At 31.8% G+C, this 72,089-nt stretch overlaps 7 protein-coding genes, 1 long non-coding RNA gene and 1 pseudogene across 8 annotated transcripts in view; 5 read left to right on the top strand and 4 right to left on the bottom strand.

Moving 5' to 3' along the window:
* LOC105800595 (serine/threonine-protein kinase BLUS1) overlaps positions 1-728 on the bottom strand; it is a 1,804-nt gene extending 1,076 nt beyond the window's left edge. The window contains exon 1 of the mRNA XM_012631803.2: positions 1-728. This exon is cut by the window's left edge and continues 1,076 nt beyond it. Coding sequence (XP_012487257.1) covers positions 1-655 — 655 coding nt within the window. The 5' untranslated portion in view covers positions 656-728.
* A 7,085-nt stretch (positions 729-7,813) lies between these two features.
* Positions 7,814-11,977, bottom strand: LOC105800592 (cellulose synthase-like protein G2). Its single transcript, XM_012631800.2, has 8 exons — positions 11,314-11,977; positions 10,922-11,026; positions 10,658-10,768; positions 10,350-10,562; positions 9,542-9,644; positions 8,951-9,123; positions 8,501-8,851; positions 7,814-8,424 (listed from the first exon to the last, which is right to left on the bottom strand). The coding sequence occupies exons 1-8, from the start codon at positions 11,914-11,916 to the stop codon at positions 7,864-7,866; spliced, it is 2,220 nt and encodes a 739-aa protein (XP_012487254.1). The 5' UTR covers positions 11,917-11,977; the 3' UTR covers positions 7,814-7,863.
* A 4,497-nt stretch (positions 11,978-16,474) lies between these two features.
* On the bottom strand, positions 16,475-23,148 carry LOC105800591 (cellulose synthase-like protein G3). The gene is made up of 8 exons (XM_012631797.2): positions 22,488-23,148; positions 20,617-20,721; positions 18,829-18,948; positions 18,509-18,721; positions 18,171-18,273; positions 17,669-17,841; positions 17,237-17,587; positions 16,475-17,161 (listed from the first exon to the last, which is right to left on the bottom strand). The coding sequence occupies exons 1-8, from the start codon at positions 23,088-23,090 to the stop codon at positions 16,604-16,606; spliced, it is 2,226 nt and encodes a 741-aa protein (XP_012487251.1). The 5' UTR covers positions 23,091-23,148; the 3' UTR covers positions 16,475-16,603.
* Positions 23,149-28,986: 5,838 nt separating this feature from the next.
* On the bottom strand, positions 28,987-33,172 carry LOC105800594 (cellulose synthase-like protein E1). Its single transcript, XM_012631802.2, has 8 exons — positions 32,500-33,172; positions 32,194-32,295; positions 31,913-32,032; positions 31,174-31,386; positions 30,965-31,067; positions 30,323-30,495; positions 29,674-30,024; positions 28,987-29,595 (listed from the first exon to the last, which is right to left on the bottom strand). Exons 1-8 carry the CDS (start codon positions 33,094-33,096, stop codon positions 29,035-29,037), a joined length of 2,220 nt encoding a protein of 739 aa, XP_012487256.1. The 5' UTR covers positions 33,097-33,172; the 3' UTR covers positions 28,987-29,034.
* A 14,457-nt stretch (positions 33,173-47,629) lies between these two features.
* On the top strand, positions 47,630-55,736 carry LOC105800590 (TNF receptor-associated factor homolog 1a). The gene is made up of 13 exons (XM_012631796.2): positions 47,630-47,797; positions 48,396-48,619; positions 49,615-49,726; positions 49,968-50,056; positions 50,160-50,228; positions 50,304-50,433; positions 50,936-51,094; positions 51,189-51,537; positions 51,905-52,017; positions 52,945-53,092; positions 53,354-53,826; positions 53,909-54,113; positions 54,203-55,736. Exons 2-13 carry the CDS (start codon positions 48,442-48,444, stop codon positions 55,538-55,540), a joined length of 3,363 nt encoding a protein of 1,120 aa, XP_012487250.1. The 5' UTR covers positions 47,630-47,797; positions 48,396-48,441; the 3' UTR covers positions 55,541-55,736.
* An 885-nt stretch (positions 55,737-56,621) lies between these two features.
* Positions 56,622-60,041, top strand: LOC128032490 (uncharacterized). The gene is made up of 2 exons (XR_008188716.1): positions 56,622-57,118; positions 59,238-60,041. It is a non-coding gene; the product is annotated as an uncharacterized LOC128032490 (long non-coding RNA).
* Positions 60,042-64,497: 4,456 nt separating this feature from the next.
* On the top strand, positions 64,498-66,704 carry LOC105800589 (pentatricopeptide repeat-containing protein At3g22470, mitochondrial). Its single transcript, XM_012631795.2, has one exon. It carries the CDS (start codon positions 64,567-64,569, stop codon positions 66,481-66,483), a length of 1,917 nt encoding a protein of 638 aa, XP_012487249.1. The 5' UTR covers positions 64,498-64,566; the 3' UTR covers positions 66,484-66,704.
* A 681-nt stretch (positions 66,705-67,385) lies between these two features.
* Positions 67,386-68,203, top strand: LOC128032722 (transcription termination factor MTERF9, chloroplastic-like; annotated as a pseudogene).
* Positions 68,204-68,215: 12 nt separating this feature from the next.
* On the top strand, positions 68,216-70,547 carry LOC128032723 (uncharacterized). Its single transcript, XM_052621438.1, has 2 exons — positions 68,216-68,445; positions 69,968-70,547. The coding sequence occupies exons 1-2, from the start codon at positions 68,230-68,232 to the stop codon at positions 70,058-70,060; spliced, it is 309 nt and encodes a 102-aa protein (XP_052477398.1). The 5' UTR covers positions 68,216-68,229; the 3' UTR covers positions 70,061-70,547.
* Positions 70,548-72,089: the final 1,542 nt, after the last annotated feature.

Genomic DNA, 72,089 nt, shown 5'->3' with positions numbered 1-72,089 from the left:
AACTGTACCCTGTATGTGAGTGTATCACCTCCGGGGCCATCCAATATGGGGTTCCGGTCATGTCCGTGAGCATCATCGGCGACGAAGAAGTCGATGAACCGGACCCGTAACCCGAACTCGACTCGTAAACCGAAGCCGAAACCCCGAAATCCGCGAGCTTAACAGACCCGTTTGAGTCCATCAAGATGTTCCCAGCCTTTATATCTCTATGCAAATGGCCTTGATTGTGGAGATACGATAATGCATTAAGGGTTTCTTTGAGGACAATTGCGATGCATTGCTCTGATAAACCGTCGGGAAAAGAAGACGAGATGATGGACTGTAAAGAACCACCGGACATAAAAGGCATAACCACCCAGAGACGACGGCCAACGGTGAAAGAACAATGAGCGTTAAGGATGTTGGGGTGAGAAAAGAGGGTCATGATCTTGGTTTCACGTCGGATGTTGTCGAAGTCAACCTTGAACTGATCAAGGTCGATGGATTTGATGGCGACGGTAGTTGAATTCAAGGGAATGCATTCGGCTTTGTAAACTATTGCACTAACACCAATACCGATTTCATCAACGATCTTGTAAGAATCCGAGTCCAATGGGAACTGAACCTTGGGGTGATGATGATGACCTTCTTGTTCATACGCCATTAATGGTTTCATAATCTTGTTTTTGGTTGTTTGAGATCGGGTTTTTTCCCGGAGGGTTCTTGAAGAACAAGGATGATGGGAAAGAGAGAGAAAAAGACTGGGGTTTTAAGCGGTAATCTTGTGAGGTTTTAAAAAGGAAGCCATTGTTGAATATTGATGTGAGAGGATGGATACATGTGAATTTGCAACCACTTTCATCTGTTTAAAGATAAAAAGCTACTCAGGAGCCAAAGGCCGAAAGCAATACTAATGATTCTCAGCTTGTACAGTTTTTACGGTTATTGAATTGCTGGGTTAATTTTGGTTCAGACCCATTTTGGGTCCAATTATTTTCGGTTTGGGTTATTTGGGGTTCTGGGTTATTCGGGTTTAATTCAAGTCATTGTGGGTTTCAACTTTCAAGCATTTTGAGTTAATATTATTTTAAGGTCAAATTAATTTTAGGGTCGGTTTGATTGCTAGTAAAATATTTTTCGTAAAATGATTTTGAGAAAATTTTTTAATTTTCTGTAAAATGATTTACTGGAAAATATTTTCTGGTGTTTGATTGAATCTGTGTAAAATATTTTCGGTTGTTTGGCAGATTTCCTGGAAATATTTTTCGAAAAAATTATTTTTACATATATTGATATATATTAATAAGTTTTATATTTTAAATTATTTTTACATATATTGCAATGATTTATTTATAATAATACTCAATTATTAAGCTACAATATTAATCGTTATAAATTGAAAAAATTAATATCAAATAAATTATTTGTAATTGTGTTAAAAAACAAGTATTGAATAATTAAAAAACAAGTTCTTGGAAAATCGATAAATAGAAGCAATTTTCTACCGGAAATGAAGGAAGGAATGAAGGAGGCGATAGAGAGGAGAGCACGGAAAATGTCTTACGGAAATTGAAAGGGTAAGACATTTTCCCTAAAATGTAACCCATTTTCCCTTGTTTTGGAGTTCATTTTCCAAATGGAAAATGTTTTCCGCCAATCAAACGCTGGAAAAGTTGGAAATGATTTTCCGGAAAATCGATTCTTTCAATCAAACAGACCCTTAGATTTAATAAATTTGGATTTGGGTTGTTTGGTTCAAAATTGATAGATCTAGACAAATGGCAACCGTTATTAGCTCTTTTTTTTTTCTAAAATAAAACACATCTTACATTAAACTATTTACACGAATGAAACTCGAATTTTGACGCCTAAGATCCTAAAAGAACTAACGAAAATGGTTTTCTAATTTGTTTTATAAATTTAAGAGTTAATTAGTAATTTAATAGATTACGAAAACTCAATGTGTACCGAAAAATTTAAATAACAAATTTATAAATATTGATATAAAAATCAAACGTGTTTTTAGTTGAAATGGTAAAGTTAGATTAGTAAAAGTATAATGTCTTTAAACTTCATCTTTTTATTATCAATATGCATTTTGGTAAAAAATCATAAATATCCTCAATAATATTTGTTATTTTACAAAAGAAATGAGTTTTGGTAATTTCACAACCGAGTTGAGATTCGGTTAATAGTTGACGCAAACTTAATCAAACCTTTACATAATAATATAGATATGTTATAAATTGGGAGGATTCATTACACCGGTGTAACAATAAAGTAGTTTTACACCCTTTCATATCTCTTTGTGCCATTAATATTTTAATCTCCAACCGTTGAATATATTGATATAATTGTACTTGTTATGCATGTAAGTTTTCTAACCAGTCCAATATATTGATCATATTTATCTAAAATACTATATATATTAATATTTACTGAACTGTTAAAAATTTATTTTACATAAAACAAATAGTTAAACTTTTTTAAATTTACATCAAATTTGACATACATGATCTATATGAATGAAATATAATATGTGATAGTAAGATAGTTAAAAATATTAATGGTACAAATACGTACGAAAGGGGAGAAAACTACTTTAGTTTATACTTGTGTAAGTGTCACAGGGCTAAATCTTTCGTCTCGCGATCCGTGCGGGCTTAGGTGGTTCGTTTGCTCCAAACTCGCCTAAGTCAGCCTTTACTCCCAAAACTGAGGATTCCTTTAGAAATCCTTTAAGGCACCAATTTGTATAGCGGAAGCAATTGTGCCAAAAGAAGCTTCAAAAGAACAACAGAAAGCCACAGAAAGAACGCAAACAAAGTGTTTGAGTAAATGTTCAAAGAGTTCTATTGCTCTTAAGAATTCAACTTACAATGGATGATTTACAAGTAAGGAGAAGGCTCTCTATTTATAGTTGAGCTCCCCCAAAACCGACGGTAAAGATTAAATTACATCAACAGACGAGATTAGCCTATCCCTTACTTTTAGGGATTTACAAGATTACGTCATATCATATCAAATCTACAAGATATGATTCCCTTACTTACTAAAAATAGCCTAAGTTGCCATATCTGCATTATCGGGTTAACCAAGCTTCAATCTGACAGGCTTCTCTAACAGTTCTTGGAATTGGGCCAGTTCTTGCGGGTTAAATGATCCCCATCTAATCGATAGACCTCCATGGGGCGCATCCTGTGCTATGGTCACGGGTTTTTCACTTTGGCCCGTGACATTCTCCCCCACCCATTCTCGCAACGCCCTCGTTGCAACTTCTGAATGACACCGACTTGATTCACCTTGGAACTCTCTCGTTACCTTGGTTTCTTCCCAACTTGTCTTGCGATCAGATTGTCCCTTCCTTTGAAACCTTTGCCTCAGCTTTCGTCGCCTCTTAACTTGAACCGTTGCACTCGTTGGTACATCTTTTTGGCAGGAAGTCTCAACTCTAACTTTCCCCAATTTTGACTTGTTCCCATTGGAATCCCCTTAATTCTCGCATCTTGGCTTTGTACGACCTTGCCAAGACAACAAGTCAGAATTTAAAACACTATTAGAGTGTTCGCAATGTACCTTACTCGCAACATTTGCTCGTTTCGACTGCTTTTGCATCGCTTCTTTCCCCTCAAAGTCTGTACACAACCCACCTTTCCCAAAGGTGGCGGCTTCACAGTCGACTACACATGCCTTATATTGGTCTCATGCTCTAGTAACTTTTCCGAAGGGGCTTTCATAGCATTTTGTTCTCTCAAGTTAATGTTTCTCCCATACGAAACATCTTCGACTAGTTGGATTGACGACAATATTTTGGGCCCAACCTTCATATCCCAATGCACCGACACAATAATATTTGATAACGGCCTAGTGACAATACGAATTTGATCGGCCCATGGATACAAAACTGTCTGGATCCTGTCAAGGAAGTTGAAGCCAAGTACAGAATCGTAATCATCTAATTGGATTACCTCAAAGTCTTCTTTGCCCTTCCATTCACCGATTTGTAACTCCACATTACAAACTACTCTAACAGTTTGGGCCTCATCAGAAATTATCGTCTTGATCTTTCTATTCGATTTCGTAATCGACAAACTAAGCTTCTTTACAGGCTTTTTTGATATAAACAAGTCCGGTGCTCTTGTATCAATAAGAGCACTCCGCTTCTAACCTGCAATGTTGATATCTACAAACATCAACCCTTCTCTACCATTCTTTTTCTTAGGAATAAGCACCATCGAATTGACCCTCGATGTATTTTTCTTAATAGGCTTCGCCTCTTCCTTTGGCTTATCTTTCTTTTTGATAATTGAAATCATCGATTTCCTTGGATATTTTTGCGCCATGTGTGGTCATTGACAAAGGAAGCATTTCATCTTTTTCCCCTTGTCCATTGGGTTGTTGGATCCCTGCTTCGCATCTCGTGGTTTCTTATTGCCACTTGTGCTATCAGTACTATTGTCATTTTCACTATGTACCTCTTTATCGTCCTCATGGTTTCTCCTACCATTGCCCTTTCCGTTGGGCTTAGACGACTCGAACTCGTCTTTCATTGGACCAAGCTCAACAAATGACTCTGCTTTAGCCATGGCTACAGTAAGTTTAATGATTCCTTACCTACGCAACTCATGCTTTGCCTACGACTTTAACCCACCCTCGAACCAATAAAATGTTTCTTTCTCACTCAAGTTGGAGATTTGAAGCATCAACTTGCTAAATGCCCGAACATACTCCCGAATAGTGCCTTATTACGTGAGACGATAGAACTTAGCCCGAGCCTCCTTCTCGGCATATTGTGGGTAAAACTTCTTCAACTCTCTTTAAAACTCCTCCCAAGTCCCAATTGCATTCCCACCACGTTTCTCATCCGTGGACCTACGACGCTATCACAAGAGAGCCACATCAGTAAAATAGATTGAAGCAGTGTTTACCTTAATGGCATCATCCTCGATGCCCATCGCTAGAAAGTATTGCTCCATTTTTTACAAGAACTTGTCCACATCCCTTGCAGACCTGGCACCCTTGAACTTCGCCGATTTGGGAACATCCATTGCTTGTTGCTTCGACCTTGAAGACAACATCCCATTACTCAAAGTAGCTTTGTAAATCGTGAGCTCCCCCTTAAGCTCTTCGATTTCCTTCTTCATGGCTAACACCATATCCTCGAGAGTCTCATCCCTCTCTGCCAGCTTTTTCATAGTGGAATTGACTAATTCATTCATCTTTTCTGCATTGGCGCCGAGAGAATCCAACATAAATTCTCTGAGATGCTCTTCCATTGAGTCAAACTAATAAAGGTTGAGAAGGATGAATGTGAAAGCGGATCGTAAAGTTTGTCAAAGTTGCTGATTTAACTTAGGGCTCTAAATGTTCTTAAAGAAACATGAATTTTGACACAACCTGAAACGAAATTGAATCCAAGTAAGATAAAACAATTAAAATAAATAACTAAAATAAAATAATAAATCAAAGATTAAATAAGAGAATAAAGAAGATAAATGGAAAGATAGAACGTGGCTGTAGCAGTCCTAAAAAGCCTTGGAAACACGAAGAATCCACAACCCCTTTCAAGCAGCTCTAATTTCCCCTCCAAGATAGAAACCTTGGTAAGAAAAAGTTTGAAGATGATCCTCACAATCTAAAAAGATTGTTAAAACTTTTTTAAAAGAAACTAAAGAGAAATTCTTGAAAAGAAAAACCCAGAGAGAATTTATTAACTCAAAAGAGAAATAGAATAATAATTTATTGAATGAATTATGTACAATGCAAAGGCCTATATATAGGCTAGCTAAATAAATCTAAATAAAACTCTTAAGTATATTAGAACTCTAATTTAATCTAAACAAGAAGTAGTTTTAAACTAAATTTTCTTGTTAACATAAAACTCCTAAATAACTTAAAATACTTAATAATTATCAAAAATTCAGAATAAAGTAATAAAAAAAAGATCTGAAAAATATAATATTGCGCTCATATATAATAAAAATTAAGTCTAAAACATGAACCCAATATGATTTAAACTCGAATTAAAATATTAAAATTCGTAATTCTCGTCATAATCCCGTTCAGAGATTCTGCTCGCGCAGTCTTCACTAAAACGGTCATAATTTGAGCTCCTGAACTCAAAATCGAGTGATTCAAAATGCGTTTCAAAGCTAAGAGATAGATCTTCAAACACCATGAGACATCTTAACCGAGAAATACTAGGATCCCATCCAAAAAGTCATCGCAAGTCTGCTGATTTCATAAGCCTAAAAATTGGCAGTTTTGATGATGGGAATATAATAAATTTCGCCCCATTCGTGCATGTATCACAAACCCATTTGTGCGTCCCTTGACCAACTCAAGCATCTCCTTCATGTTCCCTACGGACTCCTCGAGATTACCCACTCGATTTTCCAAAGCTGTCAGCATGTCCCCGAGCGACTTGCTTTTCTGGCTCTCCCACGGGTCTGCATTGGCTCATTTTGATCAACAACTTCTTTTGACACCCCAATGGTGTCTTCGAACCAATAGCTTGGATACCACTTGTCACGGGGCTCGTCTTGCGATCTGTGCGGCCTTAGGCAGTCTGTTCGCTCCAAACTCGCCTAAGTCAGCCTTTACTCCCAAAAGTGAGGATTCATTTAGAATTCCTGTAAGGCACCAATTTGTATAGCGGAAGCAATTGTGCCAAAAGAAGCTTCAAAAGAACAACAGAAAGCCACATAAATAACGCACACAAAATGTTTGAGTAAATGCTTAAAGAATTCTATTGCTCTATTCAACTTAAAATGGATGATTTACAAGTGAGGGGGAGGCTCTCTATTTATAGTTGAGCTCCCCCAAAACTGACGGTAAAAATTAAATTACATCGATAGACGAGATTAGCCTATCCCTTAATTTTCTGGATTTACAAGATTACATCATATCATATCATATCAAATCTACAAGATATGATTCCCCTACTTACTAAAAAAAGCCTAAGTTGCCATATCTTCATTATCGAGCCAACCAAACTTTAATCTGATAAGCTTCTCTAACAGTTCTTAGAATCAAACCAATTCTCGTGGGCTAAATGGGTTTTAAATGCCAACTTGGATGTTTAGTTGCTAGGATGAAGATAGGTTTTTAATTAAATAAATTTAATTTGGATTGCCACAGAAGGTCGCCGTTAGGAAGGTAACGGAGCTTAACGGTAGAGTGATCACTTCGTAACAAAACGAAAACGTAAGTGACTAAAACATAATATTTCAAACATAAGTGACTAAAATATATTTTGAGGTAATAAAAAATGACTATTTTTATATTTTACCCTTTAATTAATTTGTAATAAATAAATGTTACTTTATCGATTTATCTCTTAAGATTGTTTGGGTTTTTAGGGAAAAACCATTTTCTTTTTCTAATTTCCTTTATTTTTTTTGAAAATTATTTTTAGTTTTTTTTCTTAAAAAAAGGAAAAACTTAAGTTTTAAGGAAAATCTGAATAAATTTAAGTTTTACAGAGAAATGATTTAAAAGAAAAAATTTGAATTTTATCTCTACAATTGAAAATTTTAATTTCCTGTAAAATTTGGTTTTTTGAAAAAATAAAATTAGGTTGTTAAGTTGTTGGTTGATATCTATGGTTTGTTCATTTGATACCTATTTAGATTAATGATGCAACTAGGATTTAGTTGGTTGTAGTCTCAATATCGATGCATGTTTAGTTTCTAGTTTAAGCTGGTGCATTTCCTGAGTTATGTTGCAAAAGGTTTATGGACTGTTATATACCTTTAACACGAAGAAGAATAGTTTGAACCTATAATGTAATAGATGAACTTAAGCAAACAACACCCTTCAATAATTGGTCATATAATAAGAAGCATGAGATTAAGGTCTTCTTTATTCTTCCAATGCCATAATTTAACACAAAATGACAGAGCCGATCAACAAGATAAGCATTGAAAACACAACAGACCACAAAGTAGAAGACAATGGAATCTTAGCCTTGTCTCTCCTGATGATCATCCCTTCAATAACTGCAAAATTTGAAATCAATATGAAAAACGAAAGAAACATTTGCCCAAACATCTTTTCCCAATATTGATCTCCATCATCATCTACAACCAAAGCTTTGACAACAGCTCCAACAAATGCTGCAATGTTGATGAGAATTACTGTAACCAAAGGAGCAAGAAACATGGTGGCTGTTCGAAAATCAAAAACGCCCATCTCATATAGCTTAACTTGTTCATCATCGGTTACTTTATTGGTCGGCAAAAAGGTAGCTTCCTTCATGCCAAGCTTATTTAAAATAACATCCAAGCATCCATAGGTGTAGGATGTTACCGATCTCATCATCCATATTCTCCATTCATTTCTCCATACTTTGATTTGTTCACCAGTTGTAACAACTTCGTATAAGCTTTTCGAAATAGACGATACTAGAATTATCGAAAATATGTTGAAATTCGGATCTGAAACCTGTGAGACACAAAAGGTAAACGTTCTGTACTAATCAAGATTAATTAATACGGTATCAAATATGAATACTTGTTACCTTCGGGTACAAAGGGATGCCATTGAAGAGACAAAGTTGAGGTATAACAGCGAAGCCCCAAAGAGAAAGGCAATTAAGAAGAGGCATGAATGCAAGTTCTGAATAGCACAAAAGCTGAACCAAAGACATCTTTAGAGGACCATAAATGAGAGGGCAAAACCTAGAAAGAGCAACGGTAACAGGCCCAGATGTCCATCTTGTCCATTGAATTAATGAGTCATTGAAATTTGTGGTGCTTGTCCCCAAGAATTGTAACCTTTCAGGATTAAGATACACTGATTTCCAGCCTTTACGATGTAAATTAAGTCCAGTAAAGTAATCTTCTGAAACAGAAAAATATAGAAAACCCACCTAGATATATTTGAAAGGATGGTTAATCAATATTCATATATATATAATATGATAATTTATATCCAAATTAAGCTTTTATTTGGACATATATATACTTGCCTTTGAACCCCATACTGTCTGATTTTCGTAGGAGCAAGAGGCTAATATGTTGGCATTTTCGAGCGACATCCTTGAAGATTCCCCATCCTTTATGAAACAAGGCTTATAATCTTCAACTAGGGTTTTAATGAAGTCATTGGATGGACCAAATAAGCTCTTGAGTGCCATATAATCTATATTAACAAGTCATTGGTTATGACATATTCAACTTGTCTAGTTATGTACTATAAACAAACAAAAAAAAACATACACATCCAAATGAAAAAGAGTACTATGATACAAGTAATTTGTAATAAATATAGTACAAAATAAATTCGGACGAGTCCAGATAAGATTGAGTAAATATTTTTAAGATTGAAGAGTGGGCAAAAATTCACATAGTCTTATTGACACCCTACAAAATTCAATATAAATTAATGCAATCCTATACAATATTTAATAATAAAAATTATCTTTTATTAAAATAAAATAATTATTAAGACTTTCAATTTTTTAAATGATAAAATGCTCACGCAACAAAAATATATATTCAAATCACAACTAAAATTATTAACACCTTTAATTAATCTAGCAGCGAACAATTTAACTAACCTTGTTCCTTGTTAAAACTACCCAATAAAGCCTCTCTCTTTATACAAAAGTTTGAACCTGTTATTATTGGTCCTCCGACGCCATCAAAACCATACCAATGTACCTGAATTCGATAGAAAAATATGAATAAAACAGTCAATCACAACTCATTCTCATCAATTATATATATATCAAGTAGTAGGTAGACTTATTCATATATAGATTAGATTATTTGTCTCAGCATGAAAATTTATTTGAAATACGAAAGGATTTTGGACTAAAATACAAAGCTTGAAAAATGAGTTTGAACAAAAACAAACTTGTTTAAAATATGAGTTAAGCTTAGTCTTCAACATTCAAAATTTGAGTCCAGACCTTGAACCAAGCTTTTATATATATATATATATATATATATATATTTAAAATCATCTAAAATATTAATTTTAAAAAAATAATATATATTTAAAACATAATACAAATAGGTTTAAAATGAGCTTGGGTGAGTTATTAACAAATATAGATTGGCCTAGCAAAATTTTTAGGTATATATTATGGTTCGGCTGGGCTTGAGCAAATATAAGTCTATCAATATTATACACACGCCAAACACAAACCTTGCCCAATCCATAAAATGTCTATCAGTGGGTCTAGTGGTAAAGAGTTTGAAATTCCTTAAGCAATGTCTTAGGTTTGATGTCCCTAAATAGACTCCCATTTAGAGGTAAGTTGGAACAACCCGATGCAATTGCCTAACACCAGAAGATCTCAAATTAAAACACACCCACCCACATTTTGCATATAGAACCTTTTAAAAGATTCAGTTATCAACCTTAAATGCAAATCGGACTTGGTTGTCGTAGATGTCATCTTGACTTATATTTCGAAATGTTTGAGGAAACTGCACGAATGCTAAAGAAGAAGGTGTTTGAGAATCACAGTAAAAACACATTGCTTTCCTAGCTGAAGTTGGGTCATTGCAGTACATGTCGCAGTCAAGGGCTAGGATATACGGAGAATTGCTTATCATCGCTGAGACCCGAAGCTAGCAGCAGCACGACGTAAACACAACACGAACTGTCAATATATTAGTTTGTAGAGAAAAAAACATGTGACAAAGAGTGTAGAGAGAGGACATACAAGGACGTTGAGGGCTCCAGCTTTGAAATTATGATTATGAGAAGGTCTTTTCTCACGAGAAACATAAATAAGTTGGGGTATTTTAACTTCATCTTCCTCTTTATTTATGACCTGTAAAATAATTTATTTTTATTTTACCCTCGTTTTGATCGATTCCAAAATATTGGTATTGTTTGAATTCTTTTATGAATTAAAAAAAAAAAGAAACAATTTAATAATAGATAAATAAATTACAATAAATATAAACTACAAGTTGTGTGGTACCTCAATTACTGAAGGATGGTCCCGAGTATTGTTGATGGCAACATTTGTGGGAAACTGTCCTTCAACAATTTTCCTTAGCCGTTGCTTCAGAACCTCATATTTTTCCTTGACACAAAATAAATTTAATTTTTTAAAGTGTGTACAAATACAATACTAATTATGATATATCCTAATAAAGTTATCATGTAATATTTATGTATAATAAATCTCAGACATTTAAATTTTCAAAACCTCAAGTTTAATATAATGTCTACAAATAGTAATATATTTGATATTTAAGAAAGCTTATAACTAATTATGATTAAATTAATATTGGAGGATTTAATTATAACTTTTGAAGCTTAGGAATAATTTAGTTTATGTTTGGTGAATTAACCCTCTCATCAAATTACCTCCATCTTTTTCCTCTCTGCCTTAAATTCGGAACCCTTATAGTCTCCATTATCATTTTCGGAGCTTGAAAAATAAACGTCCGGACAAGCAGTCCCGAGACCATATTTCCTACGAAAAGGAACCCAATACTTGGCAAAGTTCCAAGCCTCCTTCGTACAACGCAACGTCGCATCGGAGCCGGCATCGTCGGATATATAAACATGAAGCTTTTCCGGTGGATAATCCAACGCCATGGCTGATATCACAGTGTTCATAACTTCCACACTCGGCTCCTTGTTTGGATCCGCAGTGCAAATGAACACGTCAATGGCCGGAAGCTTATCATCAGCCGGCAACCTCTCGGGGAATACGGTCCGATAAACCTGGCGCCAACGGCAGGCTTGTTGAAGGAACCATGCGAAAGAGAGAATCAACTCGGAGACGAAGATTAGAAGCCATGGAAGAGTGGGGATGGTGATGTTTTGGGGGTGTTGGAAAAAGAAAGAAAGCCTGTAATGAATCAACAAGAGTATGGCTATGGAATGGAGGATTGCATGGGTTCTGTTGATGATGATGGTGACTTTGTTTACATGGCATTCATGCAGAGGAAAAGACTTCTCCATGGATGATTGCTTGTAGATGATTGAAGCTCAAGACTTAAATAAATAGAGAATACTTGTCAACTCTTTTTCTAACCACTAAACCCTCATTTTACGCTTCATATTAAAAAACCAATAATATTGTGTGACATGTATTAAAAATATTTAATTTTCTTTTAATTTTTATTAATAAAAAAATCCAACTAATCAATTAACTTTTTCGATTTTCTCTTTCCTATTTAAATTTTCATCCCAGCAGCAACACCATCACGTGCACCTACCATTCAATACCTAAACCACTTCCATCGTTGTTATCACTTTCATCGTGAGCATTGAAAATATCCGAAGCACTCATAATCGAATCCTTGCAAACAGAGCTTCTTGTCTTTATCACTGGATAGGTCAAAAAGAGATGAAAAATATGGAGTCAAATTCTCAAAGCAGACAGCCTCAGATCATCAAATTTTGAGATAAATATTTGAAGTCTTTTTAATGGGCTTTTTTACAAGATCAAAATCAATCAAATAAACATATATATTATAGTGGATGCAAATAATATATATATATTTAGTAGAAGGAAATGTGATAATAGAAGACCATATGTATAGATAGGTTATATGCATTATATTTCTAATACCCTTAATAATAAAAATATTGATAATGGTTTGGTAAAAATACTTGAGTTATTACATTTATAATTGTAATTAAAGTATAAAAACTAAAAGTATTAGATAAAAACCGCAATTTTTTTATAATCTAATTGCACCAAACAACCTCTAATTATCACTCTCATTTTAAATTGGTCTCAAACTTCAAAATATTCTATTGCATCTCTAAACTATCGATGTATAACAATCAAGTCATTTTATTATTAAAATTATTAATTGAATTAGTAAATGACACAATAAATCTTATGTAATACAAATAATTCAAAATGAAAATTAAAAAAAAGTAAAATGATGTCTCATAATTTTATTAAGTAAAATTTAAAATGAAAAGTCAAAAAAAAGAGAGAGAGAGTGAGTGAATGATAAAGCATTAAAAACTTCAAAACTAATATTCTATTTAACAATTAAAGTAACAATTTTAATAATAAAAGAGCTTTATCAATTCAACATCTATAATTAAAATATTTTAAAATTTTAAATAAATTTAGAATGAAAATTATTTGATGCAATTATCTCTTTATTTATTAATAGGCCGGTCGCATGTGTATGATGATGGTGACATAGAGCTAGCTCATTTGGCTTATAGGCTTTGCATTTTTTGGTAGTCCCTATAGCCTTTTGGAAATATGCAAAAGTCTTAAAAAAAAGAAAAGCTTTATCACGCAGACCTATTTTTAATGAGATTTATAGGAAAAAAGCTAATTTTTTTATTTTTACAAATAATTGGTTTAAAGGAAAAAAATTCTCTCATTTTCGCAGCTGAATAATTTAAATTTCTGTAAAATTTAAACTTTCTAAAAAAGTAAATTAATTTTAGAAGGTAAAATAAAAATTTATTGAAATGAGGTGATTAAAATAATTGTATAATATTATTGAATTAAAATGAAAATTGAATGGAAATGATTGTTCTGAATTTATAATTTTAAAATGAAAGCTTATGGTAGTTTATAAGAAAAACAAATATATTAAAGAGACAAAAGCTTGTCAGAAAAATAAAAGAGGAAAAGTGTGGAGAGCCACTTCATTTTGCAGGCGGAAAGCGACATGAGAAACCGCAAAAGAAATAGAAAATTATCATATAAAGAATCACGTGAAAGAGGAAATTAAATCATTTTTATTTTTTAATACAGGTGGCACAAAATGATTGGTTGAGATAAAAAGTGATTGGTCATTAATTAGTTTGTGGGTATTTGACAAAAATATCTTCATCTTCGGTGTTGATTTGGTAACTTTCTCTTTACAGAAATAAAATTTATCAAGTTTGGGGAATGGTAGGACTCAAGGATTTTTTATAAAAATATTAATTACGAATTTGAGTTGTCTCTTGTCGTGTTTGGTGGTGCTGTCTGACATATTGACGTACCATTTTACTTTTTGATCAATCATCATGGTTTTATAAAAATAATTTTTTTTGCTGTTACTATTATGTCAGATGGTATTGATATGTATTTTTTAAAATATTTATAAAAATACAAATATAAATTGCGAGAAAGAAAGCAAAATAAAAAAATAATTTTTATTGGTACCATTGGTACGTCAAGTGACACCGATTTAATTTAAAAAAAAAACTGGAAGAACCCGATTAGAATTCAAAGTATGTTATCACAGTTATATTTATTTTTTGGTTTGAAGTTGAATGCATCAAAGAGTGAACTATTTTCCATTTGTATTTAGCCCATGGAGTTGAAACATATTTAGGGAATCTCTAAGTTTAAGTTAAGGAAGTTGCCTATTAGATATTTGGGGTCTCTTTAGTAACTAGGAAGTTAACTGAAAAGGATTCTCTACCACTTATTGCAAAGATTAGAGCAAGGATTGGCCATTGGGAGACTGCAGTTAATTCAAGCTATGCTATTCAATATTTCTAATTATTGGTGCAGACAATTTATTCTTCCAAAAGCTACAATATATAAGATGAATGGGATGTGTATCAGATTCTTGTAGAAGGAGAAAGTGTCTTCTACAACAGAAGCTAAAATATAAGTTGGAATCGGATATGTTCTTTGAAATAAGAGGAAAGATCTCTATAGTTTGAACAAGGTTTGCATTCTTGCATTGATCAGAAATATTCTTGCTGGTGAAGGCTCTTTATGGGTTGTTTGGATAAGAGCTTACCTCATTAAAGGTGCATATTTTTGGCAACTTGAATGCGGACGTAATATGAGTTGGTGTTTGAGGAAGCTTTTCAACATAAGAGATGAGGCAACTCAATTTCAGAGCATGTTTTCTGATCCAAATAAGGCTTCAGTAAGTAAATTGGGAATGAGGTTAGAGAGAAAAGGTGCAAAGCACAGTGGCATAAACTGATTTGGTTCCCATTACATATCCCAAAACATGCAATCGTTACCTGGATGGTCATTTTGGGAAGAATTCAGAAAAAAGACAAGCTTATTCAGTTGGGTATTATGAATGATGGGTAGTGCAAGTTAGAGGCCAAGAATCATCGTTTCTTTTAATGCTGATATTCAAAAGGCATATAAAAATATATTCTTGGACTGTGCAGGACTGACAGAGAGATCGTGAATTGGCAAAGGGATTTAAAATGGAGGCAAGGCTCTCATTGCAATTATATTGAGGACTGCTTAGAGTGTGTATATTTACTTGATTTGGGAAGAAGGCAATTATATGGATAGAGTTGATATAGTAGAGTAATTTGCATAGGAGTGTATTGTTGTTTTTAGGAGTTTTTGTCAATACTACCAATTTAAAATTTTACATTTAGGAGATGACATACTTTATCTAAGGGATTTAAGAGGTGTTTGAAAATAAAACTGGGAGTCAAAGCTCAATTTTATTTCTAAATTAGATCTGTCCCTGTTTTTTTCATTTTCAGTGTCTTAATCATCCATCCGATTATATTATACGTGAAAAATATTATATATTTATAAACAATTTATTTTAAATCAATTGAGGTTTTGGTTGAAATGATTAAGTTAAAATGATGTACAAGATTTCCTTAAGTAAATGTATTATATCTTTTATTATCAAGATTTACTTGATTAAGAAAATGCATTGTATGTTTTATTACCTTGCATATGTATTATTTATTTTAGTTTTGATTCTAAATTTTATTTTTACTTAAGAGTTCTAACTTTTGGATTTTAATTGTGTTATTAATTTATTATTTTAAATTCACTAATTTTTATATTTAGTTTTAAAGTTAAAATTTTCGTAAAAAATTAATTTAAATAATATTTTAATTTATCCTTAAAACATAATATAATATTTATCATAGAAATAAATATTATTTAAAAAAATTATTTTTTTAAAGATATGTTTTTAGCGGCGTTTGTGGGAAAAGCGCCGCTAAAGGTCTTGTTCTATAGCGGCGTTTGTGTAAAAAGCGCCGTTAAAAGTCATGATCTTTAGCGGCGTTGGTGGAAAAGCGCGCTAAAGGTCTTGTTCTATAGCGGCGTTTGTGTGAAATAAGCCGCTAAAGATCTTGTTCTATAGCGGCGTTTATTGCTAAAAATGCCGCAAAAGTTAGCGGCGGTAAAGCGCCGCTAAAGGCCAAAAAAACGCCGCTAAAAACCTATTTTGATGTAGCGACCTTTAGTGTAGTTGATTATGTTTTTGTTGTCTAAACTATAAAGCTATTTGCTCTTTGTATAATTAATAAAATTAAGTGTGATTTATCAAGAAAGGCTAAAGTAAGCAAAACAATAAAGGCAGTTCACAACAATCTCTTCCAAAATTGTTCTAGTTTTTTCTCCTCCTTCCAACAATTTAGACGAAGGCGATGCTTATGGCTTTTTGCTTGATTAGTGTTGTATGATTGTTGAGGCTTTTTATTTAATAAAATTTTACTTGGCTGAGAAAAGAAATTAGACAAAGGGATAATAATAATAATAATAATACCAAATTAAGATATACAAATAACCGTCAAATTACACATTGATAAACTAAAACCATAATTCAAACGACGACAGAAGCAATGGACATATATAATATCAACCCTTCAAAGTTGAACATACAATAAAAGACATGAAATTACTTATAAATCCTAATCGAGGTTCTTTTTTTTGTTTTCCAAATGCCAGTCTTTAAGACAAAATGGCAGAGCCAATCAACAAGATACACAATGAAAACACACCCGACAACAAAGTAACATATAATGGAATACTGGCCTTATCTCTCCTGATTATCATCCCTTCAATAACTGTATAATTCGAAACCAATATGTAAAACGAAAGAAACATTTGCCCAAACATTTTTTCCCAATATCCGTCTCTATCATTATCAACAACATTCACGACCAAAGCTCTGACAAATGCTGCAATGTTTACAAGAATCACCGTAACCAATGGAGCAAGAAACGTGGTGGCTGTTCGAAAATCAAAAATACCCATCTCATATAGCTTAACTTGTTCATCATCGATTACTTTATTAGTTGGCAAAAAGCTAGCTTCCTTCATGCCAAGCTTATTTAAAACAACATCCAGGCTTCCATAGAAGTAAGATGTTATCGATCTCATCATCCATATTCTCCAATCATTTCTCCATGTCCGTACTTGTCCTCCGGTTGTAACAACTTCATATAAGCTTTTCAAAATAGCCGATACAAAAATGATAAAAAATATGTTGAAACTCGAATCCGAAACCTGTGACATTCAAAAGGTAAAGGCTTGTACTAATCAAGATTAATTAACACGATATCAAATGTGAATACTTTTTACCTTCGGATACAAAGGGATGTCATTGAAAAGACAAAGTTGAGGTATAAAAGCGAAACCCCAAAGAGAGAGACAATTAAGAAGTGGCATGAATGCAAGTTCTGAATAGCACATAAATTGTACCCAAGACATCTTTAAAGGACCATAAATGAGAGGGCAAAACTTAGAAATTGCAACACTAGTAAGCCCGGATGCCCATCTTGTCCATTGAATTGATACTTCATTAAAATTTGTGGTGGCTGTCCCTAAGAACTGTGGCTTTTTGGGATAAAGATACACTGATTTCCAACCTTTACGATGTAAAGAAAATCCAGTGAAGTAATCTTCCACCACACAAAAGTACAAGAAACCCACCTACATAAAAGGATGGTTAATTAATATTCATGTATGACAATTATAATCCAAAACCAACTTTTATTGTTAGTGTATACTTGCCGTCGAACCCCATGATGTCTGATGTTCATAACTGCAGGAAGCTAAAACGTTGGCCTTTTCCAGCAACATTCTCGAAGATTCCCCATCGTTTATGAAACCAGGCTTATACTCTTCGACTAGGGTTTTAATGAAATCATTGGATGGACCAAATGATCTCTTAAGTGCCATGAGTTCTATATTAACAAGTTGATGGTTATTAGATATTCAACTTGTCTACTTTTTATGTACTAAAGGAAAAAGAAAGTCATAACTTACATTTAAGTTTATGAATATTTTCATATATTTTAATTGAATTATTTTTTAATTTGAACATTAATTTGGCTTAATTTTTCAACTTCACAATTTAACAAAATCATAGTAACAATCTAAAATGAGTCAAGGAAAGATCGAGCAAATATTTTCGAAGTTAGGGACAAAGGATAAAATAATTTTCAAGCTCAGATGGTATAAGGGTGAGCAAAAAATTTTATCCCTAAAGCTCTGTAGTAACAATTTAACTAACCTTGTTGCTTGCTGAAACTACCCAATAAAGCCTCCCTCTTTATATATAAGTTCGAACCTGATATCGTTGGTCCTCCGACGCCATCAAAACCGTGCCAAAGTATCTGAATTCGAGGTGAAAAAATTTAATAAAATAGTCAACCACCACCCATTCTCATCAAATTTAAATATAAATTTATTAGCAACTGACGGGTCTAAGAGTAAAAAATTCGATATCTCTCAAGCAAATAGAGTTCCATTTAAAAGTCCCACCTAACTAGTCTCTGGATTTAGTCGGACTCATCTTAGACCAATATATATATATGCATATATAATTTGTAGAAGATGTCAATTATTGACCTTGAATAAATGTCGAATTTGGCTGTCGTAGATGTCGTCTTGACATATATTTCGAAATGTTTGAGGGAATTGCACAAATGCTATAGAAGAAGGTGTTTGGGGATCGCAATAATAACACATTGCTTGCCTAACTGAAGTTGGGTCATTGCAGTACATGTCGCAGTCAAGCATTAGAATATATGGAGAATTGCTTATTATCGCTGAGACTCGAAGCTGGTAGCAACACGACATAAACACGACGTGAAATATTAATGTATTAGCTAGCAAAGAAGAAAAAAAAAAATTTTAAATGTGACACGGAGTGTGAAGAGATGGTATACAAGGACGTTGAGGGCTCCAGCCTTGAAATTATGATGATGAGAAGGCCTTTTCTCACGAGAAACATAAACAAGTAGAGGTATTTTAACTTCATCTTCCTCTTTGGAATGTTCATTTATAACCTGAAAAATAATATAAGACAAATTTTCAATTAAACTATAGTTTTTATCATCAATTGCTTTGCATTTGTATATCATGTTTTGATGGAATCCAACATTTATTTTTTAAGAGTTTATAAGTACAAATAACATAAGTATAGTACAACCAAATGTTTGACCAATTACGAAATAGAATTAAACTATTATAATGCAGAAATGGATGAAGAATTAAAATAATCCGAACAAAATTTACTCATTGAATTACTCAATAGACTTATTCAATGGTTGAGTTATTTATCCAAACCCGAAGACCCACCCAAATTTTTGAGTTATTTATCCAAACCCGAAGGCTCACCCAAATTTTGAGAGGGTTTAGGCAAAAATATTAAATTCAAAAAGTGGGATTGGACAAAAAAAATAGGCACATTTAAAATATAGTCCAGACACAATAAAGGCCCAAGCCTAACTCGACTCATTTTCTAAGTTTTTTTGTAATATATTATGTAATTTATAACACATAAAAATTAAATTTATAATATACAATACAATAATATAAACATTAAAAGATATATTAAATATTTAAATTTAAAATGGTATGAATATTTTTTTAAAAATTTGGATTAGTTATTTACTAAAATGGTAAACTTTGGTACTATTTGAAATTCATCAAATCAAATCAAACTTAGACAAGTAGAAAGTGTATTAATATTATAAATAAATCTGACTCGATCCTAACTCATTGAAACTGTTATTTTGATGGTTTTTTAGAGTTGAAATATATTGATTGAGATGGTATTGTGGTTTTGAATTGTGTTTGGTTACCATTAAACTCATTTTGTTTTTGCTAAAGCTAGGTTGGTTCCGGATTGTTCTCTTCTCCCTTACCTGGATGGTGGTGAGATATATGAGAAAAATTCTTTAGGATTTGGTGGATTGAGCGTGGTGTTTCATGTGGTTTGAGTGGCGAGGTGTAATGGCATTGTGATATTGTCGTTCCTAAATTTTGATTGTTCTCATCTTTGATATCGAATGGGCAATGTATTGGTGATGTGTTGGTACAATTCGCTCCCATGAATAAGGGGTGATTATCAACAATCAATATGACATTTTGCTTTGTAGTTACTTTTGCTTTGAAGACCTTTCAGTTAAGTGGTAGTCCAGCTGAAATTTTGTTAACAATAGAGGGTGCTAATCGGGTGGCTATTTAGGTCGTCTTTGAAGGATTTCGGTGATGATATCTTTCATGCGTGATGGCACTTAAGCTGGTTCTATTGTGGTTGTTTCTGACTTGACGATGCTGATTACTGTCTGATGTTGTATGATGCTATTTGTTTAGCTTGCACTTTATTGCTAATTTTTATCAGCATTGCATTGCATTGCATTGCAGTGTTGTATTTGTTTTTGAGCTATCCAATTATCATTTGGTGTCGTCTTGTTTCGGGATTTGGATTATGAGTTTTGTAGGCATTAGCTGGAACACATATTTTGAGGTGATATTGCTTTGTACGTAGTTGAGGAATTCTGTTGTTTCATACCATACCTTTTATTGTCTAATAAAATAAAATTTACTGAAATTATAATATAAATTAACGGCGGCATAGGAATCTTGACCCAAAAGTTATAATTTTATTTTTAGTGACATAACTAATTTAATAATAATTAATTACTTAATCAATTGAAATTAAGGGGTACCTCAAGTATTGAAGGATGGTTACGAGCATTGTGTAGGGCGTCACCCGTCGTGGAATGTTGTTGAACAATTCTCCTTATTTCTTGCTTCAAAACCTCGTACTTTTCCTTTCAACACAAAATAAATTTATGTTGAACAATGTGAGTAAAAAAATAAGGTAAGAAATATATTTATAAAAATTAATATTAAAAATAAATAAAATTTTAATTGAAATAATAATTTTTCTTTAAATTTATCAATTTCATTTTTTTAGATTTTACATCATTTATATTCACAAAAATACTTCATATGTTTATTATTTTATAAATAAAAGGGTTTTCAGAATTGATCAACCGAGTTGGATTCGATTTATGGGTAATACCGACTCATTCAACCCTTTAAATATAACATAAATTTAATTTAATAATTATAATCAGAATTAAATTTGTATAATTGAATTTTTATGTTTATAATATTATAAGGATTATTATTTGGTACACTAGTCTTGGAAAGTTTCAACTTACAATCGAGTTGAGATTTTACCGTGTGTTCTTAAGTTTAATTTTAAAATTAAAAATAAATAAGACATGTGGCAAAATCTTGATCTCACTTATGAAATAAAAACTTTCTACCGTTTATATATCAAACAATTACCCATATTATAATATTATACGTATGTCCAAAATGGTAATATCTTCTGGTTTCGCTATTAAAGTGATGACATGGATTTTATTTTTATTTTTATTTTATTAGATTTTATCACACCCACAATGTAGATGAACTAAAATATTTTATATTAAAAATATATATTTATAAAATTATTTCAACAAATTATGTTTGGTGAAATGGTGAGAGAAATCTATTCAATTTGCTAGTATTGTGTTCAATTTTAAATAATGTTTTCTAATTTTATTTAAAATATTATTTAAAAGTATTAAAAGACAAAAAAACCCTTATAATAATATAAATTACACTTTAAAGTATGAGTATTTTAGTAATTTCATAACTAAAATTATATTGAGTTGACCCGTGGTACCAACTCAACTAATCATCTTATATATAGTATAGATACTATTACAAAATCAATGCAACATAAAAATCAAATAAATTATATCAAAGTAATAGTAAATTTACATGTCATAATTTTATTTTTAAAAACCATGTCACCACTTTAATGGCACAAACTAATAGTGTTATAATTTTAAACCTATTAATAATATTATAAAAGTTAAAACAAAAACAAAAATCATGTCAAACTAAATTAAAAGATTAAATTTCAAGTTTTAGCATAATTGAGCGACTAGAACCACAATTAAATCTTTATAATTATATATTTTCATCAAAGAGCTAATTTTACTCAAGCGTCCTCAAATTGTTGATTTAAAGGTCATATTTTTAAAATAGTATTGTCCTATCAACTAGGTCCTTCCATCAATTTATCTATGAACTTAACCGTTAAATGTTAATTCGTATAAATGGATGAAATTTTAAATATATATATCTATATCATATAGATAACTTAGATTCGGCTTGTTAAAAAGAATGGATAGTTTTATTCAAGTGTAAGAGAATTATTTATTTTATTTAATATGTTTTATCCAAAGAAACTTATAATATAAATATATACATATTTACTATTTTATCAGTGTGTTTTAATTTTTTAAACCAAGGGTGAGTTTGGATGGACGGTGCGTTTATCTGCGGTTAGTGTAAAAACAGCGGTGGCGGTAAGTTTAGATGCTGTAGCGTGAGACAAAAAGTAAGTTAAACGTACCGCACCGCACCGCACCGCACCCAATCGCCCATCCAAACCCACTCTGACATAAATGCATAGTTGATAATAATTATAATATTTTTGAAGTTTAGTAACAATTTATACGTATCATCAAATTACCTCCATCTTCGTCCTCGCTGCCTTAAACTCGGAACCCTCAAAGTTTCCACTGTCAACTTCGGAGCTTGAAAAATAAACGTCCGGACAGGCAGTCACAAGATCATATTTCCTACAAAACGGAACCCAATACCTCGCAAAGTTCCAAGCCTCCTTCGTACAACGCAACGTCGCATCGGAGCCAGCATCGTCGGAAACATAAACATGAAGCTTTTCCGGTGGATAATCCAACGCCATGGCTGATACCACAGTGTTCATAACTTCCACACTCGGCTCCTTGTTAGGATCGGCGGTGCAAATGAACACATCAATGGCAGGAAGCTTATCATCGGCCGGTAGTCTCTCGGGGAATACGGTCCGTGTAACCGGACGCCAACGATAGGATTGTGTAAAGAGCCATGCTAAAGAGAGAAGCAACTCGGAGACGAAGATTAGAAGCCATGGAAGAGTGGGTATGGTGGTGTTTTTGGGGTGTTGAAAAAAGAAAGAAAGCCTGTAATGAATCAAGAACAGTAAGGCTATGGAATGGAGGAATGCATGGGCTCTGTTGATGATGATGGAAGTTTTGTTTACATGGTATACATGCAAAGGGACAGATTTCTCCATGGATGATTGCTTGAATTTTATTGATTGATTTAGCTCAAGCAATGAATAAATAGATAATACATGGCAATGATTTTGCTCACAATTATTTGTCAAGGAAATATTTTTCACGTGCGATACTTAATAAATTCATAGACTAATAGGTCTCAATAATCTCCTAATTAATAACTTTTATATTTAAAGTTATTCGATTGATATGTATATTATTATTAGTATAAAAATATAAATTTAAGTGCATGAAACATATTATTTTCTTAGATAAACGTGAAACAAACAGATTACTATGCTCGAAGGATCTGCTTAATAATGCTTCAAATGATTATTTTTCCAATAAATAAATAATTACAGCAACGTGATTTAGAATGATAAAATTAAGATATGGTTGATGAGCAGCTCATGCACGCAAAGATATTCCATTAAGTTTAAAGGAAATTTATTACAAAAGATGGAGCTGAAAATGTCAACAGCAGAAAATAAATTAATTGCTTTTCTTTAATATTTTCGAGAATTTTATTTGTTAAAAAAATCAAATAGAGCTTTCCTATCAGATTCGATGCATACGTTTAACCTTTATTTAGGAAAGTAAAAACAATCTCTTTAAAACAATCCAATACCCTTACTAGTGACATTCCATTAATAAGAAAATACAGATAACTACTTCTTCTATTTACGAAAATTTTAAGTTTAGTATTATAACAATTAAAAATTTTAAATTCAAACCTATTATTCTTTAATTTAAAATTTTGAGATTATATATAAATAGGTATAAATTAAATTAATAAAATAGTAACTATCACTAAAACAACAATTCAATCTTTTTCATTAGAGTTGAAAGTTCATCTCAATCATTGCAATTCATTCACACACAGAAAAACCATGAAATTTATGAAATTGGTTTTTTAAATTTTCAATATATTTAATCTGTATAGTTATAAAATAGTTATTTGAATTTGGTGTTATTAATTAAATAATACGATGGATTCAAATATTAAAAAAAACTTTTTAAATTTTAAAACATAAAAATATGGATACAAAAGTTAAATACTTTGATTAATAAATTTTAAATTTTTACAATTTTTAATTTATAGAACTATTCGCTTCAAATCTTTCTAATATTTATTTTACGATTCATAAAATTCATTTTACACAGTTCGTGACTACTTTTTTAATATTATCATCCCAAACTTAAATTCTTTTCCTTTTGGAATTCATATCTATTTTACAAGTTGTGAAAATTATTTTTTTATTTTCAATAGTTTTATTTGAATAAGATGTATAATTTAATATGTAAATCACTTTTTTTATAAAAGAAATAATTTTTATACTTTGTAATATATTTTAAAAATTCAACGAGAAAAATTGAGAAAAATTATCAAATTTTGAGAATAATGTAGACAAAAAATTTAGATACTAAATTGAGAAATATTACCAAAATTTGCGACTAAATATTACTTTATCAATTTATCCATTAAAATGATAAACTTGCGTTTAAATGTACTCCAAAATTTATAATTATTTTTATATGTAAAAAATTCTGACTCCGTTAATATAAATATGATGGTATATAATATAAACTTATATATACTTAAAATATGAATCTATGAAAATAGTAGTAATTATTGAGACATGTTATACAACTTTAAAAAATATGTAGTTTAAGTAACTTTAGGCAGGTCATTTGAGAGGGGATTTCCACTCTATTTTTTGAACGGGAAGACCGTCTTTCTCCTTCTTAATTTCCGTTGATAGGGTGTATCAACAAGACAAATATTCTAATTCATTTATGAATTTAAGAAAAATAAAATTTAATAATAGATAAATAAATCACAATAAATGCAAACTATACTTAATGTACCTCAATTATTGAAGGTAGTCACTAGTATCATCGATGGCATCATTTGTGATAACAGTTCATTACCCAAAAACAAAATAATTCATGTGATTGCTTACGCGTGCATGAAGCGACAAACAATTACCATCATATTCATAAGAATTTCACAATAGTCACTTCCATTGATATATAATCAACTATTTCAAAAATTTGTCTCAATAATCTCTCTTTCCTAATTTTTTTGAACCAAACCAAACAATCAACAAGTAAGCTGTAGTTTATCCTAACACAATTCCCTTAATTCAATTTACTTAGAATATAATTAAGCAAATTAACCATCAATGCTTTGTTTAGAATTTGCATTAATTATTAAAACACTATAATTATAATTTTTACCAAAAAATAATATAATTATATCTGAAAAAATGAAAATAAAGCAAAAGAAGAAGACTCAATCAATTCAATAGAGATTTGTGGATTTTAAGATCTTCCATTTGTCTTACTTGCTGCCCAACTTAATCCGCCTGCAAAATAATTGATAAAAATATTGTAAAAATGGCTATAAAGCCATAACAACCGAGTGTAAACAGGGGGTCGAAAAATCAACAGAAAAGAAAAAAAATATCAATAAAAACAGAGAAATCTTCAAGAAGGTTTACTTCTATTTTACGTTTTAATCTATTTCTATTTTATTTCTTTTACTTTACCTTTTATTTTTTTTCATATATACTAGATAAAAAAAAGGGATACGAGCGGACCTATATTCGGGTTTCCGACGCCGTGGACGGCCGAGGAAGTCGCCTCCGAGGATAGGCGGCTAGACCTGTCCATGGGCCGGGCCGGGACGGGTTCAGGCCGGGCCCGGAAAAAATTTGGCCCAACTCTTAGGCCCGGGCCCGGCCCGGCCCGAAATATGGGCCTGAAATTTTGCCCCGGCCCGGGAAAAAATAAAAAGCCCGAGCCCGGCCCGGTTTTTAATAAACACAAAAAAATATTTTAAAAGTAAAAAAATAAAAATAAAAATTTTTAAAATTTAAAAATAAAAATAAAAATATATATTTATTATATTCGAGTCGGGCCGGGCCAAGCCCGGGCCAAAAAAGTTGAACCCGAGCCCGGCCCATTTTTTAAACGGGCCTCGTTTTTTACCCAAGCCCATATTTCGGGCCTATATTTTTACCCAAACCCTCCCATATTTCGGGCGGGCCGTCGGGCCTGGCCGGGCCGGGCCACCCGGCCCATGGACAGGTCTATAGGCGGCTGGAAACCGAAAGGTTTCTCGAGCTTTTGGGGCCTTTTGGTTAATTTCTTTGGGGATTTTAAACACAAATTCGGGCTTAGGGGGTTAGATAAAGCTAGATCTAAAATTTTCCTCGTCGTCGCCGATGGCCGGCGGCCGACGATGGCCATACCTTTGGCCGGGCTCTGGGGAGTGAATGGGGGGTTAGGGAGGTTTTTCTGATTTTTTTTTTTTGTTTGAAAGAAGGGAGAAATGAAAAATTTTGAATAAAATTTGGCTTTTATAGCACACATAAAACGACGTAGTTTCACTTGGGGGTTTTAGTGCTAAAACGACACCGTTTGGCGCGACCTGCGGGCGACTCGACCCGTACCCAAGGATCCGCGTGTTTCCATACTAATGGGATATTTGCTTGGCGAGTCCTTTTGTTTCTCTCGTGGTTTTCGATCCTGTCCTCTTTTTATTTTTTCATTTTACCACATAATTTTAATTCTCTTTCAATTTAGTCCATATGCTGACCCCCAGGGAATGACGCGTGGGCGACTTGGGTTTTATTGCCAATTTGGGCCTCGTTAGTTATCACGCATATCGTTTTGGTCCTTTCTCTTCTATGTGTTACTAATTTGCCCTAAAATTCTGTCTAGTTTCATTTTATTTTTTAATTTTAAATTATTTTTGAAATATTTTTTTTATTTTTTATTTTTAAAATTATTTTTTGGTATTTATTAAAAATGGTTCGGGCCGGGCCAGGCTCGGGCTTAGGATTTTATTCCCGGGCCTGGACAAAATTCTAGGCCCATATTTTGGGTCGGGCCGGGCCTAGGCCTAGGAGGCGGGCCGAAAATTTTTTGGCCCGGCCCGGCCCATGGACACCTCTATCCGTATGTTATTTTAATTATTTTATTACTAAATTATTTATTTTAATACTATTATTATTATATAATATCACTAATATTGTATTATTATTATTATTACCAAATATTTATAATATATACATGCACATATTTTACAATCCGTACATATCCATACACATATATGTCTTTTATATTTTATAACTTCAAATATATATATGCTTACATTTTATGGTATATACATACGCACATATTTCTAATTTTATAAACATGTATGTATATATATTTACATATATTTCATAATTTTATATATATCTATATACATATATACACATTTTAATTTACATACACATATATGTTTATATGCATACTTACATATATTTTTATATTGCATAATATTTAAAATATATATACATATTTTTATTTTCATGAATACATACACATACTTATATGTTTTTATATTTTCATATAATTTATATATATACCTACATATTTTTAGATATATACATACTCATGTTTTTACGCTTTATAATTTATATATATACATAGATATGCATATTCGTTTATATATATATATATATATATATATATACATTCACACATTTTATAATTTATAACTTAAATATATTGATATACATACATTAATATTTATCTTTTATTATTCGTATTGTTATTGTAGTTCTATTTGACATTTATTTATTTATTTGTGTGTTCGTCATTATTTTTAGGAATTGCTTTAGTTCCTTTTTATTTACTTATTATTTCATATATACTTGATTTGTTTTTTATGTATTTTATTTTTTTATTGTTGCTCATTTTAGTTATGCTTGTATTATCATTATCATTTTGTTACACATATTAATATTGTGTTTATTCCTACCATTTTATGTTAAATTAATTTTATTTAATGTAAATCATGGCTTTAAAATAAGAAAAATTTCGTATTTTGAGATTCGAAAAGATCGTATCTTAACTTACGGGGTTTCGACTTTCTCGACGAATTCAAATATACGAATCTTTTCAAACTTAAGTTTTTTTTTTAAATCTCGGAAATTATTAAAAGATCGTGTTCTAACTTATGGGACATGATTTCTTTTCTAAACCCTAGATCATCAAATATCTTTCAAAATAAATAATTTTTTTTGCATTTATTCACGTATCGAGAATTCAAGACATTGTATCCTAACTTACGGAATATAATTTTTTTCTCGATTAACGTGAAATTTGCTCTTTTTCTCGAAATTTTTAGCATTTCAACAAAGGATAATGTTTTGGATCTTTTTTAAATTTTCAATCTTCGACACTAAGACACTAATTAATCAACTAGGTACCAATTTTGGGCGATACGAGGGTATTAATCCTTCCTCGTACGTAACCGACTTTCGAACCCGTTTTTTGATTTTCATGGACCAAAATTGCTGTTTTGATAAAACCAAATTGTTTATTAAAACAACTATTTTTCCAGGTGGCTCGATCACACCTCATCAAAAAATATTGGTAGCGACTCCTATTTTTATTTTTATTTTTCAAATCCCAAGTTAACCCCTTTTTATCAAAAAAAAAATGGTTTCAACAATAAAAATGGAGAAGTGCTCAAAAACCAATGAAACAACCATCTTGACCCAAGTCAACGATGTTATTCCATCCCAAAACTCCTATGGAACAATCAACACAAGCTCGTTCAACCATACCTCGAACATTATGAGCACAACACAGAGAAGACAATCAAAATCCAAAAGCACCAAAAAGACAGACCTAATTCATAAACACCCATCAACTTAATTTCCAAACCATAAAATGCAAAAGACACAAGAGAAGAGGAATCACCTTCAAGAGGCCAAAGGCATTACCTCTAATGAGGTTTTTCTATGAAATAAATTATTTTTTGTTGAGAAAAAAAATGCACAAACATAAATGATCGACATATATATATAATATCATCCCTTCAATAATTCAACATACAATAAAAACATGAAATAACTTAGAAATCTTAATAAAGGTTTTTTATTTTTCCAATGTCAGAATTTAACACAAAATGACAGAGCCAATCAACAAGATAAATACTGAAAACACAACAGACCACAAAGTAGCAGATAATGGAATACTAGCCTTGTCTTTCCTTATAATCATCCCTTCAATAATTGCATAATTCGAAACCAATATGTAAAACGAAAGAAACATTTGGCCGAACATCTTTTCCCAGTACCGATCTCCATTATCATCCACAACCAAAGCTTTGAAAACAGCTCCAACAAATGCTGCAAAGTTTACGAGAATAACTGTAACCAATGGAGCAAGAAACATGGTGGCTGCACGAAAATCAAAAATACCCATCTCGTATAGCTTAACTTGTTCATCATCTGTTACTTTATTGGTTGGCAAAAAGCTAGCTTCCTTTATGCCAAGCTTATCCAAAATAGCATCCAAGCTTCCGTAAGTATAACATGTTACGCATCTCACCATCCATATTCTCCATTCATTTTTCCATACCCTAAATTGATCACCGGTTGTAACAACTTCATATAAGCTTTTTGAAATAGCTGATATGAAAATTATCGAAAATATGTTGAAGTTCGAGTCCGAAATCTGTGGCACAAAAAAGAAGTAAAAGGTCTGTCCTAATCGAGAATAACTAATATGATGTCAAATATGAATGCTTTTTACCTTCGGGTACAAAGGGATGCCATTGAAGAGACAAAGTTGAGGTATAAGAGCAAAACCCCAAATAGAGAGACAATAAAGAAGAGGCATACATGCAACTTCTAAATAGCACATAAGATGAACCAAAGACATCTTTAGAGGCCCACAAATGAGAGGGCAAAACCTAGAAATAGCAACACTAGTAAGCCCAGATACCCATCTTGTCCATTGAATTGATGCTTCATTAAAATTTGTGGTGGCTGTCCCTAAGAATTGTAGCCGTTTGGGATAAAGATACACTGATTTCCAACCTTTACGATGTAAAGTAAATCCAGTGAAGTAATCTTCCAACACACAAAAGTACAAAAAACCCACCTGCATAAACATATATAAAAGGGTTCATTACACCAAACATATCCAAACTATTGTCTATAGCATAAATTAGTCCCTAAATTTTAAAATATTCTAATCGAATCCTCAAAGTATCAATATTGCATCAGTCATATTCTTCTATCAGTCTAACCATCAAATTGTAAATACATGTGTAACTAAAACACAATAATTAATTTGTAAACATATGTGTATCAATCATACAAATAGTTTAGATTTAATATGTTTAAAAAATTATACAATATTATTAAAATTTAAGAGAAAGAAGCTAATGTATACTTACCTTTGTACCCCATGTTGTTTGATCTTCATACGAGCAAGAGGCTAAAACATTGGCATGTTCTAGCAACATCCTTGAAGATTCTCCATCTTCTATGAAACATGGCTTATAGTCTTCGACTAGGGTTTTAATGAAGTCATTGGATGGACCAAATGATCTTTTGAGTGCCATAAGATCTATATTAACGTGTCATTAGTTATAACATTTGCAATTTATCAATTTCTTACGTCCTAAAAAAAACTTGTTAACAATTTATGCTACACTTGATTAGAGATAAAAAAAACTTGATCGAGATTGAGGCGGGCAAAAAATCACCCACCTCATTGGCATCTCTACATAATTAAATATATATATGTTGAGAATCACCTTGCCTAACCCTACTCATATACAATAATTCATATTTAATAATAAAATTAATCTTTTATTAAATATATAGAAATATTAAAATAAAATATTTTTTAAAAAATTATTTTTATTTTAATACTGAAATGAATTTTTGGGTCAAGGCAAGCCTCCCTCACTTCAAACTTAAGCAAAATAATAATAATAATTTATTATATTTTCATATCAATATAAAAACCTTTAATTCAGTAGTAATAACTCTTTTTTTTTCTGGTTTAAAGTAGTAACAACAATTTGACTCACCTTGTTGCTTACTAAAACTGCCTAATAATGCTTCCCTCTTTATATAAAAGTTTGTACCCGATATTGTTGGTCCTCCGGCACCATCGAAACCATGCCATTGTATCTGAATTCAAAGGAGAAAAATGAATAAAACAATCGACCACCACTACTTCTCATCAAATTAAAAGATCAATTTTAATATATACACACACAAGATCTTAGTTATCAACCTTGAATACAAATCGAAGTTGGCTGTCATAGATGTCGTCTTCACTAATATTTCGAAATGTTTGAGGGAATTGCACGAATGCTATAGATTGAGATGTTTGAGGATCACAATAGTAACACATTGCTTGCCTAGCTGAAGTTGGATCATTGCAATGCATGTCACAGTCAAGAACTAGAATATATGGAGAATTGCTTATCGTCGCTGAGACTCGAAGCTAACAGTAAAAAGAAAACAACATAAACATAACATAAGCTATTAATACGTTAGCTAACAAGAAAAAAATGTGACTTGAAGTAGAGTAGGGTGAGTGAGAATCGATGATAACCAAGCTAATTGATCGATTCAGTTAAGTTAGTTAAGGTCTTGATTAAAATGATTAAGTTAATCGGATTAAATTTCATAACCCAATTAACTAACCTTGTTGATGTGTGAAATATCAAACATGTTTAGTATTGTATTCTCTGTACTTGCCCTTGCCCAGGGGGCTTACGGGAATGTATTGTTAATATTTTATTCCCCTTCTCTAAAGAGGATTTTGTTTTTTATTTAAAAGAGACTATAGTAAAAAAATAATTGATTAATCGACAAAACCAATTGAACTGAAAAGTATCAAATCAGTTTAGTGAGATCAATTAAGCTTATATTAATTTATCGATTTAATTATAGTTAAAGAAAATCAATCAAACTTATAATCAAACCAATCAAATTAAACAATTACTCATAAATCTAAAGTGACATACAAGGACATTAAGGGCTCCGGCTTTGAAATTATGACGACGAGAAGGTCTTTTCTCACGAGAAACATAAACAAGTACAGGTATTTTAACTTCGTCTTTCTCTTTGTGATACTCGTTTATAACCTGCAAAATAATTTGTGACTTTTTATCATCAATTATTTTTCTAATAACATCATATTGTTTTAAATATAAAAAAAAAGTATAAATAGTAATAAAATTATCTTAAACTTTCTTATGAATATAATAAAATGGCAATTAAAATGAATTGAAATTAGGGGATATACCTCGATTATTGATGAGTGGTCAAGTTTATTGTTGACGGTGACATCCCTATGATATTCTTGCACAATTCTCCTTATCCGTTGCTTCAAAATCTCGTATTTTTCCTTAACCGAAAAAATAAATAAACTTTAATTTATCACTTCTGGATTTTTAATAAAATTATATTTTAATTCTCCATAAAAATATATAATTTAATTTTGGTATAAAAAATTTTCATAATCCACTGGTAGTGGTCTTTAATTAGCAAAGCAAAGTTTGCAATAAGTATATAATGTATATGAATAATGTATAAATTTGCAGTATATTACTTCCATCTTTTTCCTCTCTGCCTTGAACTCAGAAGAACCCTTAAAGCCATCTTCGGAGCTGGAAAAATAAACGTCCGGACAAGCAGTCACGAGGCCATATTTCCTACAAAAAGGAACCCAATACCTGGCAAAGTTCCAAGCCTCCTTCATACAACGCAACGTTGCATCGGAGCCAGCGTCGTCGGAAACATAAACATGAAGCTTTTCCGGTGGATAATCCAACGCCATAGCCGATATCACAGTATTCATAACTTCCACACTCGGCTCCTTGTTAGGATCCGCAGTGCAAATGAAAATATCAATGGCCGGAAGCTTATCATCAGCTGGCAATCTCTCGGGGAATACGGTCCGGTAAACAGGGCGCCAACGATGGGATTGTGCAAAGAGCCATGCTAAATAGAGAAGCAACTCGGAGACGAAGATTAGAAGCCATGGAAGAGTGGGGATGGTGATGTTTGGGGGATGTTGGAAAAAGAAGGAAAGCCTGTAATGAATCAAGAACAGTATGGCTATGGAATGGAGGATAGCATGGGTTCTGTTGACGATGATGGAGATTTTGTGTCCATGGCATTCATGCGTATGTACATAGTTCTCCATGGATGATTGTCGATTGCGATTTTGCCTCCACGAACTCCAAAACCTTTAATAAATTTGAAGTGTACTTATCCACCACATATTATGCATAGGATGCCGATGGATATCTTTTTATTCGTATAATATATTTTTATCTATATTATTATTTATTTTTAAACATCTCAATATAATTTTTTCCATTATTATTTATTTTAAACATCCCATTAAACTAAGGTCCGTTACGTGTAAAAGGTTTTATAGAAAATATTTTCTGCATTTTCTTATATGTGTTTCACAGAAAACAGCTTGGTCAACGGAAAATGACTTACAGGTCAATGGAAAATAAGCATTTTTCCTTATAAAATTACTTACCCTTTTCAAAAGCGTAAGTTATTTTCTGGTAAAGAGCCCTCAATAGATAATTTTATTTTTATATAAAAATTAACTTAAATCAAGTTTAATATTATTATATTAATAATAATTTTTATTTTTATTTTTAAAAATATTTAAAATTATTAAAATATTAATATAAAATATTATATTTTTAATATTATTAAACATACGTATTTAATTATTTATATTTAGTCATATAATAAATTATTAATATAATTAACATAATTTGTTGTTTTTAATAAATTATTTAATATTTAAATTTTATTTTAATAGTAAATTTTAAAATAATAATTTTAAATAATATTATTCACATATTATTGAAAATATCAATATTAATATTTTAATACTAAATATTTATTACAATTATAAATATATTAATAATAAATGTTTTGTAGTATAAATGTTAAAATATATCATAAGTCTATATTAGACTGTCCATGGGCGGGCGGTGGCCTGCCCGGCCCGACGGCCCGCCTTAAATATGGGAGGTTCGGGTAAAATATAGGCTGAAATATGGGCTTGGTAAAAAACGAGGCCTGTTTTAAAATGGGCCGGGCTCGGCTCAACTTTTTGGCCGGGCCCGCCCACCAATATAATAAATATTTTTTATTTTTATTTTAAAATACTTTAAAAATATTTTTTTATTTTTTATTTTTAAAATATTTTTTGTGTTTATTAAAATCGGGCCGGGCAATCAATGGGCTCAGCTTACTCTTTTTTCTCGGTAGGGCGGCCTGGCAAAATTGCAGCCCATATTTGGTAGGGCCGGCCTAAGAGTCGGGCCAAAAATTTTTTTCGGGCCCGGCCCGGCCCATGGACAGCTCTAGTCTATATACTCTTCACAAATTTGCAATTTAGTTTCTGTACTTTTATTTTCAAGAATTTAGCCCCTCTACTTTCTAGATTTGAAAATCAAGTCCAACTGCAGACATATTGTTGATTTTTTTGTCAATTTTGTTAATGTCACATTTTTAAATAAAAAAAATACTCAGTTGGTAGTCATATAACTAAAAAATGATCATTGCAATGAACCTAAATTTAACAAAATATTTTTAATATATGTAAAAACAATGTAAAATATAAAATTATAGATATAAAATAAACTCAATTAAATAATTAAAAAATAAAAAAATATCAAATGTATGTTTGCTTAATTGAAAACGACTTTTATTAGCTTTTCCAGAAAAGTAAGTCATTTTCCAGAAATCATTTTCCGGAAGCCATTTTCAGTGAAACAAACGGAGCCTAATATCAGGAATCAATCGAGCATCAATTCAAAAAGTTTATTTAAATGATTTTTTGTATTTAAAATAAATTATATTATTGGAGGGTAAAAATGGTTGTGGACAATAAACTTGATCATGGCTTGGGTCAAGTTCGAGTTGTGTAACATCTGCGTTTTAACTAGGAGTTAGGTACAGTGATGGATCAGGTCAAGAATTAGTGCAAAATTCTTGAAATATAACAAATAGGAATTGAGTATTAAATTAGAAAGTATTTAGACCCGATAAAAAAATTAGAGAATACTCCTTAGATAGGAAAATTTTAAATAGATGCATTGACTTAATTGAAAGAATAGAGAATTTGTTGTGGCCAATATAGGAAAAATAATAAGTTAGGAGATACATAATAGTAGTGAAAAGAAAGGAAGGATTAAGAAGAAATTTAACCAAAGTAAAGTATGAGTCATCTTAGGAATTATGAAAGATGAAAAAGGATAAAGTGGTAATTAGCCAAATAAATATTTATTAGACATAATGATTACAGGCTATAGTGAAAAGATGGATGGTCAAAGACTTACTGACAATTTTATCATTTTACTTAAAAATAGAAAATTGGAGAAAAGATATAATGTTGTCAAATCATCACTTTCATCTCTACCAAGCTCAAAACCTTCATTTTCTTTGGAATTTCTTTAGTAAAAACTATATTAAAGGCTAGTGAGCATCTTAGTTTCATTAGAGAGCCCCCCCGTAAATATGTTAAAGAAAGGAAAAAGCAAGAGTTAAGTTTTTTGTTTTCAAGTGATGGAATTATCATGTCATACATGTTTATTTATATTAAATAATATAGGCAAGTCATTTGATTTTAGTTTTAATATATAAATGTTATATGCTTGTTATGAAAATTGAAGAGAAAGAAAAGAAAAAGGGGACCTAATTGAAGGAAAAGGAAAAGAGAAGGTTGAGGAGTAAATGAAGAAGAGGATATTTCATAAGTACTACAAGGATTTGAATTTATTTTCTTTAAATATTTATGATTTTAATATATAAATTATTTATGATAGAAATGTAAAATTAATATATATAAATATTAAACAAATGATTAAATTGTGAAATTATGAAATATGTAAAGAAAAGTATAGGTGAAGAATATGAAATTATATAATTGTTTGAATACTATGTAATGATGTTGTGAAAGAAATATATGTGTGAAAATTATACTATACATATGACTTATTTATTAAGGACTAAATTGTGAAATAGGAAAAATATAGAATATTTTTCAAGACATATATTTATTATGAGAAATTGTATTAAATTTGGATTTAATGCCCGAGTAGACAGAATGTAGAACTACTAGGATATTAGTGGCATGTCATTAAGGGACCTTAGTGTGCTATCCGATTATTAGCACATTAGTGCTCTCCGTTTAGCACATTTGTGCTCTTTGTATAGCACCTCAGTGCTCTTTGTTCATTAGTGCATAATAATGCACCTCTGTAATTGTTCAGTATATCCAGTACGTTCTATAAAAGTCTACTATGGGCTAAGGTTGTGAAAGGTGAGCAAATGATTTCCACAAAGTGTTGTGGTAAGTTTAGTAGCTATGAAAAGTAAGTTGATTTTTTGTTAAAGTAAGATATAATTGTAGAAATTTTGCTTGTGTGTGATATGTTTTAAATTTAATAAGTTTAAACATTATAATATGATTTATTTACCTATTAGTTACCTTATAATGCTTACTAAGCCTTCACCGGCTTAACGCATTTATTTTAACGCATAGGTATAGTTAGACTTGAAGAGCTAGAGTCGAGCTAGGAGATCTCTCATCTCATCTCATCACATCCCCAAAATCTCCAAGAATATAGGTACTATATTTTGAGTTAAAATGGCATGTACATAGGTAGACCAAATGTGTTCCCAAGTGTTAGGGACTAAAATATAAACTCTTGAAACTCTATCTATTTTGGTTTTTATTTGAATTATTTTGGTTCTATATGAAATTAATTATTGAAGTTTTAAGTATGTTTGCAAATGTGGTTTGTTAATGTGACAATTATGATTGAATTGAAGTTGTTTTAAGTCGTTTTAATGCATCTTAAATTGGTTTCTAAGAGTTGAGATGAATCCAATATATTGCAGGAGGTTTAGTGAACTTTTTAACTGAGTTTTACAAAAATTTACCCAATGTATCGATACCAAGAGTATAGGTATTGGTACCTAGACTTTGAAACTCAAAATTTCTAAAACAGAATGTAATTTTGGTATAGTTTTTTTGTGTTGGTATCGATATTGAAGGCTAGGTATCGATACCTTCATCAACATTTGAATTTTTGGAGTTCCAGAATGCTATTTTGGTATTGATTTTGTACAATGGTATAGAAAAAATATATCGATACCTTTTGTTTAAGTATCGATACTTTGCCCTTGTTTTGAGTAAAAACACTTTTTAAATCATTTTCAAATGCAATTGATCATCCATTAATGACCCTGGATATTTATATTAATAAGTTTTTGGTTAATTAAATTAATACACTATGGGTAAATGTTTAAATTATACAGTTTCTGGCCAAAACCACTTTGGCACTAAATGTAATAGTCTTATTCTCGGTCCATATGGTCGGACCAAGTATAGGGATGTCACAAGTTGGGTCGATACAAAATTTTAGGCCTGTTTTCTAGTCTGGGTCCAGCTTGACCTAAAAAATGGGCCTAAAATCCAGTCAAAGCTCGTCCCAGATTAAAAGTGCTATACTCAAGTCTGACTTAGCCCACCCATATATATATATATAAAAGTTTATTTTTTATATAAAAACAAATTAAAAAACGTAATACATCAAATATACTAAAAACATTAAAATAAATATTTTCCAACAAAATGAAATTACATTAAAATAATCTTTATAATTAAATAACATTAAGATAATTCCAACTTAGCAAATGTCTCTAAAATAATAACAAAACTGACAATAAAACAATAGTTATATAATATTCAAACAATAACAACAAAATAGTAGTAATATAATAACAAAATGATAAGAAAACAACAACAAAAAACTTATTCAAGTCAAGCCGGGCTAAAAACGAGCATGTTTATCCTAAGTATATTTTTTGGGCCTATAATTTTGTTGAAAAAAAAAATTTCGGGCTTGAGGTAGCACAAGCCATGATCAAGTGTAGTGGATAGATTTGTGTTACTGTTTTTGTATTGAACCTTCCTCCATGCATGCAATGGAGAGGTATTTGGAAGATGAAAGTAACACAGCATGGTTGTGGATGTCTTCATTCCAAAAAAGAGAAGTGAAAAAATGAGAAAGATTTGGTTTTGTGAGACTCGCAAACTATACTGATGCAAGAAGGGTGACGCTTCGTCTGAACGATTTCTGTTTATTTGGATATAAAATATAGGTAAACTTTGCACACTTCAATGGTATAAGTTCTTATTGGCGTAAATCAAATACTAAAAAGGCTCCGGAGGTATCAAAGGATTCTTCAGATACAAGTGGAACCCTCGAAGGTGAAAAAGCTATAAACAATAATTGTCTCATAGAAGAGGTGGCTTGTAACACCCCTAACCCGAATTCGTCGTTGAAATAGGATTGCGGAGCATTACCAAAATTTACAGATCAAATAACAGACATTTCATATCATCTAGCACTCATATCAGAAACTAATCCAAATCCATCACATTGTCCCTTATGTGAGCCATCGGGGCCCAAAATACATGTTAGAAATAAGTCGGGACTAAACTGGGTACTCAGAGAATTTTTCAGAAAACATTAAAAATTTTCAAAGCTGCAATGGACACACGCCGTGTGGACATTCGAAATTAGGACAAACGGCCGTGTCCCAGCTCGTGTCCAAAATTATGAGCTCTCTGACTTAGGTCACACAGCCAAGCCACACGCCAATGTGCTAGGCCGTGTGAGCATTTTGTTTTGCACTAATTAAAAGATACAGGGGACACACAACCGTGTCACTTGGCCGTGTGTCACACACGACTGAGACACACGCCCGTGTCTCTGCTCTTGTGGACAAAATAGGCCATTTTTCTAGCCACATTTCTCACCCAATTTGTCTTCAACCTACATCAACACTTTTTGCACATCATCAAGCCATATAAAACTACTTAAAACAAGCCAAACTCAAGTCTTAAACAAAACATATCATCACATATATCCAAGAATCCATACTTACCAAATTAACCAAATACACATATAAACATATTTATACCTAATATACCAATCTAATCCAACCATCAATATGCTTATGAATTATCCATCATTCAACCATACCAAGCACACATTAAACATGATAATGCCATATATATACATCAAATTCAAGCCATTCAAATGGCTAATCACAACAAAACAATTGTATGTCATCATTGGCCAAATGAACCTATACATGCCATTATAACCAAAATCAATTTACTATATATACTGAAACGGGCCGATGGATAGTGTGATGTAGCTCCGACCAGCTTTCGAGTTACTATAAAACAGGGGAAATAAAATAGAGTAAGCATTTAAGCTTAGTAAGTTCGTATAACATGGAATTTAACTTACCATTTATTCATATTTAAGGTAAGCAAACAAGATATATCCAAAGCAATTTGGTCAATAGCCTAAACACTTATCCTCACCAACCATGTTAGTCATGTATTTCATATGAATATCAAGAAACATGTATGAGCTCAACAATAATCAAATTTCCATATACATATACTTTCCACATCATGTGTCCATATAACATGTACAAATCATATCCATGTATTTCAAGTACATAACCATAATAATTCGTCTCGAATTCATATTGTCTCATATCAAAACTTTGCCCGTTGAACCATTTAAAATATCGTTGGATACACTGGTAGTACACACGAAGTGTACAAATTTGTAATCCGTCAATTCATGTACAGGTATGCCCATACGAGCATGTAATCAGGAAGCTCTTTCGAGCCATGTAGCAGGAAGCTCATGAGAGTTATATAACGGGAAGCTCTTGCGAGCCAATTATCGGAAAGCTCATACTAGCCATAAACGGGAAGCTCAAGAGAGCCATTAATCGGGAAGCTCAAGATAGCCAAATATCGGGAAAATCATGATAACCATATAACGAGATGCTCATAATAGCTAAATAACAGGACGCTCTTGGGAGCTGTGGTGTGTCTGCAACACATGCAGGACCACAACTAATTCGGGAATCCTTAATGACATGTAATTTGTATCCATCAAATTTTCAATGTTCAAACGAGACTTAGTACTTGTCGGATATGTGATCAATAATATACATGGCATTTTATACAAATCACACACATAAAAATATTCAATTCAAATCATACAAATATACAATTTAGTTACACGAACTTACCTCAATAAATATACGTAGATTTGTAAGCTACTAATCCGATACTTTTTATTTTTCTCGATCCAATTCTGTACTAGGTCTATCCGGATCTATACGAATGAATTTAGTTCAATTTAATACAATTCATATTCAATTCAGTCCAATACACATCTTTGGAAAAATTACTATTTTGCCCCTATATTTTTTATTAATTACGATTTTATCCCTAGACTCGAAAATGAAATTCATAAAATTTAATCCTTATTTCAAGCCTAGCCGATTTTCATATATATCAATAAAATCCCATGAATTTCATAAAATTCAAAAATTTTCCATGAATTTTCCATCTTTTCAATTTAGTCCCTAAATCATAATTTCATCAAAATTCTCTTTACAAAAGTTGATTATCTATTAATAACCTTTCATTTTTACCATAAAATTTCATAATTCAACTATACTCATCCATGGTAAAACCCTAACACTTTAATAGTTTTGCAAATGAATCCCCAATATAGCTAGATTAAGTTATTACTATCTCTAAACATAAAAATCATTAAACGAAACAAGAATACATACCTAATTAAGCAAAAATAGCTTACTTGAACTCAACATCCATGGCTAGGGTTTCCATGTATTTTGTTTTAGGAAAGATGATGAAAATGATTATATTTTAATTATTTATTTTATTTATCATCATTATTGTATCGTATTTCCAAAATTAACCTCAATAATTTCTTAATTTCCAATGATGAATAATCATTCTTATCTACTAACTCCTCAAAATGGTCTATTTTTCATATAAGGACCTCTAATTTTAAATTCCATAGCTATTTAATACCTTGAGCTACTAGAATTCAACTTTTACACTTTGTGCAATTTAGTCCTTTTCATCAAATTAGACATGTAAAAGATAAAATTTCTTAACGAAATTTTCCTATGATATTTCTATCATACTATAGGCCATAAAATAATATTAAAATAATTTTCTTCTGACCTCGGATTTGTGGTCCCGAAATCACTGTTCTGATTTCACTGAAAACGGGCTGTTACATGGCTACACGTAAGAAAGAGATAAGGTAATTTAGTTTTACTTGTTGGGTTTGATATGTGCCTTGTGCTGAAAGGTGCTTTATGCTTTCATTTTGGTGTTAGTCAGGTGTATTGTTGCAAGGAAAGCCTGTAATGAATCACGAACAGTATGGCTATGGAATGCAGGAACGCATGGGCTCTGTTGATGATGATGGTGATTTTGTTTACATGGCATGCATGGAGAGGGGCAGATTTCTCCATGGTTGATAGCTCCAGGTTGCTTGAAATTTATTAAATGATTCAAGCTCAAGACTTAAATAAATAGAGAATACATGACAATGATTTTGCTAACACAGCTTCTGTATCCTATATAGATAAAAATTGAAATATCCATTGAACTAATTTTGGTGGTTATATTTTTTAAAATTTATTATTATATTTTTAATAAATATAATTTTTTAAATTTTAATTAATGTGATTCTAATATACCAAATTATTATAATATTACATTTATGATTATGACATTCAGAATAGTTGCATTCCATTAAAGATTTACCATTAATGAATTAAATGTGAGCATCATGTAACATTCAAAGATGAGATCCATACGTCTCTTAAACTCATTCCAATACAAAATAGGAAACAAAATTTCGATACGTCTCAAGCAAAAGTTATTACTCAACACAACAATCCAATCTTTTTCACTATGCCACTGAACTGAAACTTCATCCACAAAATAACATGCAATTCATGAAATTTTCTTTCCCTTTTAGATTTTTTTAAAATCTTTATCTAATTAACATTATGTGCCTGAGCACTTTCAAAATCTTTAAGATATATCAGTATAATTTCTATAATTAATCGATAATATGATTATTAATAAAATAGCAGGATAAATAAATATTATATGTAATTTTATTTAATTATTTTAATACATATTTGTTGGGTTATTTTCTTTAATATTTAACATATGTTACTTATCATCATATGTCGATCATTGATGAGTTCGTCATCATATGAATTTGGACATGCATTATTAAAATTATCAAGATCTTTTTCTTTCATGTATTCTATAAATTATGGGCCTTCTTAGTTCTCCTATTATTGAAATTACGAAATATACAATATGCTACTATAATCTAATTAACATTGATTTTATGCTATATTGAAGTGATGTTGTTAATATGAGAAATGTTTTTTTTTAGAAAAACAAATGTTTTCTCATCTATATTTTAAAGCTTTGAATGTCTCACATTAAAGAGTTCACGAGCTGTCTATGGTGCTTGTGTCTATCACCATTCTCTCAAACGGTCTCATATCTACATATGTTGCAAGATACTTTTCTTTATTTACATAATTAACATTGACCTTATAATATTTGATTTCATAGTCCAACTAGTCTATATCTTTAATTATAAAATTAGGTTAAATCCTTTTTATAATATGTAAATTAAGTAAAAATAATATAATATTTATAAAAAAAGGTTTTTATAAATTGTTCAAAACTTTCATAACACTCCTTATAAATAATATATTTTTCCTATAACTTTAAAAAATATATTTTTATAAATAAGTTATGATAAAAAGAAAGTATAACATTTTTTATGAATAAGTATATTATTTTGTATAACATATAGCATGGACACATAAATAAGTTATGTCCATACTTGGCCATAACTTTTACAAATAAATATATTATAACACTTTTACAACATGTAAATTATTTTTTATAATACATTTTTAGCCATAACTTTAGAAACATTTTAGGATTTAAATTTTATAATTTTTGTTATAATTTTATAAAATACACAAATTATTTTTATAATATAAGAAAATTTATTTCCATAACCATCCCAAACAATCATACGTGTTCATACTTATAAAATACTTTTTAGAATTTGTATAAAAAAATATTTTATTAAAATTAGACTTAGGTGTAATTATCTATGTAATTACTCCAATACTCACCCTCCCTCCTAAGAATTGGAAAGTGTAATTGAGGTGTTCCAATCATACCCAAATCAGTAGGACCCATCAATTACAATGGTTACCTAAATATGTCACATTGTGTAATTACACGCAATTACACCCAAATTCAATTATTAGGTGTCTTTCCAAACACTATTATAATGTAATTTATTAGAATTTACATTTGACATGAAAGTGAGAGCTTTAAATTATTTAAGTGTATTGATTGTTTTAAGTTTAGTCCATTTATAATGTGATAAATATCATAATTATACATGAACTTTAATACAATTTTAATGTAAACATCAATCTTAATTTGGTACATTTGTATACAACAGACTTTATTTTTGTTCAATTTTCACATTCCACTAATCCCATTATTTATGTGACACAACTTTCGATTAGCTAATATGTAACTTACTGGCATGACATTTTATTGGGTTAAAAAATAAATTTAAATTATTCCCACCTAGACTAAAAATTAAGCATACTCATGAAAAGGGTTTCATCTTTTCCACAAGAAGTATGATTTTTTAATCTGAATGGAAATAATTTAAATTTGTTTACTTTTAACTTAATAAAATATTATATAATAATTTACACATAATTTAACGAAAAATTATACCACATAAATAACAAAGTACTAGTAAAATGTGAAAATTAAACCAAAATTAAAATTTAATCTGCTCCATCGAACATGTTCCACTCCATCGATCTGCTCTCTATTCCAAATGCACTTTTCGCTAAAAAATTTGTTCCAACGAATTAGACTAATTCTCTCTCAAATTTTTTCAATATATATCTTATTTTTACAGACGATAAAGTCATTATTATCTAGAAATAATAAAAATGACAATAAAATGGAAGTAAAAATTAGAACCAAGCAAATATAATATAATATAATATAATTAAGCTGAAACAATTATAAAATGTAATAAAATTAACCAAAATGCTAAAATTATCTCTATAAAAACATAATAAAAATAATAGAGCAAGTAACAAAATAATAAGAATAGAGCAATCCGTTATTATTAACCCAAAGGCAAAGCTAAAAAGGCCATTCAAAACATGCCCAAACCCACTTTTACTTCTTTCAAGCCCAACTCTAAAATTGGCCCAAAAAATCAAAGAGAACTAAAAAATAAAAATTTGGTCTCTAAACTTTAAAATATTTTAATAACATCCCTAAACTATCAATGTTACATCAATTAGGCTCTTCAATTATTAAAACTATTAAATGATACATTAAATCTTACGTGACAAAATTTAAAATGAAAATTTAAAGAAAGGTAAAATGTTACTCCATAACTTTTAAAAATAAAAACTAAAAATAAAGTAAAATAGAAAAAAATGGTGTTCAATAAAGCTTCTATAAAAGCTTCAGAAATCTCAAAATTTGATATAACCTCAATAGTTTGAAGATGTAATTAAAATGCTTTAAAATATGAGGATCAATTTAAAATGAAAGTCATAATTTAGGGATGTTGTTGCAATTAACTCAGAAAAATAAATTATAGAAAAGTAGATCTCACAACTAACCCTAGATATATATTTGTAAGTAAATAGTAAATACAATCTCCTTATTTATACATTTTTTGGCCAAAAATCCTTTTTCTTTAATTTGTTTTCTCTTTTTACCCTTCAAAATATTTTTATATTTTTTATTTTATGATTTTGTTTCTCACCCTGTTTAATTTATTTTTAATAAATAAAAAGTTTAGAAATATTTTAGGGGATCGAGCCTGCCACCCCTAGCTTCGTCACTCGATGATATTCGTATAATTTTTGACCTCTCAATTTAGATTTTGTTAAACATTTTGATTACACATAAATAGTTTTTTTATAATTAATTTTGTTAGACGTTTCAATCCAATACAAGTACTCAAAGCAATAAAAATATATAAATAACAATGGGGAATAAAATCGTAAAACCATGAGAATAAATATATGTTTTCATTTTATAAAGTTTAATATTATTATAAACATTTACGTATTTATATTGTATTTGGTATTATATTTTAGTTTTTATTTGTATAATATGTGAGGTTGTGCTGTCCTCTGTATATTCTTCGGTAAAATATCTGTTAAAAGTTTATATTTTATATTTGTATTTTAATAAATAAAAATTAGATTTTTATGCTTATGATTTGAAATTTCAATTCAATAATTAATATTTTTATTTTCTTAATTTCTATTCAATAACATAGGAATCCTTAATACACTTAGATGATGATTAATTCTTTATTAGATAATTGGTCAAGATTAAGATCAATGATGAAATTCATCCAGTGATCGCTTCATTGAGAGAAATGTAATTGGACGTTCAACCAATTCGGAAAAGTAATTGCACTCTAGTATTTGGTTCCTCCTCTAAGGGTGTGACATTGTATGCTAGGGACCATCAAACAATGGTTGTTTCACACTTACGAGTGTATATTCTTTGGCTTTGGATATGAGTGCATTTGTCCCTAGATCAAACTCACAACTGTAGAAATATATTTGGAAGTCTAGAGTACTTCCTAAATTGAAAATATTCCTTTGGAAATGTGGGTTTAAGGCCGTTCCCACAAAATCTTTCACTCGGCCAAGACACTTCCAGTTGGAGGATTTATGTTTGTTATGTTTTAGCTCTCAATAAAATGTACAACATCTATTCAATGATTGCTAAACTACATGTAGCTTTTAGCGTTACATCCACACTACTGCCCAAGTCTCCTCCATTTCTGGTACTGAGTGGAAGGATTAGCTCATTGCAAATCTTTCATCGAAACTGTGGGCAATCAAATCGAAAATCCCTTGAAATATACTGTTTACTTTCACCTTATGGAAGGTATGGCTTACTTGCAATGCTCTAGTCATTGGTCATGCCCACCCTAAAGAGCACTTCTTGGATAGGGTGATATTAGCGACTGGAGAATTCTTTGCCTTTTCTCCACGAGTGAATAAGAGAGATTTGCCTTCTTTTATTTCAGTTACTTGGAAGTTGGAATCTGCCCCCAATAAACTAGTATAAGCTTAACATCGATGGCCTACTTAACACTTGTTAATAAATATGTCAAATTGTCAGTATTTGACGAAAGTTATTAAAAATAATGATATCACGTACCATTTCACAAATATTATTAAATTAAATTAAATTATCAAGCAAACACCTTCAAATATGGATAATCTTTTAATCAACCCACGTCTATCCAATATCAAGTTTATACGACCATTAGATCAAAGCTTTATCAAGGAGAAAAATAAAATGATTTATCCAATCGGCCCACATTTATCTAAGATCAAGTTTAGACAATCATTAGATCAAAGCTTTATCAAGGAGAAAAATAAAATGATTTATCCAATCGACCCACATTTATCTAAGATCAAGTTTAGACGATCATTAGATCAAAGCTTTATTGAGAAGAATAATAAAATGATTTATCCAAATATTATAACTTAAAATTTCATAAATAAAATTTCTTTTATTTATTCCATTTTTCAGGGTCTTATTTCTTTCTATCTTTTTTTTTGGGGGGTTGTAAAGAAAAAATCCAAATCTTATTTCAACTTGAAATTTGAGTGTACAATTGTACTAGAACCATTAAATGGTTAAAATATGTTCAAAGTCTTTGTATTATTTATACATTTGAAATTTAATTATTCTACTTTTATGTTCAAAGTCGTTAAATGGTTAAAATATATTAGTTTCTTTGCTTTTCAATAACTTTGTTAAATTCCTTCTATTAAATCCGTCGTCATTTTTCAATAATTGTTATTACTTACATTTTTAAATCTAATGGGATAAAACTTGTTTGTCGATTAAATCCTAATAACTTTTAAAGCGAACAATATTGATCCAAGATCAAATCTAAATGATCCTTAGATCAATCTCAAATAATTTAAAGAAAGCGACTATCCAAACCCATTTTGGATATAAGTCTTGATAACCCTTAAAGTAGAATTCATTAATTTGAGGTCAAACCTCGAAAACTATTGAATACATATCAAATTAAATTCTCAAAGTAAACATCTCCAAGTCTCAATGGCCTTTGAAACTACATGTTTCCATCCAAGATTAAATCTAGACAACATTTGGATTAAAACTACATCAAAGAAAAGAATCAATTAATTTATCTAAAGATTGTAATTCTTAATTTCATAAATAAAAATTCTTTTATTTGTTCCAATTTTTCTAGGTCTTATTTCGGCTCAGGATTTGAGTGTACAATTGTACTAGAACTTTTAAATGATTAAAATCTATTCAAGTTTCTATATTCTTTGTACATATAAATTTTGATTAATTTACTTTTAGTCTTTCTCTTTTCAATAACACCAACTTTTTTTTGTTAAATTTATTGCTCACTTGTAGCCATTTTATTAAATACATTGATTACATGTAACAAAAATGTTTGTAATCTGACTTACGTTTTCAAACCTAAAAACTAATACAAAGAGTATACTAATTTGAAGTATATTTTAAATATAGGGACTAAATGTCAAACTTTGCTAAAGTACAGATAGTAGTGACATATTTTGACCTTCCAAAATATACGAATAAATAGTAAATTGAAAAAAATTTTGAATTTACAGAATTTTATTATAAAAAAGAAAATTAAAATTTTGCTGGGTTTTCTTGTTCCTCTTTTGCTGCTTCCCCTTTTTCTCCTTTGTCTCTCTTTCTTTCTCTCTCTAGAATCTCAAGAGAGCTGCCAAAGCCCCCATTTGAAACCCAAAAAAATAAAGGAAAAAAAATACCCTCCGTTGACTCTTTTTATTTTCAGGTTCGTTATCTCCATTCGATCTATGCTATGTAGTCAGAGTCTTATTGATTTTTCTTTAATTAATTAGGCCCTTTATTATTATTATTATTATTATTATTATTATTATTATTATTTCAAATTTGTTTTGTTAGGGTTTGATTTTAATCTAGGTTTTAAATCTAGTGATCGTTATTATCTATTTAGGGGTTTAACTTGGATTTCGATTCCTGCTATTGGGTTTTAATTCGATATTTTGTTAATTTGGGTGTTATGTGAGTTGTGTCATAAGTTTCTGTTTGATTCTTTTTTAAGGTAGAGTTTTGATTTTATTAATGTTTTCTGATGAAGATTTTATTGTATTTTAATGGTCGTTTTTTTTCTCCGTTTTGAGTGGTTGTAGTAGCTGAATTCGACTAATTAAATTAATGATTATCTTTGAAAGCTTGTATGGTTTTTGGGTGATAATGTTTGTAATTTTATTCGTAAAGGACCGTGGAAGTTTTTATGTAATTGTAGTTCTACTATTGGGTATTGGATTCTGTGCTGAAAATGTATATGCATATGCCCATATGGCAATGGTGTGTCAGTGGTTTCTTAACTTGGTTTTTCTGTTGTGTAGCAAGGGGAGCTGAAAGCGTGTATGAGAAGGAGTTTGAAGCGTGAAGATGGCCGGCATTGCAAGTGAGGACTGTGGTGTAGGAAGGTATGCTGAAGGGATTTCAAGCGGGCAGCATTGCCAAACAGGGGAAGCGTTGGCTGAATGGCAGTCTTCTGAGCAGGTAGAAAATGGAACACCTTCAACCTCGCTGCTTTACTGGGACTCTGATGATGGCAATGATGGTGGTATGCCTTTAGATCCCTTTCATTTTTGGTTGAGTGCTCTTTGTTCTTTTAAACTTGTTTTGTTATGCTGTTTGTTTATTGACAACCATTACAAAGTTGATCCGAGCTTTAGGGTGAATTTTTCCATTATAATGTCCAAGACAATGAGTGATCAAAAACATGTAGTGGCAAGATAAGACAATTGGCTTGCATTCAATTTTAGTGAGTCTATTGTGTTGTTGCTGTTTGACCTTTGTAATGTGATTGATGGTCTCTGATGTCTAGAAATTACTTAAAATCGTAGTTATAACTGATTGCATTTTGGAATGCAACTGAGGGGTCTCTGATGTCTAGAAATTACTTATAATCATAGTTATAATTGACTGCATTTTGGAATGCGACTGAGTGGTCTCTGATGTCTAGAAATTACTTATAATCGTAGTTAGTATTGTTGGACTAAGTTATTGAAGCATGTTAAGTGGAGCCACAGTTTTCTGGAGATTAATTTTAGCATAGATGGTTTCGACTTGTTTATTGTTGTTTTCCTATCTATCTCATTGATGGATGGTAGATTATAGAACACAAGTGTTGAATAGGCTAACTTGCTAATAGACGGTGTTTGTTCTAAACTATTTGAGTGCAAATTAATCTGGTTACGGAATACTTATCAAGAAGTTTTCTCAACCGGTACTTTTTTTTATTGCCATTTTAAGTCTGAACTGTTTGGAATATATTTTTGTTATTCTTCCCTTTTTTATGATAATAACTTTTTAAAGAGTTTACTTCTTTTAATGGGAGGTGAATTATGTAGGTTGCTAATAGATGATACTTGTTTTGAACCATCTGAGTGTACTAAAAGCAGAAATTAAGCTGGCTAGGGAATACTTGTTAAGACGTTTTCTCAACCACTTCTTTTTTGATATTGCCATTTTAAGTATGAAGAGTTTGGAATATGTTTTTGCTATTCTTCCTATTTTTATGATAAAACTTAATAAACTGAATTTACTTATTTATAGGGCCAAAACCTTCTGAATTATATGGGAAGTATACATGGAAGATTGAGAAATTTTCGCAGATAAACAAAAGAGAACTTCGCAGTAATGCGTTTGAAGTCGGTGGCTACAAGTGGTATGGGCTTATATGTTATTGGCTATTAATTTCTTCTTTGCTTTTTCAAATTCATAATTTGTCATTCTGGAATTCCTGTTCTTTCATGTCATTGTGGAATTACATTTGGATATATTTGTTTGTAGAAAATAATAGATCTTTTAAATTTCATAGTTCATATTCTTGGAGGAAAAGACACACATGGCTTTGTATCAGGGGAAATTCCTTAGTTTTGACTTCAGCTATTTGCCATGGTTGATAGGTACATTTTAATTTATCCACAAGGCTGTGATGTCTGCAATCATCTCTCATTGTTTCTCTGTGTTGCTAATCATGACAAACTTCTTCCAGGTTTGATATTTGTCAGATGTCAGTGAATCTTATATTTGATATATTATCATTCCTGTAATATGTTATTGAAATTATGTGGTCCATCGCTATATTCCTGAGACAGGTTGGAGTCATTTTGCACAGTTTACAATAGCTGTTGTGAATAAAGATCCAAAGAAATCAAAATATTCAGGTTGGTTGGCTCAGATATAGTTTAAGTAGGGATAACAGAGATTATGATCTCTGAATAACTTGCTGTGGATTGCAGATACTTTACATCGATTCTGGAAGAAAGAGCATGACTGGGGGTGGAAAAAGTTTATGGAGCTCTCAAAAGTTTATGATGGATTTATAGAATCTGACACACTAATAATAAAAGCTCAAGTTCAAGTTATCAGGTATTCAGTAATTTATTGATAAACAAACCTCTGCATGTGGCGTTTCATTCAATTCTTAGATAAGTACTCCTTCATGCTGATCTTCATTATTTTATTGCATAGCCTTTGTAGATAAGTAAGTACTTCCAATTTCCTTCTGCTGTTTACGAGTAGCAACTTAAATGTAGAATTTGAATGTCATTCTTCGTGCTTATCAACACAACTTTTTTGCAATCCCAGTTTTCAGAAAGTATAAGACTCGGGTGAAACTTTTGGTTGATAATTGTTTTACTCTGCCATTGTATTATATCTTTGACGAAGAAGCTGGCTTAGTAATCGGTCAGTATAGTTTAAGAAGGTTCCTTGCATGGAGTTGTTTCCTCATTCTGAAAATATAGCCTTGGTATGTTGCTGCCAAGTTGATTTCTGGTGTTAACTTGTGTACATCTGATTTAGTGTTTCTTCCTTTTAATATTTTTTCCATATGGATGAGCAAATTAAATATTTCATTTTGAATCTGTAGGGAGAAAGCAGACCGGCCTTTTCGTTGCCTTGATTGTCAGTATAGAAGAGAACTTGTTAGGGTATATTTGACAAATGTAGAGCAAATTTGTCGTCGTTTTTTGGATGATAGACGAAGCAATCTAGGGAAGTTCATAGAAGACAAAGCTAAGTGGTCAAGGTAAATGATTTTATGTTTGGTGATTTTGTTTGGTCATCACATTTATCCTTTTGTTGCCTTTTTCTCTCAATCTATTTGTTTGAAATTGTTGCAGTTTTTGTACTTTCTGGTCGGGGATTGACCAAAATTCCAGGCGCCGAATGTCCAGGGAGAAAAAAGATATGATTTTGAAAGTAGTTGTGAAGCACTTTTTTATAGAGAAGGAAGTTACATCTACTTTGGTAATGGATTCACTCTATAGTGGGTTGAAGGCTCTCGAAGGACAGGGCAAGGGCAAGAAAGCAAAGTCAAAATTATTGGATACTGAAGAAATGCCAGCTCCGATTGTTCATGTGGAGAAAGATATGTTTGTATTAGTGGATGATGTGCTGCTACTTTTAGAAAGGGCTGCTTTGGAACCATTACCTCCGAAAGATGAGAAAGGTCCTCAGAACCGAACAAAGGTAAGTTTCTGAATATTGATGGTAGGTTATAATGAGTGAACATTCGGTTCAAACTAATATAGAGTAGTTTGTAATCCCATTTTTGAAATTTCTTAACAAGAGAAAAATATTTAGTACAATTCTCTACTTCTCTTTCAAATGCATGAATTCTCCGTGGTGTTTATCTCTTCTCTGAAAGCTACTGCATTGTTCCGACATGCTTTTCTGAGAAAGACAATTCCAACCCTGGGCCATTTATTATTGTTTTTTACAACAACAAAGAATAGAACCTTTACTCTCAACATGAATTTGTGTGTATATATATATATATATTTAAAATGGTGTTTCAGCTTTTTCCTTGCTCAGCAAAGCTTTTCATTTAGTGTAGGATGGGAATTCTGGAGATGATTTCAACAAGGATTCAATTGAGCGTGATGAAAGGCATCTTACAGAATTGGGTCGCAGGACAGTAGAAATATTTGTTCTTGCTCATATATTCAGGTTCCATACTTTTTAACAAAAAATAGCTTGTTGATATTTTCCATTACTTATATGTAAATACTGTTAACGGTATTATATGTCCTTGTGTTTTTATGCAAGTATAAATATAGGACTCATGACTAATAATTTTGTGTTTGTCCAATCAAGTATGGTTTCAAGGGAGCATGTAGCATTAACCATTAAATAGGTTGCTCCATGGAAATCAGGAAGGAAAGGGGAATGTAGGTTGTTATTATGTGTGAATTTTCTTTCAAAGTACCTTAACATTTTTCTTGCGCCGACAGTTTAAAAAAAACATATGGAGGGTAACTATTTGATAAGAGTTGCTATGTAACTTAAATTGTTCACTGACTCCTGCATTTTGCTAGACATTTTCTTCTGTTTTAAAAATGCAAATTTTAATTGATTTTTTTTTTCTTTTATGACGAATTTGTTTAGTTTTGAGAAGTTACTCCACTTGTCCATAGAATTTTCTTATTGCTGACTGTAAATGTATTTGCTTTCCCTTCAAAATTTAGTTTAGCATGCAGTTTCCTTGCAAAATCAATTTACCTTTTTCCTTAATTGTGACTTGGGATCGTGCACTTTGTTAACAAGGCATGCCTATATCTTCTTATCCGAAGTTGTGATTGCACAAGCACACTATGTCTTGTATAGGTCAATGTCTTAGTAAACTTAAGTTCTCAGTGACACATGGGACATTATCTTATTTTCTGGTGGATTATGTGGACATAATTAGGTTGTAATGCAGTTAGTCGTGGCTTTGGATTCGTTTAAATACACATTTTTGGTCAGCTTGTTGGAATAAACCATATTCTTAATTTTCAGTAGTGTTCCAAACTTCTATGCTGCAAATCTCCCTAGGATAGTAATGAATGATATTTCCTTATTTGCATCTATATGCTCTAATTTTTTGTTTATATTCAGCAACAAGATAGAAGTTGCCTACCAGGAAGCTGTTGCTTTGCAGAGGCAAGAAGAACTCATTCGTGAAGAAGCTGCATGGCTGGCTGAAAGTGAGCAGAAGACTAAACGAGGAGCATCTGAAAAGGAGAAAAAAGCAAAGAAAAAACAGGTATAACCCTTTGTTTTGGGCATGTTAGGCCTTCTAAATATTAGAATGAACACTCTCCTTGGGCCACCCGAGTGCAAGAAAATGAAGTAAGGTTTGCATTTTCCGAAATTTCTTTCATGGTGTTTACCAGAAAGATCCCCTAATTTAGTTTTTGGAAGCAATTTCAAGTATATCTGCTTTACTTCCGTGTTGAAAGAATTAAGTGAGTAGATGGCACAGACTTTTTTCCTCCTGAATGCGACATATTTTCTCCTTTTGTAGGCTAAGCAAAAGCGGAATAATCGTAAAAGCAAAGATAAAGGGAGGGAGAAGGTTATTGTAGCAGTAGAGGAGAAGCAACCAGAAAGCCACCTGGATCATGTAAAGGAAGTCCCTATAATGGTGGAGTTGCAGCATGTGCCTGAAAAGCCTGATGTGCTGGGTGATGTTTCTGATGTTTCTGACTCGGTGGACGGTGCCACTGAAGTTCTTCAGCCCGATTCAGAAGACAGAGATGCTAGTCCTGTCAACTGGGATACAGATACATCGGAAATTCATCCTCCCACAGAAGCCAGTAGTAGTGGCATAAATGGTCTATCATGTGTACGGAATGGAGTAGCCGATAGAAGGAGCACATTTATAATGGATGATAGTTCATCAACGTGTTCAACAGATTCAGTACGATCAGTGGTAATGAATGGGCACTACAAAGGGAACTCATTTTCAAACAACCAAAATAAAAGATCACCAAACCGGTAAAGTGTTGCTTAGGTTTCTTCCATGTGTCTGGATGCGAAGACAATGTATTTTATCTCATACGGCTCTTCAATTTTGTAGAGGAAAGGACCAGCGAAGGAACACATCAACCGATGGCAGTGGTTGGACTGTCGAAACTAATAGTCGGCCTTCTTGTCCTAGACTAGATGCGGGGGAGAGCAATGATGTTTCTGAAAGTAGCAAGGCTGGTGAATCCGATTCTGTAGCTACTGTTTCCTCCTTGCCGGATCAGACAAAGTGGGTTGAGCTGGATTCTGTTAAAAAGGTTCCATCTCATTAAGCTCTTAATTTTTTCTGTTTTCATTTGTTACTTCTACAGTTGCATATGATTGTTATATCTTCTCAATGTAATAGGAAGAAGTTGATTTAGAAAGACCTAAAGAGAAGACGGCTGCTATGCCATCCTCTCCTAGTGGCCTTCCGAGAAATCTGTCACCTACTGTGCAGTTCAAGTCAGAGTACAGGAGTGCTGGCAATTTGGATTCTATGCCAGTTAGGAAGGCAACGACAAACAGCTTGCAACAGAGTGATCAACCTGCATCTTCAAGTACATCATTTCAAATGGCCGGTATATCAAAATCCGAGATTCAGAAGGCTGCAGCTCCAAAACCAACCGAAAAACTAATGGCCTCACAAGTACCTGTCATGTCAAGGCCCTCAAGTGCTCCTCTAGTTCCTGGTCCTAGGCCAACAACTCTTGTTTCTACGGTTCAAACTACTCCTTTTCTTGCTCGTTCAGTTAGTGCAGCTGGCCGTTTAGGTCCTGACCCGTCACCAGCTACTAGTTATGTTCCTCAGTCCTACAGAAATGCAATAATGGGTAACCATGTTTCTTCTAGCTCAGCTGGTTTCACTGATCCCAACTCCCGTAGCTCAGGAGTGAATTCGCTGCCAGCATACTCACAACCACCTGCCTTGGTATCTGCACCGGTTTATATACCCCATAGCCCCGATAGGATAGAGCCAAATTCTGTCCAGTCGGGCTTTCCATTTGGCATGGTAACTAGAGATACCTTGCCAAGTGCACCTCAATGGTTGGAGAGTTCTCGAAGGGATGGAAGTAGAAGTACGCACTCTGATCCTTCATTGCTTAGTGAGATCCAAAATCTTGACCTGTACAAGTCCGAACGTAATGCAACCCAGGAACACGTCTTTGCTGAGCTTCCAGCATGTACATCTGGATATCATTCCCAAGGTGTATTGGCAGATGAGTTTCCGCACCTTGATATAATCAACGACTTGCTTGATGAAGAAAACAATGTTGGGAGAGCAGTTAGGGTAGGAACAGGGTTCCGTTCTCTTGGCAACTGTTCACATTTATTTCACCGGCAATTTTCTTTTCCTTCCAATTTGGGCATGTCGGGTGAGATGGGATCCTCGAATGGTGCATGCAGGTTTGACCGAGCACGCAGTTTCCATGATGATGGATTCCGACAAGGTTACAGTACTTCCTCGGACAACCATTTCGATACCCCGAGGGAATTTATTCCACATGCTAACCCCCTACCTTACGCCAATGGACAAATTGATGGATTGGTCCCAACCCAGTGGCTAACGCCTTCTTCTGATCCATCTTTACTCGGGATGAGGAATACAGATGTTGACAGTTACCCATACTACAACCAAGATTATTCTAATCTGGCATGCGGCATCAATGGCTATACAGTATTCCGACCTTCCAATGGATACTGAAAAAAGGTAACCGAAGGCCAAGTTCGTGCACGAATTCAGTTGTTACTTATTCGATCCGATAATGTATTTGAGGAAAATTTATTGGGTCTTAGGTTTGGAGTGAGTTTGTAATCTTTTCTTTTAAGGAACACATTTAGTAAAGAGTGTTTACGTTCTATGCATCAATCATTTATAGCTTTATTACAGCTTTGTTCTATTTCTTTTAGCATCTTTGTTAAAATTTGAGGCGGTTTTTGGCTTGCCATGATCCAAACCATAAATCTCTAAGAAATAATGATCGATCAACGGTCAACACAGCTTACCCCCCCCCCCCGGGTCGTAATATATTTATATTTATGACAAAAAAAATAATTATATTTAAAATATAAGAAACTAGACATTTATGTATTAAAAAATTGATATAAAATTAAATTTCGCTTTGGATGAAATGGTAGAGTTAGAGACATACTTTGCAAAAGTTGTGAATTTAATTTTATATTTTTATTTGATTAATTTTTGTCTTTGTATTTTTCGAATTGGGCAATTTTAATCCCGATCCTCGGTTAAATTCAAATACTAATCTCCACTAAAATCATTCTAAGTTTTTATACTTTTAGAATTTTGAAATTTTAACAAATAATAATCGTTAATCCATAACTGAATTTTTAGTAAGTAATATATGAAAATAATAAGTTGACATGACGTTACACATGGGATAATATGTTTGACATATTAAAATTTGAAAATATCGAAATCCACAACTTTTATAAAATAGAGACACTAATAACATAAATTCAAATTTCTAACATGTATACAAATGTTTTTAGATCTTCCACAAAAATATAAAAGCTACCATCAAAATGATAATTTTTTACTTTTTTTTAAAAATATTTATTTTTTAAAATTTACAATTCTTAAATTAAATCTCCATTCATAAGTGACACGACCTCTTAAAATTACTATAACGGTCACTTTTTCCCATTTTCAATATACGGAAAAAAGTTAAAAAGTCTTCACGTGAGGCGCAAGAAAAGGCAGGCAAGCCAACTGGTAAACAAAATCTCCTTATATATATACACAGGACAACGCACCCAACGCCATAAACCCTAGATTTCTCTTCTTATCTTCTTCAAACCCCTAAACCCTTTTGAAATCCACTTCAAATGTCTAAGCTCTTTTTTATTTCTTTTCTCTCTGTTGAAGAATTTTGCATTCAGATCCAGTTCCTTTGTTTGGACAGAGTAATCACGGTCGATTTTCTCTTAATCTATGTTTGAATTATTCTCTCTTTTTTAAACAGATTTTGTTGAATCAACCGTGTTACTCTGTCTAATCAGATGTATTGGATCATCAACCTTCGATTCATTTAGCCATGAAAATGATGAAGTAAAGGGCGATCTATTTTCCTCCACCAATATCCAGAGATAAGCAAATTGCCGGAAACCGGTACTCTTGCAATCGGCAACAAAAAAATCAAAATGAAAAAGCGATGTGATGTGACGTTTTTCTTTCCTTTTTGTTGTTTCTAGATCTTGATTGCTGCAAAAATGGTGAAACACGTGGGCCTTTGGTCAGCGCCCACTGCTTTCCAGCTTTCAGGTAATCACTTTTAAATATTCTTATTCGATATTGAGTAGAAAGTAGAAACTAGAAAAAAAAAAGTGTAAAAAATCAATTTCGATAAATAATTTCTATTAAAATTTAACGATTATCTTTTAAAAACATTAACGATTATTAATAAAAAATTGATAAAAAAACTTAAATTAATATATATGAGCAATAATAATAAAAAGTTGAATGGGAGGACAATAAAAAAACTGAGAATTAATTTTTTATTATAATATTTTTTTATAACTTTAACTTATCTAGACTATTAATATTTTTGTTACTAAGTCGATGTTACCGATCTTTTTATATTTAGAATTAATTCTATAAAAAATATAGATATCCAATGGTGCTTCTCCACGTCTCAAATCCGTGACCTATATGAACATAAAAGGTTAAATGGCAACCATTGGTACCATTTGGACACGCATTCCTGTCAAAACATCGTTTAATAAGGGTATTATCTTTTTGAATGCCGTTGTAAAACAACTGATCTTTTAAGATTTTGTCCCAATAAAAGCTAAAAGACATATAATGAAAAAAAATAACTATAAATATTGAATATAAATAATAAAATAGATATAAAATATTAAAAATATATGGATAATTATAAATAGCTAAACATGTTACATCATATATATATTACAATAAAAGTAGTATGGATGTTTTTATATTAGAAATCAGTTGTATTTTTTTTCTTATTTAAAACATGAATAAGGATAAATTAGTGTCTATATTTTAGATGAAAGAGTAACTTATCATTCTGTTCAAATTTTAATCTAATTATATCTTTAAAAATTGATCTTTGTAGTCAACATAATGTACATGCAGAGGCGATTCTAGGGGGGCTGGCATGGGCCCCGGCCCCCCTAAAATGAAAAATTGTTATTTAGGCTCTCTAAATATTTTTAAAATTTTAAATTAGTAAAGATAAAATTACACTTTAGCCCCCTCTAAAATTATAAAAATTCGATTTAATTATTTAAACTTTATAAAGATATAGACTATAAAAATTTAAAATTTCATTCGGCCCCCCTAAAAAATTGTTCTAGCTTCGCCCCTATGTACACGTGACATGCCACATGTCACTATTTAGTTATTTTATCTATCTATCAATTTTTAAGAGTAGAAATGAATGAATTCATTATCAGAAATGACCAATTTGTTCTTTGATTTAATATATAGTAATTAATTTGTTCCTTTATTTAACTAAAAGGAAAAATCATAATATAGGATATAATAAATAATTATATATCAAAATTGTGTTCATAAATAAAATAAAATATAAAGATATATTTTACAATAGTAAAAATTAATTATTAATAAAAATAAAATAACATCCCTGAGGCATGTAATTTTAGAAAATTTGATTTTATAATGTTGGAGACGGTAAATATATGCGTTTTGTTGTCGTTTGTAGGGGTGTTTAGTCGGTTAACCAACCCGAAATAACATTAACCGAATTAACCGACCTTTCAAAATTTTTAACCGTTAACCAAACTGAAATTTTTTCAAAAAATTTAACCAAACCGAAATTTTTTCGGTTAATTCGGTCGGTTAACCGAATTAACCGAAAATTATATGTTTTTTTATTTTTGGTTAAAAATTAACTGAATTACCTAAATTACCTGAATTATATGTTTTTTTTTTTATTTTTAGACTTTTGTTTTAGTTTTAGTTTTGGTTTTAGAATTTTATTTTTATTTATTAAATTATTTGTAATTTTTATGATTGGGTAATTGGGTTGGGTTGGATAATTGGGTTTGGATTGGGTTTAGGTGAATCGTGGGCCTATTTATATATTATAATTTTATTTATTAATTTTTTCGGTTAAACCGAAAAAATTCGGTTAATCTACCGATTTCGAACCGAATTAACCGTTAATCAAAAAATCAAAAAATAATTAACAGACTCCCGACCGAAAAAATTCGGTTAACCAACCGACTAACCGAATTCGGTCGATTAACTGAATTTTTTCGGTTTTACCCGAATTTTGCAGACCCCTAGTCGTTTGTGGATATAAAACTGGTTGTACTAGTGTAATTTTAGTGTGTTTTCTGTTATTAATTGCTCTTTTGTTTAAGTTTGTTAATGCTATATTTCGATGCTTTAGGGAAATTTGAAATAAGGAAATTACTAAAACCGTGCAAATTGGGAGATGTAACCCCTGACACTTACAGGTTGAAAGTCACTGCCCAAAGCTCGCATTTCTAAGCTCATTGCCTTCAGACAATCCCCTTTCGTCGTTGAATTGTTGACCTCAAAACTTATTTCTTTAATATCATGTAGAAAATCTAGGTTTTTACTTAAATATATTTTTAAAAAAAATTAAATATCTAAATAAGTTGTCAGCTAGATTAATTACCGAAATGGTACGTTTTCTTTAATCGCGCCTATCTGACAAGCGCAAATGAATTTTTTTATATTAAAAAATATATTTTTTTGTTTAAATAAAATATTACTTTTTTATTTTTTTAAAAAATATTTAAATATATATACAGATAAAAATACGGTCAACGGGTTAAATACAGGTAAAAAACGGGTCGTGCCTGTCAGATAGGCGCGACTAATCGAGCCTGTCAGACAGGCGCGACTAATCAAGCCTGACAGGTAGGCGCGAATGGTCTGTTGTTGCTGCATGCATGCCCCTTGCCCCGCTCCATCTACTAGCAGTTGTTGCTGTATCATGCTGTTGTTGTCCCTTCAATGGGAAAAAATTGTAAATGGGAGACCTTATAAGCATGGTCCCCGAAACCCCATCCACCGGAGGAGAGAAAAAAAAGAGAGAAAGGAGAAGAAGAAGAAAGAAAGGAAAAAGTAATGTATTATTTTAGTAAATAATTTTGTTTATAATTTAAAGAGTTTAATTAAGATATTGTGATTTTTTTTGTTATTAATTATAAATTATTTATGTTTAGTGTTTATAGTTTTGGATTAATATTTTGTATGAATGTAATTTTTTTTGCTTTTTATAATTATTTTAAAATTAATTTGTTAGTAATTTAGGATTATGTTATAAATTTTGTGTTTGTAATTATTTTAAAATTAATTTATTAGTAATTTAGGATTAAGTTATAAATTGTTGTGTTTAGTTTAGTATTTGGTGAGTTTAACATATAAGTTTATAAAAATTAAAAATCATTTCATTTTGAAAATGAATTTGGACTAATGATGTTTAAGCTCATTTAATATTTTTAAGTTACTGTTAAATATTGGTATGTTAATAATTGTTTTAACTCATTTAATTTTTTTATATCAACTTGGATATCAAATTGTCCAAGTTTAATCATAACGCTCTTTTTATAAATTTATATACTTTAAAATTATTTTTATAAAAAATGATTATAGAAATATTGAAGAATATAAATCAATTATTAACAAACCAATACTTAACAACAACGTAAAAAATTAAAAATTGATAATAATACATTAATAGTATCAATTAAAAGCGTTCACCAAAACTCATAATTAAGATTATTATTTTGAGTAATGGGAGTAGAGTTTTGGCTGTGTGAAAAAATATGAGATATGAATATTTTTATTTACAATAACAAGTAGGATATGAATCTTCAAATTCCATTTAATGCACTTTTAAGGTTGACTATAAGTATGAATTAAGATATTGACAAATGCTTTTATTAAAATTATTTAAAATTTTAATTAAAAATTTAACACCCACAAATATCAATGTTCAAAGTTAAATGCATGTACATTAATTTATTTTATACATGAACATATTGTTGGCATAAGTAATTTAAGGGAGAAAAATCATTATCAACCTTGACAGATTGTGTAAACATTTTTCAATCTATATTAGTTATGTGTTTTGTGATTTTTAGTAATGTATTTTAAAAAATAATTTTATGGTTATTTTGTTTGTAATTTATGATTAGGTTATAAAAATTGTTAGTGTTTAGTTTAGTGTTTTGTGATTTTTAATGTAATTTTTATATAATGTAATTTTATTTTATTTTTATTTATTTAACAATTTTATTGATTTATTAAAATGTTGATTAAATTTGTTGTTATATAATTTTATAGGTTGTTTGAAATAAACTACTCGGTATGTATCTATTTCTATTTTTATTTTTTAATTGTATGTTTTATGTTTAGATAGTTTATATTAATTTTAATTATATTATTATTGTGATCTAACATAAATTTTTTATTGTAGGTAAATTATGAGAAATTATTAGATATTTACCGTGTTTTGTTTCTGAAATTTGAAATAATTTATTGTATTTTTGAAACAAGTTAAATGAATTCATTTTTTAATTGCGATTTGCAAGAAATTGGTTCTTTAATTAATAATAATAATAATCACATATCAAGTACTATTAATGAGATGGTAATAAAATTTTTATTTGATACTCATGTTATTTGCTGAATTAAATTATATTGTATTAAATATTTTGCTAATTTAATAATGTCAGGGTCCGTACCGCGTATTGAGGGGCCATGTTAATAGTGTAGGGTTTCTGCCAGATGAACGCCTAATACCATACTTAGAGTTAGCCAGGTTCAGATCAGCGGCATTGATTCGGACTTTTGATCTGCGATACGACTTGATTTTCGCTTTAGTCGAGCGGTGGCGTTCGGAGACCCACACATTTCATTTGCTGTGCGGGGAGTGTACCATCGACGGAAATGCGATCACGGGCGTAAGTTCAATCTCTAGGCCGGCTACCATTTGCTATGAATTACTTGGACACTCGCCAAGTGAGAGGAAATTTACTAGTTTGAGATTTTCATGGCTAAAGGTCAATTTTGAGCATTTACCGATTACTGCCAATGAATAGGAGGTGATGCAGGTAGTTCGAGCTTACATTATGCACCTTATAGGGAGTGTACTCATGCTGGATGCAAACGGCAGTACGGTCCACTTGATGTACTTACCCCTATTATCCAATTTGCAAAACACCCGTTCATACAGTTGGGGGTCCACAGTTTTAGCCATGCTGTATCGCGAACTTTGTCGGACGACAGATCCTTCTGCGATGGACATAGGCGGATGCCTCATACTGCTGCAGTCGTGGGCACTTTACCGGATGCCATTCTTGGCATCCATTAGTCACCAATCATATATATTTCCACTCGTTGATAGGTGATGAATTTTTACTCGTTATAAGAATTACTTGACTTTTTTTCAGATTATATTGTTCTAACAATTTGTTTTCGTAGATTGGGTACTAATCCGGGTATCGGGAGGTCATACACGGTTTCGATATACCGTCTAATGATTGAGAATCATGTTGGAGAGGGGGTAAGTTTTTCCAATATAAACTTAATTTTATTATTTTATCTCACTCGACCCGCATTAATATAACAATGTTATTAACTGTGCAGTTCATTTGGATGCCGTATTTTGTTCCAAAAATTATGGCGGTTATTCCCTCATCTTCCCACGTCCACTCAAACCTATGGTGCATTAGCGCACCCGTTATCAATTTTCAGGTAGTGGAGTGGTATCATGGCGATCGAGTACTTCGGCAGTTCGGTTGCCTACAGTATATCCTAACACTGCCAGTACGATTAGGAGAGATCCATGGGATGGGCAGGAGGGGGAGGTATGGAAATGATTGGGGAGAAGTGCATGAAGGATATATTACGATGTGGAACAACCGATTTGGGAGGGTACCTCAGATGGATCGTGCTTTGGATCTGCAACCCTCGTTAGAGTACATACAGTGGTACTGTGAGATAGGAAAACCATTTTTGTTTGGTGGGCGGTCGATGGTAGTCCCTCCGCATACGACACGAATTGGGCAACCCCTTCCAGATCTGCATCATGCACCAGAACAAGAGCCAGAGCTGGAGCCGGAGGCAGGGACAGAACTACATTCTAGGGATAGTTCTTATCATCCAGATTTTGGGGGCGATGACTATTTCTCGGGCTCGTCAGGCCATAGATATTATTCAGAGTTTGATATCTTCAGCCCATTACCACCTCAGTACTCCAGTCATCCTAGCTCATATCCACCTCAGTACTCCGCTCTTTCCAGCCCGTATCCACCGCCGTACTCCACTCCTCCCGGCTCAAGTTCATCGATGGCATTTGAGACATATGATTTTTCATCTATGTTTCGCACACCCCTACATACGGATGACGAGAACGTCGATCACTGTAATCGTACGCAACGTGAACATCGAGCTCTACAAAAACATACCCCTAAAACCACACCATCAAACCATCAATTTTAAGGGGTTTTGTAATATAAATAACTTCATATTTATGTAATGAATATAGCTGGTTGACTATCCACATACGATATCGGAACCACCATACACGGCTCTTGAACTCCATCTTCTTCACCTAATGGAGTGGGATCTTCAGTTGCCTCCACACCAGCTAACTCAGCAAATAACTGAATCAGTGCATTTTGGTTGCTCCGAGTCCCACAATAAAGAGCGACCATTGTCTCCATGTCTTCACCGTCTACAAGTTCCATTTCGGTAAATTTTATTGGATCCGTCGAAACTGGAAATTTGTAAAAAAGTTTTGATATCCTTCTCCCACAACGTCTATAAAATTTTTCACTAATTTTTTCCTTCATATCATCAAACGAGATATTTCTATTAAATCTTATTGCTACTTGTTTGTGACATTCAAATATACATCCCACGATTGTTGTCAAGATTTTTCCATCGAAATAAACGCATACAAAAAACTGATTCTCCATCTTCAATACTAGATTTGTTAAAAAAATTTCAAAATTCTTAAAACAGTTTCAAAATGCAAAAGAATTACATAAAATTTTTAATGCAAAATTTTTCATTCAGAAGCTAACAAAATTAATAACCTAACAAAATAACTTTCAAATAAGAAAATTACTAACAAGACTCTACATTCTATTTAAAAAGAAATAAACCAAAATACCTTATCATTCTTCTTATTTTCCTTTTTTTTTCTTCTCCTTATCTTCCTATTTCCGTTCTGCTAAATTTTGTGTTTGTTCCTCTGCTAAATTTTATGTCTGTACTTATTTGATTTTCGGGAGTATATATAGGAGAAAAAATAAGCAGTAGTGGGCACCACCATTCGCGCCTCTGAGTTAGGCACAACTAGTCGCGGCTGTCAGATAGGCTCAACTAGTCGCGCCTATGAAATAGCCGTAACCTGTATTTCGTATCTATACCTGGGTTATATACTGATCCAGAAAAAAATTAATAATATTTTATTAAACGAAAAAATAAATAAAATATTTTAATAAAAAAAATTGATTCGAGCCTGTCAGATAAGCGCGATTAAAGAAAACGTACTATTTCGTTAATTAATTTAGTTGACAAGCTATTTAAGTATTTAATTTTTTTTAATATATTTAGGTAAAAAACCCGGAAAATCTTCAATAAACCTTCATTTGTTTTTTTTTTGAAACAAAAGATCCTTTTGTTTTTTGTTTTTTCATGTCTCATATCACTGAAGAGGGCAACATCTTCAGACAATGCAGCTCATAGAAAGACTACCTAAAACCCCCAATGTCTCTCTTCTCACTCAAAACGCATCTCAAATTTCTTCACCCAATGCGAAAAAGATCCCTCTTTTAGTTCACAACGATTTCGAGTTTCACATTAGGCATCAATGTAAATCAGGTAAAATCAACCTCAACGATGCTTTGGGTTACTTTGACAAGTTAATAAAGGTTAAGCCCTTTCCGTCTACTGATACTTTTAATCATGTATTGGGTTCTGTTTTAAAGCTTAGTCGTGACTCTAATGTGATATCATTGTATAGGAAGTTGAATTATGAGGGAATTAAGCCAAATTTATGTACTTTGAACATTTTGTTGAGTTCTTATTATCATTTGAGGCGTATGGACTTTGGGTTTTGTGTTTTGGGTGATATCTTTAGGAGGGGTTTTGAGCCTGATTACGCTACTCTTGGGAGATTGTTGAAAGGTTTGTGTGTCGAAGGGAAGGGTTTCGAAGCAGTTCAAGTGTTTGCTAAAATGCGTGAAAGAGGGTTTCAAGGTGATGTTTTTACATATGGGATCCTTATTTATGGCCTCTGTAGTATCGGTGAATCTTGTCCTGCTCTTAATTTGTTTAGGAAGATGGCTAAGAGGAATTGTGAGGGGTATTTGCGTATATATGGTACAACCATTGGATCACTTTACAAAGATAAGTTGGTTGATGAGGGACTCAATTTATTCTTTGAAATGGTTTCCAAAGGGATCACTCCTGATGTTGTTGTTTATAGTTCTTTGGTTAGTGGATTGTGTAGTTTAGGTAGGTTAAAGGAAGCTGTGAAATTTTTCGATGAAATGATTGGTCGAGGGATCGCTGCCGATTTGGTCATGTACAACCTGTTAATTCATGGTTTTAGTCGAGAGGGAATGTGGAAAGAAGCCATAAGAATTTTCGATAGGATGGTCGGAGAAGGAATATCTCCGGACGAAATAACTTTCACAACCTTGATTAGTTGTTTGTGCAAAAAGGGGATGGTGGTAAAAGCTCATGAAATGTTTGCATTCATGAGGCAAAAAGAGATGAAGCCAACCTTGTTTACTTATAATTCACTCATGGATGGATTATGTAGGGCAGGTCAGTTAGATGAGGCAGCTAAGCTTTTCAGGTCAATACCGGATCAAGGTTACGAGGTCAATGTTATAAGCTACAATATTATGATTAATGGCTATTGCAAGAGTCAGAAGATCGATGAAGGTTTCCAGCTTTTTCGGGACATGCAGTTTCAGGGTTGTAAACCGAATGCTAGAACCTACAACACACTTATACAAGCACTTTGCCGAGTAGGGAGGGTGAGGACGGCAAAAAAGATGTTCGATGAGATGTATGTTTGTGGTAGTCAATCTCCGACATCATTCACATATACTATAATGCTGGATGGACTCTGCAAAAATGGTCATGTCGATGAAGCAATAGCTCTTTTTCGTTCCCTCGAAGGTACCAAATATGAATCAAGCATTGAGCTATACAGTATACTTATTTATGGAATGTGCAGAACAGGAAGAATGGAAGAAGCAAGGAATATGTTCAATGAAATGTCACGAAAAGGGTTTGTCCCCGACGTTGTAACATATAACATATTGATCGATGGTCTTTGCAAGAAAGGGATGATACTCGAGGCCAATAAATTGATCGTAGAAATGGAAGAAAAAGGTTGCTTACCTAATTCCATTTCCTTTAACATCATCATTCAAGGTTTTCTTCGAGAAAATAACATCCCCGAAGCCATGAATCTTCTCAAAGAAATGCGTAGGAGGAATTTCGCACCAAATGAAGCTGTCACTTCATTGTTACTAAACCTTGCTGTGGAGGATTCGCAATGTCGTGCGACCCTAGAGTCACTTCCAGTTCCGGATGCTCTTAAACCGGAAAATTTTCTGGGTAAAAGTCTGTAGAATGTAAAGCCAAAGCGATCCTCAAGGTTAATAATCAAGATGTGCCAGCCCTATAACATCTGTACAACTGGCTACCTTCTTGAAACAATTAGAAGGATGGGAGTTTGACCGGTTTATGTGTGTATTATTTACCGATTTAAAGTTTGGAAATATAAATGGTAATAAGAATTATATAAGAAGACATACTTATCTTATAGTATTAATTTTGCAGTTTTGTCCAATGGAGAGTATACTGTTTACTTCAAGCAGCCACTACTATAAAAAAGTATAATTTTTATATATAATTTTTTGTTGTGACTGAAATATTATTGGTTTATTTTACAGAAATTGACTTTTAAAAAGAAAGCATAAATTGATTTTTAGAAACTATTTTGGAAAAAATTGTAAATTTTAGTAGAATTAGTTTTATTCAAGAAAAATATTTTAATATTGGGTTATTTTTGAAAATTTTGGCTTTTTTCTTTTACGTTTTCAAAATTAAGAATTCAATCTCTATACTTTTATTTCATGAAATTTAGTCACCCTACTTTTCAAATTTTAAAATTTAAGTCTAACTTTAACAGTATTAAATTTTGTTAAATTTGTTGCTCTGACATTTTAAAATAAAATACACACTTAGTGGTCATATAATTAAAAAATAACTTTATAATTAACTTGAATTTAACCAAAAAAAAAAAGTTAACAGTGGTAACAATAACGCTTAAATTTTGACAGAATAAAATTATGGAGTAAATTCCTAAATAGACTTGTGGCACATTTTAACCTTGTTAATATATTACTTCATGTTGATTTGTTTGTGTGGAATTCAAGTTTTTTACTTTGGTAGAACAGAAACCACTCTCCAGAGCAGGTGATTCCATTCTTCTTATTCACTATTATTATTGCCTTAATTTCAGTTCCCAATGTTTCGTTTTCTCCCTAAAACAATCCTCCATGGGAGACCCAATGAGTTCAAAGCTTTCAAAACCTACAATCTTTTATACATTTTTCGAAACAACCCATCATTTTCATTCTCTCTCAAATCCATCTCAACTATTGCAAATCAACAATCGTTTACAGTCTCTTACCTCATAAAAAATGTGGGTTATCCCCATAATCCGCCATTTCAGCCTCCAAATACGTCAACTTCAAAACCCTGAATAAACCCGATTCCGTCATCGCCTTGTTGAAGAACCATGGATTCTCGAAAACCCAAATCGCAACCCTCATTAAGAGGCGGCCTTGTGTGCTTGCATCTGATGTTGAGAAAACCCTTTTGCCCAAAATCACTTTTTTAAACTCCAAAGGCATTTCAAGCTCTTATCTTGCCAAGTGTTTATCTAAATGTCCATCCCCTCTTATACTTAGCTTAGAGAATAGAATTATTCCTTCTTTTAACTTCCTTTGCGATCTACTTCAGTCCAATACCGATATCCTTGGTGTTCTAAATTTGTTTCCTCGTATGCTTTTGTATGATTTCGATTCTTACATTTTGCCTGATAGTAATGTTTTGAGACAAAATGGAGTGGCTGAGCTTAACATAGTTAAAGGATTTCGTCGGGTTCCTAAGACATTCTTTTATACTCCAATTCAATTCAAAGAGATTGTAGAGAAAGTAAAGCAAATGGGGTTCAGTCCTGAGAGGTTTACTTTTATTTTAGCTGTTACTGTTTTGGGTTCAATGAGCAAATCCACTTGGAAGACAAAGTTTGATGTTTATAAGAGGAGGAAGAGATTTTAGATGCTTTTAAGAATCATCCCTTAGTAATGGCAGCTTCTGAGGGTAGAATTAAAGCATTGATGGATTTCCTTGTGAATGTAATGGGATTCAAGGCTTCATTTGTTGCTAAGCAACCCTATTTGCTAGGATTGAGCTTGGAGAAGAGAATTGTTCCAAGGGGTTTGTTTGTTAAAGATCTTATATCAAAGGGTATACTTGCGAAAGTATCGGGGTTGACGACATTGTTTGCAAGTTCAGAGAAGGTGTTCCTTCAGAGATTTGTGTATTGTTATGAAGAAAAAGCTTCTGAGCTGTTAAAACTGTATAATGAAAAATTGAACCTTGCTGCTGGGGAAAAGCTTAAGACACCAAAATTATAGAATATATGTTGAGATATTTTCTTTATCAGTATTCTTCTCTGTCATAACTTAGATTAGTTGGTTGCTTACTCGAGATTAGAGATAGGAAGGCATAATTACGGATTCCATAGAAGCTGTTGCTTAATATGTCTGTTAGCCATCAAACATGGCTGTTGAAGCTTTAGAAAGAACAATTGAATCTTTCATGTTAATCTTTTCCATTTTCAAGTGCAACAATGAAATGTGTGTTCATTTGAATACCTTTGGTTTCTTTTATGCTATTCTAATAAACGATATAGGTCTTTCTTAGTTATATTCCTTTAATTTTCTGCTAATTCGTGGTCATATTTATCATCTACCATAACCAGTTTCTCTTTGAAGCTTGACAACAGTAATGGCATAATAGTGCTTTGTACAAATTTTGTCAATCATTGTGTTGCACTTTGATGATAATGCCTTATTTGCAACATTTTAGTACAAGTACATGAACAAATTTATGGGATCGGTAGGGTTCCTATGAGGATGTTGTTGGTAACACTTTTGTTCAGTGTTTGTTCTTCATTTTCGGAAATTGGTCGGCCATGAACACCTCTAGATCCAACATTGCATACAACAAACAAAAGAGATCCTTTTTTTTTTCTTTTAATGAGCAAATGATAGCTCTATTTATGATCAAATCAAATAGGTTTGAGGTCTGACCTCACTCGATTTCGGATTAATTGAGATCCGATGTGATTTCTGGATACCAAAGTCTGAAGTTTTAGACAAAAGAAGTCATCTTGAATTAGAGTGCTAATAAGAGCTTGTAGTATACTAGCAATGGAACTTTGTTCATTTTTTAAAAGGAAAAACACCCACAAGCCTATGTATGTTTTTCAAGTCTTGATAAAGTTTTTAAATTTCATAAACTAAAGTAAGAAAATAGAACAGAACACAGGAAGCCTCCTTTTGTTCATTAAATTTGGCCAAACAATAAGCAATTTACCACATTTCTGACTCCCCAGTCTTGTTCTTCATAACTTGTGGTCTCTTGTTCTTCCTCCTCTTCTTATTGCATTTCATGCAGGTGAAAAATGTGAGTTCTAAAATTCAAATCTTTATCCCTGAGTGTTAGACTTTGTAGTACAAGATATCCCCTTTTTGTTTCTTTGTTTGATCTAAACTTCGACTTTGATTCTTTTCTAGTTTTTCGAAAATGAGTGTTTTGGTTCTGGTTTCATTTTGAAGTGTCTAAACTTTTTGTTTTGTACTTGGTATAGAGATGAACTTGTGATGATTTATGTTGATTGAATCAAAATGAATTTACTAATATTCTAATATGGATGATCCAATTGATATGTCTAGTTCAATGGAAGTGGAAGTTACAAACATTTGTATGAACAAGGAATCAGATTGTGTAATAATTTACTCGAATGGTGTTTCGCAGGATTCAAATAATGAAGCATTTTTCAGTTATCATAATGCCATGCAGTCATGTGAATGGAGTTGTGGAGCTTCAAGGAACCAAAGAAGGAACTGAAGCTAAATAACATTAGGTGAAAGGATGCACCACTGAAAACATGATTGAAAATCTGAAGAGCATGGCATGTTAAACGCCAATCTTGAGGCCAGCCTACTTGAAGCAAAGAGTGATAATCGAGAATATCGAAGCACATATCCTACCTTGCTGCAGTAAATGTTCAAATGAAGCACACTGTTCCACAGCCATTTGCCCTTGCAATTCAAAACTGTGCTTCACGCAGAACTTCTCCCCCTCTGGCTGAAGCTGATATCGTAATTGGTGTGAACAGATCCTCTTAACCCAAATGGTGCACATAATCGAAATACGACAAAGCAGAATCAGGTGATCTTCTTTAAACTCCATGATCCATAACCGCATAGTAATGAAGTGTTCTTGAGCCAATGCAATTGCATAAGACATAGGCCTTCATCAACTTTTATGTCTGTTAGAAGTATAAATTAATGAGAACCATATCAATTGATAATATTAGCAAACTTTTATTCCACTGGAATCTTGATTTGTTTTGACATCATTTTTGGGTAGTTGCCATTAACATTGCTCCTATGAAACACAAATCTTGTCTGATTTAGTTGCTTTTTGTACTTCTACTCTAAACTAGTGGAGAGACACTAAGCTCTGGAGGCCGAGAAAACCCAAAGTGAAACTACTCTTTGTGAGACAAACGTCCACACTGATTCAGACACATTGGTTTCTCGTTTTAGTTTCCGGTGAGTCCTCTGATTTAAAAGGAGAAAAGGAGATTTAGTCTCATATGTTTTAGTTTGTTTCTATCTTTTACCGACCCATATTCAGATGTTGTTATGGGGACATAACCGTCCAGGGGTTCTCCAAATACATGGAAAACTGAATACATACCCGTACCTGAACAGACACTCGTACAGAGTCCAAGTAACATAGGTCTGAGTTCATCTAGTTGACCCTATTGGAGGAATCATTTCTTTCTATGTTGGTTATAACCCATTATAAAGAACTTTTTCAACTTTGTGTGAAGATTTGTGTATTCAATTTGTGTGGTTTCATGGTAATATATGTGAATTTAGAGCAATGGCTTTTGCCTCCATTAAGAGATGAAAAAAAATGAAGATAAAGTTGAATAGAGGGGCCATTAAAGGGGGATGCTTCGTTAAGGTGGAACTTGTGCTTTTTTCTATGAAATGTAAACACACTTGTTTTGCTTAGATATGGCATCCCTCATCATGAAAAGTTCTTAAAAGTAAAAGAGAAAAAGATGCTTATGGAGTGTAAAGCACATAGTGTTATGGGTTATATTATATATATATATTGGTGACTTAACAGCAAAAGACTACTTTTTGAGCTGAAAATGCCTCATTTGTGTTAGTAAATTTGCTAGTCAAAAAGGATTCTGGCTTTAAATTTTTGCTTAACTTTGAGAAATTGGATTTTCTAAACCACTAATCTACCTTTTTTTTAACTTTGCTTTTCCAGGTAGAGAATTGTGTAATGGAACCCTCATTTTCTTCACAATAAGAAGTATTAGCTTTTTAATTAAAAAAAAATTAGTTAACCGAGTATCAATTCAGATGATAGATGACAGGCGTACTTAAATCCACCAATATTGGGTTACAAAATAAAATAAAATATTAAACATAAATATCAAAGAAAAAAATGAATAAGCTTCAACTGCATTACTAATAAAAGAGAGCAATGAAAATGAGCAACCCAACAAAATATTAAAATGAATAAGCTTTAATTGCATTTTACTTATAAAAGAGGGTAATCAATAAGGGTTACCCAACAAAATAATTTCTCTCTAAAAGCTAGGATTAATGCAGATTCTCCTCTTTTTTCTAATATTTTATAATTATAATTAATGAAAACTTTAAACCCAAATTTGTAATAATTTATATTGTTCAATTCAAAGTGGATGACTTTTGTGAAATTAGGAAATGATTAGACCATATATTAAATTAGATTTAAATATATAATTTTTGGTACGTTGTTTACTTTTTTAATAATTAAAATATATGATAATAGTATTACTTCACCAAGCAAGATTATCACCTCT

The sequence above is a fragment of the Gossypium raimondii genome, chromosome 9, assembly GCF_025698545.1.
Source record: "Gossypium raimondii isolate GPD5lz chromosome 9, ASM2569854v1, whole genome shotgun sequence".
Taxonomy (NCBI): Eukaryota; Viridiplantae; Streptophyta; class Magnoliopsida; order Malvales; family Malvaceae; genus Gossypium; species Gossypium raimondii.
The sequence above is the reverse complement of the archived record's forward strand: the minus strand, read 5'-3'. Positions and strand labels throughout refer to the sequence as shown.

Bases quoted from the DNA above. Each gene is read 5' to 3' on its own strand.
- LOC105800591 (XM_012631797.2), bottom strand. From the start codon at position 23,090: ATGGAGAAATCTGTCCCTTTGCATGTATACCATGTAAACAAAACTTCC. The intron at 18,949-20,616 runs GTACCCCTTAAT...ATTATTTTTCAG, and splicing joins ACCATCCTTCAATACTTGAG to GTTATAAATGAACATTCCAA. The intron at 17,588-17,668 runs GCAAGTATACAC...CCTTTTATGTAG, and splicing joins AGACATCATGGGGTTCGACG to GTGGGTTTCTTGTACTTTTG.
- LOC105800590 (XM_012631796.2), top strand. From the start codon at position 48,442: ATGGCCGGCATTGCAAGTGAGGACTGTGGTGTAGGAAGGTATGCTGAA. The intron at 51,538-51,904 runs GTAAGTTTCTGA...CATTTAGTGTAG, and splicing joins GTCCTCAGAACCGAACAAAG to GATGGGAATTCTGGAGATGA. The intron at 52,018-52,944 runs GTTCCATACTTT...GTTTATATTCAG, and splicing joins GTTCTTGCTCATATATTCAG to CAACAAGATAGAAGTTGCCT.
- LOC105800592 (XM_012631800.2), bottom strand. From the start codon at position 11,916: ATGGAGAAGTCTTTTCCTCTGCATGAATGCCATGTAAACAAAGTCACC. The intron at 10,769-10,921 runs GTACCACACAAC...ATTATTTTACAG, and splicing joins ACCATCCTTCAGTAATTGAG to GTCATAAATAAAGAGGAAGA. The intron at 8,852-8,950 runs GCAAGTATATAT...AAATATATCTAG, and splicing joins AGACAGTATGGGGTTCAAAG to GTGGGTTTTCTATATTTTTC.
- LOC105800594 (XM_012631802.2), bottom strand. From the start codon at position 33,096: ATGGAGAACTATGTACATACGCATGAATGCCATGGACACAAAATCTCC. The intron at 32,033-32,193 runs GTATATCCCCTA...ATTATTTTGCAG, and splicing joins ACCACTCATCAATAATCGAG to GTTATAAACGAGTATCACAA. The intron at 31,068-31,173 runs GTTGATAACTAA...CTTTGAATTCAG, and splicing joins AACTTCGATTTGTATTCAAG to ATACAATGGCATGGTTTCGA.
- LOC128032723 (XM_052621438.1), top strand. From the start codon at position 68,230: ATGGCAGCTTCTGAGGGTAGAATTAAAGCATTGATGGATTTCCTTGTG. The intron at 68,446-69,967 runs GTGTTCCTTCAG...GGTGTTTCGCAG, and splicing joins TGTTTGCAAGTTCAGAGAAG to GATTCAAATAATGAAGCATT.
- LOC105800589 (XM_012631795.2), top strand. From the start codon at position 64,567: ATGCAGCTCATAGAAAGACTACCTAAAACCCCCAATGTCTCTCTTCTC.